The sequence below is a fragment of the Oryx dammah genome, unplaced genomic scaffold, assembly GCF_014754425.2.
Source record: "Oryx dammah isolate SB20612 unplaced genomic scaffold, SCBI_Odam_1.1 HiC_scaffold_15, whole genome shotgun sequence".
NCBI lineage: Eukaryota > Metazoa > Chordata > Mammalia > Artiodactyla > Bovidae > Oryx > Oryx dammah.
In genome coordinates this window covers 26,636,280-26,708,368 of record NW_024070199.1, presented here as the reverse complement: position 1 = coordinate 26,708,368, position 72,089 = coordinate 26,636,280, and the positions used below count along the sequence as shown (strand labels likewise).

Below are 72,089 nucleotides of genomic sequence, written 5' to 3'. Positions count from 1 at the left end.
ATCATGTTGTATGATCCTTTTAATGCATTGTTGGATTTAGTTTGCTGGTATTTTGTTGAGTTTTATATCTATGTTCAGTTTTTCATTTCACTAATCTTTTCTATTGTTTTTAGTCTCAATTTATTTATGCTCAGTTTGCAGATAACATTATACTATACTCATAAAATCCTGAAGATGCAACAACAACAAAAAATTTATTGGAGCTCTTGAATGAATTCATTAAAGTTTCAGGATACAAAATTGATATACAGAAATTTGTTGCATTTCTATGCACCACCAACAAAAGATCAGAAAGAGAAAATAAGGAAGCAATCCCATTTACTATCACATCAAAAAGAGTAAAATACCTAGGAATAAGTCTGCCTAAGGAGGCAAAAGACCTGTAAGACATTGATGAAAGAAGCTTAAGACAAAAATGGAAAGATATACCATATTCTTGGGTTGGAAGAACCAGTATTGTCAAAACGACCATACTACTCAAGGCTGTCTACAGACTCAAGGTAAACTCTATCAAACTGCCAGTGGCATTTTTCATAAAACTAGAACAAGGAATTTAAAAATTTTTATGGAAACCCAAAAGCCTCAACTATCCAAAACAATCCTGAGAAAGAAGAATGGAGCTGGAGAAATCACACTCTCTGACTTCAGACTATACTACAAAGTAATCAAAACAGCATGGTACTGACACAAAGAGAGACAGAGATCAATGGAACAAAATAAACAAAATAGAAAGCTCAGAAATACACCAGTGCACTAATGGTCGATTAAATCATGTCAAAGGATGCAAAACTATACAATGGAGTTTTAAAAGATAGATTCTCCAACAATTGGTGCTGGGAAAACTGGACAGCTAAATGTGAAAAATGAAATTGGAACACTATCTCCACACACAAAAATAAACTCAAACGGATTAAAGATCTAGATGTAAGACTGAATACTATAAAACTCCTAGAGGAGGGCAGAACACTCTTTGACCTAAATCACAGCAATATCTTTTAATATCTGTCCTCCAGAGTAATGAAAACAAAAGGAAAAATGAATAAATGGGACCTAATTAAATTTAAACATTTTGGTACAAGAAAGGAAACCATAAATCAAATGAAAAGATAAACTACAGAACAAGAGAAAAAATTATGCAAATAAAGCAACCAACAAAGACTTAATTTCCAAAATATATATAAAATTATATATATAATTATATATAAAACTATATATATAGTTTTATATTATATTTTATACTATACTATACTATATTTTATACTATATTTATATAAAAACTATATATAAAATTATATACCTCAATATTGAAAAAAACAAACAACCCAATCAAAAAAATGGGCAGAGGTCTAAATAATCAGTTCTCTAGAGATGACATACAGATGGCCAACTAGCACGTAAAAAGATGCTCAACATTGCTAATCATTAGAGAAACGCAAGTCAAAACTACAAAGAGGTATCACCTCATACCCATCAGAATGGCCTTCATCAAAAAGTCTATAAATATTAACACTGGAGAAATGGGAACCGTGCTACACTGTTGGTGGAGTGTAGGTTGGTACAGCCACTATAGAACAGTATGAAGGTTCCGTAAAGATTAAAAACAGAGCCAGCATATGGCCTTCAATTCCACTCCTAGGCATATATGTGGAGGAAAATATAATTAAAAAAATACATGCAACCCAGTGTTTATAGCAGCAACCCAGTGTTTATAGCAGCAGTATTTGTAACAGCCAAGACATGAAAGTGAAAGTGAAGTTGCTCAGTCGTGTCCGACTGTTTGAGACCCCATGGACTGCAGCCTACCAGGCTCCTCTGTCCATGGGATTTTCCAGGCAAGAATACTGGAATGGGCTGCCATTTCCTTCTCCAGGGGATCTTTCCAACCCAGGGATCAAACCTGGGTCTCCCTCATTGTAGGCAGATGCTTTTAGCGTCTGAGCCACCAGGAAAGTCCATGTGTAACAAGAGAGAATATAATTTATACATGGGTAGGGAACATATTGGGTTGATGTTCACTGGAGTATAAACTTTGTGAAAATAAAGACATTGTCATTGTATTATTCATTATAATGAATGACCAGGGAGATTCATTCATTTCTAATGAATGAATTTAAAGCTCAGACAAGGTATCTATCATGAGAAGACAGTTGAAATAGGAACCAGGTAATCTGGATCTAGAGCTGGCTTTGTTGTGGAAAAAAAAAAAAGTTAATGTGTGGACTTCCACTTCCTCCCACAAAGGGTGAACTCATACAGGAACTGTATTTACACCATAAACAACTAGAAGATCAGATAAGATATATGAAACAGCTATTTTCAAACACTTGAACACAGGCAGCACCAAAATGATTCCTTAGAGGACAGAAAAATACATCATGAGCTCAGTGACTACATCATCTTACCTGTAGGAAGTGCCTGTAGGAATTTTCCATGCTACCCTTCAGTTGGACAAACCAAGAAAGAATAAATATTGTCACACCTAAAACAACATCTAAGTAATAGTAAAAGGAAGAGTTACAGCTAATAATCGAATAGTGGGGATAAAATATAACCATCAAAGCACTCAATTAGTACAGAAGAGTCAAAGAAAAAATGTCATAAAGGGCAATTGGTAGAAGTAGAAAACCAGTAGCAAGATTGTAGACCTAATCTCAACCACACTGATGACTGAATTAAATGGAAAGATCTTCAATGTTCTATTTAAAATGCAAATTTTTGTTAGACAAGATAAAAGGTATTACCCAATTATACTCTTTACCAAGAAATCCACTTTAAATATAGATGAACATAGTTGCACAGTCATGTCTGACTCTTTGTGACCCCATGGTCTATAGCCCGCCAGGCTTCTCTGTCCATGGAATTCTCCAGGCAAGAGTACTGGAGTGGGTTGCCATTTCCTTCTCCAGGGGATCTTTCTGACCCAGGGACTGAACCTGGGTCTCCTGCATTGCAGGCAGATTCTTTCCTAACTGAGCTACTAGGGAAGCCATACCAATAGTTAAAACTTTAAGTATGGAAGAAATATACAATGCAAATATCAATCAAAAGAAAGCCAGACTGACTATATCAGCATTAATAAAAGCAAACCTCAAAGCAAGAAATATTACTAGCAATAACAAGGGGCATTTCATAATGATAAGTCAATTCATTAAGGGGACATAAAACTCACAAAGAATTTTACCTATTAACAGTGTTTCAAAACACATGAACCCAATGACAGAACTGAAAGGAGAGTATAAAAGTCCACTGTTAGTTCAAGATTGCAATACCCTTTTTTTTAAAAAAAATTAATTGATAGAACTAGTAGAAAAATAAGTAACAACACAGAAACTCACAAGTTGACATTTTTGGAACACTGTACCCAGAATACACAATCTTTCAGGTACACATGGAGCACTTTTCAGGATAGAGCCTATTCTGAGTAATCAAACCACATGCACGTGTGTGCTCAGTCGTGTCTGACTCTGTGTGACCCATAGACCGTAGCCCATCAGGCTCCTCTGTCTATAGGATTCTCCAGGCAAGAATACTGGAGTGAGTTGCCATTCCCTTCTTGAGGGGATGTTCCTGACCCAGGGATCAAACCCTGGTCTCCTGCCTTGGCATTTAGATTCTTTACTGCTGAGCTACCTGGGAAGCCTTAAGACAAACCACAGTACCCTTAAAAAGTTGAAATCATATATGGTATGAACCTTTATCAAAACAAACTACAAATAATTTATGGGGAGATATCTAGAAAATTATCATATACTTGAAAATTAAACATGGGCCAAAGAAGAAATCACAAATTAACTTAGAAAATAACATTTTGAACTGAATGAACAAGAAGATAAATCAATAAAAATTTTTGGAATGCTGCTAAAACAATTCTAATAGTGGAACTTGTCATTAAGTGACACTTTAGAACAAAAGAAAATTCTAAAATCATTAATCTAGGTTTCCACCCTAATAAACTACAAAATAATCAGAATTAAGGAAAAAATACAGATAAACACACAAATCAAGGAAATAGGTAAACAGTAGAAAGAAATCAATGAAATGAAAAACAGTCTGAAAATATCAATAAAGGAAAAATGTCTAGCCAAAGGGAGAGCGAGAGAGAGAAGAGAGAGGGGAGAGTCATAAACATACTACAAAAAGCAGATATAAGATGAGGCATCTCACCTCATCTTCAGATGAGGCATCTGAAGACAGGGACTTGGGATAGAGGGGACTTAACACAAGAGAGCTGCAAAAGGAGCTCTAGGAGAGTAAGTCCAGAAAGAACAGAGCGTGGAGGCCTTCAGTAGAGAAATGCAGTTGGTGGATTGTCTCAAATATTTGGACATTTGGAAAATAATAGTAATGAGTACTTAGATTCTATGGAGCATGCGAAAATATAAAGGAGAGTTACTTATTATTGGGCAATTATTACGATTCCAGAAAACTTACAAGTAGTACAAATAAGGAAACACAATCCAAAGGAAATATTTGTCTCTGCAGAATTAAGTATGATAAGGAAGTCTGCATTATCATAGTTCTAATCTGGTGAAGTACTGAGAACCAAAAATTATATTATAAGTGTTTTGGGAGAATAGGGAGGGGTACTGAGGTGGAGGAGTGTTAGATAATTATACATCTACATTAAGTGGAGGTAATGCATTCAAGAAATATTTTTTAATAACCATTATGACTTACGGGCTTCCCAGATGGTGCTAGTGATAAGTAACTTGTTTGCCAGTGCAGGAGAGGTAGTAAGAGATGTGGGTTTGATCTCTGAGTTGGAAAGATCCCTGGAGGAGGACGTGGCAACCCATTCCAGTATTCTTACCTGGAGATCCCATGGACAGAGGAGTCTGGCAAGCTACAGTCCATAGGGTAGCAAAGAATTGAACACGACTAAAGTGACTTAGAACGGGGTCTCGGTGGCTCAGAGGGTAACACATCTGCCTGCAATGCAGGAGACCCAGGTTTGATCCCTCGGTTGGGAAGATCCCCTGGAGAAGGAAATGGCAACCCATTGAATCCCATGGACAGAGGGGCCTGGCAGGCTACAGTCCACGGGCTCGCAAAGAGTGACATGACTGAGTGACTTCACTTCAAAGTGACTTAGCACACATTATGACTTAGACCCTATTTCAGGCCATGAATAATGTCTAAAATAATAAAATCCTCAAAGTGTATGGTAAGCATATAATGGGGAAACACAGAAGTGAATACCAGAGGAAACATACTTGAAAGTGGTTTCCTCTGGATAGCAGAGTGGACATGGGGCTGCTTGGGGAAAGTAACCATTAGTTTTCTTGACTACTCTTTTAGTAGCATTTGAATTTTAAACTATGTGATGCATTACTTTTAAAAAATTGATTGAAATACTGTCTTTCTTTATGGTTTTTACTGGTGGAATTAATATATTTTGGATTGTATTTTTATATAAAAGGCATAATTGTGTTAAAATATTATATTTGACATTTAGTGTGGTAGTAGCTGTAGACTCAAAAGTCATACACAGCGAGGTTAAATTCCAACTTTGACTTTCACTATGTGATCTGAAGCAAATTATGTAAACATTTTACTTTCAAATATTCTTTTTTTGAATACTCAAAAGAGTCATTTATTTCTCTCTGAACAATAAAACAATAATACAGATTGTGTTAGGTACAATTTGAATTCTTACAACAAATTATGAGGGCCAATTACAGAATAGAGAAGGAAAGGAAGAAACTTTCTGGAGCATTTGAAAGTAAAACTCACGGAAGGACAGAGATAATGCACTTATCTTACAAGGAAGCATCAACTTTCATGAGCACTGAACTTAGTCAGTTAATGAACTTCTAGAATCGGGTCCTGCTAGACTTCAGTGGAACTGAGGTACCCATTCATTGTTTTGAAATACATTTTTATTGGAGTATAGCTGCTTTACAGTGTTGTTAATTTCTGCTGTAGAACAAAGTGAATCAGTTATTTGTATACATATATTCACTCTTTTCAAGATTTCCTTCCCATTTATGTCACCACAGACTGTTGAGTAGAGTTTCCTGGGCTAAACAGTAGGTTCTCACTAAGTGAGAAGGGAAGGGCTTCTTATTCCAGTATTCTTGCCTGGAGAATTCCATGGCCAGAGGAGCCTGGTGGGCTACAGTCCATGGGGCTGCAAAGAGTTGGAAACAACTGAGTGACTAACACACACCGTATTAGTTCCAGGTTGATGTGCAGAACTTTTAAGTCTTCCCCCAGGGTCCCAAAACTTACCAGTGGTGACTTGAAACTTGAACCTAATTCTGCTGTTTTTAAATCTGTATGCTCTTTCCTCTCCCTTGGTCTGTAGGCTTATAAATCCACACAATTACAGGTCTATGGCAATGTTGTAGCTGCACAGTATTGAGGTTTACTCTTCGTTTCTTAATATGAGGAGAACATAGAAAAAACAAGGGAGAGAGATGCTACGTAATATTAAACACTCTCCAGGACAGGCTTCAGAAAACTTTTAGTCAAATCCAGCTCACTGCCTGTTTTTGTGATAAAGTTTCACTGGAGCGAGGCCATGTTCATTCCTTTACTCTTCGTTGATGCTGATTTCGTGGTAGAATGACAGAGCTGAGTAGTGGCCACAGAGATCCTAAGGACTGCAGAGCCTGAAATATTTACTATCTCATCCTTCCTGGAAACACTTGCAAACCCCTGCTCTAGGAAACATAACTCAAGTTGCATAATTCACCCAAGAACCCAGAACTCAGGAGTTGTGACCATCTATTTGTTTTGATTTCCAGCTGTCTTGCTCTAACTTATGTCCTTGTAGCACTTCATATTTTAAGTAAACTTAATTTAGTACATTAAGGCCAAGGAGGGATCTTATTGCTGTATTTCCAGAATTTTTTTTAATTAGAAAAGCAATATATCTGTACTGTAGAAAAGTAAGCATACAGATAAGCAAATCAACTCATTTATTCTAATGACTGAAAATCTAAAATTGCTATGTATGTTCCACTAGATATTTTTCTATGCATATACACATTAACATATATGTGCATTAATATATATGTTTCTTTTTTTAGTAAAAATGAGCCTACTATACATGTTGATTTGTAACCTGGTTTGTTTTGCAGCATTAAAAGACACTGACTCACTTGCTCAGCAACAGCAATAATATTACTTGTGTTCATTTTGGTATTGAAGATAAGATAACCTGCATTATCTTAAACTTTATAACTTAAATTACTGACAGTGAGGTAGTAAACTTCTTAGTAACTAGTAAGAGTTACAATTTTGAATTGTATTTCAATTTTTAAAAGAAAAGAGATAAACAAATTTTATCTAGAGAGTGACAGTAGATTTAAAAGATATCTTACATATCCCCTCAAATCGGAAGTCTCCTAAAATGGTAAGTAACAGAAAATCCACAAAAATGTATCATTACCAGCAATCAGAGTTCCTTATAAAACAGAATATTGTTATAAAGTAGAGATTTTGTTTCCTGCCTCTTGACGTGAACATCTTTTCTAATGAATAAAAAATAAGAATTTAAATTTTATTCCTGTAATCTTCTAGCTAATTTATAAATGACTGCAGAATTTCTAGTTAGTTGCTAAAAATCTTACCACTAGTTTTATCACATCAGGAGAAGCTCAAAATTGCTGTTAATGACAACAAATAGAATTATGAAGACAAATATATTTCCTTTGCAAGTGGGGAAAAAGCACTGAGACAAGAGGGATATATGATTGAGAAATAGTATATAAAAAGATCGGTAGTAGAAATGGGAATTCATGGATGATATCTTGTTCTTATCTTATACACAATTACCTTAAAACTATAATTGAATACATGTGTTGAGGAAAACTGGAACACTGTTACCTGAAATTCTTAGGAGGTACTTTGTTTTCAGTGATCAAGAAATAAAAATCAGAAAATAAAAAACTAAAATTTTTACATCTATTTCCAGTCAAAGGGATCAACAAAGTCACAGAGATGGGCCACTGAAATTGGGAGCACTGAGTATGTTTATACAGGTAGACTCTCCTGGAATGCAGTTGCTCCAGAGACTAGGTCCTTGTTGAATGAGCAATTAGTCTGGGTTTCCATTTGCACTATGAAAGATGTTTTACCTCCCAGGTGTGTTAATTTTTCTTCTAATGGGAGAGTTACCTGTAGCCTGGTAAGTTTGGTGCTTAATGTCAACACTAAGACACTTTTAGCTTCATCATCATTACCATCACCACTTCAGTCATTACCATCTTCATCACCTTCACCAACATCATTGCCTCTGCCATCAGTCCCTACCATCCTGGTTAATATTCATCATTAGTTTTCATCTTTACATATAATGAACTATATTTATAGTCTTTATTATGCAAAGATTTTATTTTATATCTTTTTGGGGACATTTCTCTATAAACAAATTCACTGAATTTTGTAAAAATGAAACTTTATTAAATTTTTTTAAAATATAAATTTGTTTATTTTAATTGGAGGCTAATTACTTTACAATATTTTAGTGGTAAATGAAACTTTAAAAATTGTAGTTAACTGCTTTTTTTCATTGAACTAGAAAATACGTTTTTATGTTTTGGTAATGAACCTTGCTAAGTGTTTCTGTTTTTTAATTTTTTCCAGTTTTATTGAGATATGAATGACAAAGATTATATGCATTTAAGTACAGGTGAGTTTTTAGGTATACAGTGTGATGATTTGACATACATATTTATTGTGAAATGATTACCACAATCAAGTCAATGAACATGTCCATTATCTCACATAGTTACCTTTTTTTGTGCTGAGGGCACTTAAAATCTATTTTATTAGCAAATTTTAAGTGTACAATTCAATATTATTAACTATAGGCACTAAGGTCTACATATGATCTGCAGAACTTATTCATCTTATAATTGAAAATTTGTACCTTCATTTTCCCCAAGCCCAACCCCTGGCAATGACCCTTCTTAGATTTAAAGGTAAAAAACAGTACTTAATGCTATGCATGTCTGTTTAGTAAAATTTGTCCATTGTAACAAGATCCCCTGAGTTTTTATCAGTTAATAGTAGTTTGTTTGCAGCCTTTATATTTAAAATCAGATTGGCTATATCAAAATAATCATCCTTTATTCATGTATAATTTTGTTAGTTTCTAAAATGTATTACTCCATTTTTTTTTTTCTGTAAAGCATGTTGTGAAAATGTCTGATGACACTATAGCCTGCTGGACAGGAGATGCTGAAAGCCACTGATATGAGATAAAAATGATTTTTGATGCAGAGGGAAGGAAGAAACTCATCAAGGCGGGCATATTCCCTAAAGCAACTCTGCAAGGGACTGAACTTTTGGCAGTAGAAATACCAGCATCCTTGTCAGCAGAGGAGAAGTAAAACGGTGATGTCTTTGGGGAATGAAGATAAGTTTCTATCAGCATAAAATAGATTGTTTTATCTATGAGGCATTTTATGTAGTTTTTTTAGGTAACCATAGATAAAAACTAAATGCTATATGCTACTTACAGAACACTCATTTCTGCTCTAAAGACACACATAGGCTCAAAGTGAAAGGGTGGAAGTAGATGCTCAAGCAGGTAGAAGCCAAAAGAAAGTAGGGATAGTCATACATATATCAGACAAAATGGAGTTCAACCAAAAATGATAACAAGAGACAGAAAGGTCATTACATAATGATAGAGGGGTTATTACATCAAGAAGATATAATAACCATTAATATATATTCACTCAACATCAAAGCACCTACAATTTTTAGGCAAATACTCATTCTAAAGGAGATCAGTCCTGGGTGTTCTTTGGAAGGACTGATGCTGAAGTTGAAACTCCAATACTTTGGCCACCTCATGCGAAGAGCTGACTCATTGGAAAAGACTCTGATGCTGGGAGGGATGAGGGGCAGGAGGAGAAGGGGACGACCGAGGATGAGATGGCTGGATGGCATCACCAACTCGATGGACTTTAGTCTGAGTAAACTCCGGGAGTTCGTGATGGACAGGGAGGCCTGGCGTGCTGCAATACATGGGGTCGCAAAGAGTCGGACACGACTGAGTGACTGAACTGAACTGATCTGAACAGACGATACAATAATAGTAAGGGGTTTCAACACTTCCTTGGGAGCAATGAATAGGTTTTCCAGACATAAAATCAACATGAAAACATGTTGATTGGAATGGAACTGTTCTTTGAACCAAATGATCTTGATGTATACAGAACATTCAGTCCAACAGCAGCATAATACATATTCTTCTCAAGTACACCTGGAACATTCTCCACAATATATCATATGATATGACACCAAACAAATCTTAGCAAAATTAACAGTGAAATTATACAAACTATCTTTTATGAATACGATGGTATAAAACTAGAAATTAATAACAAGAGGAAAGTTAGAAAATCTAAAATATGTGGAAACTAAACAACATACTTCTGAGCAACTATGGTCAAAGAAAAAAGTTAAAAGAGAAAAATTATCTGAAACAAATGAAAATGGAGAGCAGCATATCAAATCCCATGCTGCTGTTTAGTTGTTCAGTTGTGTCTGACTCCTTGTGACCCCCTGGACTGTAGCCCTCCAGGCTACTCTGTCCATGGGATTCTCCAGACAAGAATACTAGAGTGGGTTGCCATTTCCTTCTTCAGTTGATCTTCCCCACTCAGGGATCAAACCTGGGTCGCCGGCATTGCAGGCAGATTCTTTACTGACTGAGCCACTGGGGGAAGCCTGTGGGACCCTGCAAAAACAACTGTGAGAGGAAAGTTTATAGCAATAAATACATATATTAAGAAATTAGATCCATAAGAAGATGAATGGATAAAGTAGATGCGATATATATATGTAACATATATATTTGCTTGTTTATATACACACAGTGGAATATTACTCAGCCATAAAAAGAATGAAATGCTACCATCTGCAACAACATGGAAGGACCTGGAGTGTATTATGTTTATTGAAATAAGTCAGACAAAGACAAGTACTCTATATTATCCCTTATATGTGTAATCTAAGAAAACAAAACAACTGAATGTATATAACAACACAGAAATAGATTCAAAACAGGTCTCTGAAACTGAAACAGACTCATATTCAGAGAACAAACTAGTGGTTACCCATGGGGAGAGGCAAGGGGGAGGGGCAATATAGGAGTAGGAGATTGAGACAGAAACTGCCACATATAAAATAAATAAGTCATATAGATATATTTTACAGCACAGGAAAATATGGCCACTACTTTGTGATAACTTTGAATGAAATATAATCTATAAAATATTGACTCACTATGTTACATATCTGAAACTAATATAATAATGAAAATAAACCATATTTCAATAAAAAAGGAATTAAAAAGATCTCAAATAAACAGCCTAATTGACACTCAAAGGACTAGAAGAACAAATTAAATCCCAAATTAGCAGAGGGACTGTAATGGTAAAGATCCTTGTGGAAATTAATGAAATAGATGCCAGTGAAAATAATTGAAAGGTTCAGTGAAACTAAGAGCTGGCTCTTTGAAAAAATAAGGAAAACTGATAAACCTTTAGCTAGGTTAATTTAGGAAAAAGATATCAAACAAATAAATTAGAAATGAAAGCAAAGACATTACAAATGATACTATGGAAATACATAGGACCCCAAGAGCATATTATTAGTGTCTGCCCCCAGGTGGCTAAGTGGTAAAGAATCCACCTGCAAAGGCAGGAGACACAGGAGACAAGGGTTCAGTCTCTTGGTTGGGAAGGTCCCCTGGAGGAGGAAATGGTAACCCATTCCAGTATTCTTGCCTAGAAGATCCCATGGACAGGGGCGCCTGGCAGGCTACAGTCCATGGGGTAACAGAAAGTCAGACAAGACTGAGAAACAGCACACTTATGCTAATAAACTAGGTGACATAGACACCGTGGACAAATTCCTAGAAACACACGACACAATAGCATATGCAAATCAGGAAATGAAATATATCACATTAATAGAATGAAAGACGAAAATCACATGCACATCAGTGTAGATGCAGAAAAACCATTTGACAAAATAGAACATCCTTTCATGATAACACAATAAATTATGTATAGAATGACATAGTAAAGACAGTATATAACAAAATCACAGTTAACACACTCAGAGAAGAATAATTGAAAGATTTCTTTCTAATTTCAGGAACAAGAAAAGGATGCCTACTCTCACCATTCTTATTCAATACAGAACTGAAATCCTAGCTAGAGCAATTGGGTAAGGCAAAGAAATAAAAGACATTAAAATCAGAAAAGAAGTAAAAGTGTTGTTATTTGCAGATGATATGATTTTGTGTATAGAAAATCCCAAAGTCAACCAACAAGTTTTTGAAACTAATCGACAATTTCAGTAAAGTTGCAGGATATAAGGATATTAAATTAATATACAGAAACAAGTGAATTTTGATACATACTTGAAAAAGAATAAAACAATCCCATTTATAATAGCATCAAAAGAATAAAATATATAGGAATAAGCTTAACCTAGGAAGCGAAAGAGCTGTAGAATGAAAACTACAAGACTCTGTTGAAAGGAATCAAAGACACAAAAGAAAAGGCATACCATTGCATTCATGGATTGGAAGAATTAATAGTGTTAAGACATTCATACCACATATAGTCATCTACTGGAGAAGGCAATGGCACCCCACTCCAGTGCTCTTGCCTGGAAAATCCCATGGATGGAGGAGCCTGGTAGGCTGCAGTCCATGGGATCTCGAAGAGTCGGACACGACTGAGCGACTTCCCTTTCACTTTTCACTGTCATGCATTGGAGAAGGACATGGTAACCCACTCCAGTGTTCTTGCCTGGAGAATCCCAGGGATGGGGGAGCCTGGTGGGCTGCCGTCTATGGGGTCACACAGAGTCGGACATGACTGAAGCGACTTAGAAGTAGCAGTAGCAGCAATAGTCATCTACAGATTCAACAGAAGCCCCGTCAAAATTATAATGGCATTCTTCACATAGATAGAAAAAAATTCTAAAATTTGTATGGAAACACCAAAAGACCTCAAGTAGCCAAAGCAATCTTGAGAAAGAAGAACTTCCTGATTGTTTCTTGATTTCAAAATATACTACAAAGCGATAGTATGTACAGTATGGTTTTGGCATAAAAATAGACATATTGACCAATGCAAGGGAGCCCAGGATTAACCCCTTGCATACAAAGTCAACTAACATTGGCAAGTGAGTCAGGGAGCCAATGGGGACAGGATGGTCTCTTCAAGTACTGTTACTGGGAAAACTGAATAAATACTGCAAAACAATGACATTGGACCACTCTCTTATGCCTTTCACAAAAATTAATTTTAACTTTAAAAAGTTAAAGATAAGACCTGATAACATAAAACTTCTAGAAGAAAATAAAGGGAAGAATCTCCTTGACAATGCTCTTGCAATGATTTTTTTGGGGGCTATGACACTAGAAGTATAAACAACAAAATCAAAAATAATAAAATGGGACTACATTAGATTTAAAAGCTTCTGCATAACAAAGGTAACAATTCTATGACAGGTAGGGATTGGTTTGGGCCCATGCTTGTACAACTCCAACGATCAACCAGAAGTCTGAGAGCTAATGTACACGAATGAGACATATTTGCAGACATTTTACCATGTATAAATCTTCACTTGCCCTGTGATATTTCATGTATAATATATAATTGTAAATTAGAAATAAATAGAAGAAGGAAGACATTTTTCAGAGATTCAGGTTTTGGACAGGTGACAGTACTATTCAGTTCAGTTCAGTCGCTCTGTCATGTCTGACTCTTTGTGACCCCATGATCAGCACGCCAGGCCTCCTGTCCATCACCAACTCCTGGAGTCCACCCAAACCCATGTCCATAGAGTTGGTGATGCCATCCAACAATCTCATCCTCTGTCATCCTCTTCTCCTCCTGGCCTCAATCGTTCCCAGCATCAGGGTCTTTTCCAATGAGTCAGCTCTTCACATGAGGTGGCTAAAGTATTGGAGTTTCAGCTTCAACATCAGTCCTTCCAGTGAACACCCAGGACTGATCTCCTCCAGGATGGACTGCTTGGATCTCCTTGCAGTTCAAGGGACTCTCAAAAGTTTTCTCCAACACCATAGTTCAAAAGCATCAATTCTTCAGCGCTCAGCTTTCTTTATAGTCCAACTCTCACATCCATACATGACCACTGGAGAAACCATAGCCTTGACTAGATGGACCTTAGTCGGCAAAGTAATGTCTCTGCTTTTGAATATGCTGTCTAGGTTGGTCGTAACTTTCCTTCCCAGGAGTAAGCATCTTTTAATTTCATGGCTGCAGTCATCATCTGCAGTGATACTGTTTTCACTGTTTCCCCATCTATTTCCCATGAAGTGATGGGACTGGAAGCCATGATCTTCATTTTCTGAATGTTGAGCTTTAAGCCAACTTTTTCACTCTCCTCTTTCACTTTCATCAAGAGGCTCTTTAGTTCTTCTTCATTTTCTGCCATAAGGGTGGTGTCATCTGCATATCTGAGGTGATTGATATTTCTCCCAGCAATCTTGATTCCAGCTTGTGCTTCATTCAGCTCAGCATTTCTCATGATGTACTCTGCATATAAGTTCAATAAGCAGGGTGACAATATACAGCCTTGACGTACTCCTCTTCCTATTTGGAACCAGTCTGTTGTTCCATGTCCAGTTCTAACTATTCTGTTGTTCCATGTCCAGTTCTAACTATTGCTTCCTGACCTGCATACAGGTTTCTCAAGAGGCAGGTCAGGTGGTCTGGTATTCCCATCTCTTTCAGAATTTTCCACAGTTTATTGTGATCCATACAGTCAAAGGCTTTGGCATAGTCAATAAAGCAGAAATAGATGTTTTTCTGGAACTATCTCGCCTTTTTGATGATCCAGTGGATGTTGGCAACTTGATCTCTGGTTCCTCTGCCTTTCTAAAACCAGCTTGAACATCTGGAAGTTCACGGTTCACGTACTGTCAAGGCCTGGCTAGGAGAATTTTAAGCATTACTTTATTAGCTTGTGAGATGAGTGCAATTGTGCGTACAAATAGAAAAACAAAATGGCTTTTTATTTTTTCTTTCTGATTTTACTTTCTGCTTGTACTGAAGCATCAGGTAACATAGCTTCAGAGGAGCGCTGCTTAAGATACATTTGGGAATCAGGTTGCCACGGCAACTGTCTCTGAAATAACAAATCCCCCTAGAGGGTTCCGAGAAACTCCCCCCACCCCATATCTTCTTTGCACTTGGATCTCAAGGAGAGCCTATTTTAATTTCATTTTAATGAATTATCTTTCTTCATTTTCAACTTTTGTGTAGTGGGATTGAGATTCATTAGGGTTAGTCTGAGATGCAGAAAATTCTAAATGCATATCAGAAAGATAAAGCATCATCATTGCTAAGTCTTAGCTGAGGGTGAGCAGGTTCTCACTGATGTATGTGCACAAACCCATAACCACACATAGCCTGGGTGCAGTGCTTTTAGTTAGACTTGCCTGGAGGAAGACAGACTTCTGCCTCTGTGCTTTGTTTTCATAACTTTTGTAAGAGGACTTCTGTCATTATCCCAGAACCAAAACTTCTCTAAGCCACTGCCCACCAAACCTCAAGTTTCCCCATATCAAGATTTATTTCTTGGCTATGAAACCTGTTATCCTTAGTATATAGAAGCTCCCAGTAAGAGATGCAGAGTACAACTTGCCTCTTTAGTCTCTATTTGAATGAAATTCCTTCCTGAAAACTGTTTGAGAATGTGTACAATTTACAGTAGCCAGGCCTGATGTCTAGAGACAAATTAGTTGCTGTCAGTAACATACAATAAGCACGATGTCCCTGGCCCCTGTGAAGTTTGGAGTTGGAGAGACCAGAGTTTGAGTTAAGATTCTGGAGCCTACAAGCTGTGTGCCCATTTCACTTTTAAAGTGAAGATTAATAGGTCTAACATTAATAAGTTGTTATGAGGAATTAATGAGATAAAATTATTTGTCTGTTACTTTGGATCCTTCCAATGAGATTTCTGGAACCCAGTAAGTGGCCATTACAAAGTCTTAAGAATTATTTTCCCCACATTGCTTTGCTCTTCTTTGTTCTTAAAAAGATGTATCCTGAACAAAAGAATAGGTCATTAAAAGCCTTGTCAAGCATTATCAGAGATGTAAATAAACATTTCTTATTCCCTGGGGAAGGTGGTCTCTTGGAGCTGTAATCCCGAGGGAATCTCTTGTAATGTCAACTGAGATCTCTGATCCAGAAAAGAAGTCTTCAGTTTCCTGTTATCTGTAGGTATAAGGAAAGGATGCTACTTCATCCCTGGAGGCTGGATAGGAGGCTCAGGGTAAAACCACAGTCAGAGACCATCTCCTTCTGCTTAGCAAGAGAAGCAAGATAAACTAGAGGTTTTGATCCTTAAAGTTGAGAAGCAGAAGCAGAAGCATCTGAACTCTGAATTTTCACCTTCTTTTCACCAGGGCATTTGAGTTGCATGAAAGAGATGGATGAGAGCCAGCAGAAGCACAGAACTATGACTCCAAGCTGAAGGGTGAGTGGGTGTCTGCCTGACCTGGTCTGTCCAGTGGCAGAGAGGTTACAAGTTTATGCTCTGATCCAGACCACCGGAGTTCACCTTCTCTTACTACTGGGATTTGTGCAAGTCACTTAAGTCCAGTGTCCTCATCTGTTACAAGGAGATAACTATAATGCTACACAGCATTTAGAACAATAACTATCCCACAGTTAGAGCTCTGTAAGTGTTTCTTTTCTTTTTCTTAAAGTTTATAGATAACTTTGCATTATGACTCCATTACTATTAGTGCGTGTGTTCATGCTGAGTCGTGTCTGACTCTTTGCAACCCCTGGACTGCAGTCCACAAGGCTCCTCTGTCCATGAAATTTTCCAGGCAAGAATACTGGAATGGATTGCCATTTCCCCCTCCAGGGATGTTCCTGCCCCAGAGATGGAATCCATGTCTTCTGTGTCTCCTGCATTGACAGGTGGATTCTTTACCACTGAGCCACCTGGGAAACCATCATTATTATTATCATCACATTATAATTTCACAACCATTCCATCCAAAGACCCTGGGCACATGACCTCATCATCTTGCTCTGCTCAGTTTGAGACCCAAGGTGGAAGGTCTAGGCAGGGTCGAATGGCTTCCATGTCTCAAGAGTAACCCTAGAGAAGGGACCCAAGCCTTACATACTTGACCAAGGGCTGTGGAGGGGAGGAAGTTCACAGAAAGGGTACAGGAAAAGGTGGCCAGATGAGTTCATGGACTCTCCTTGGTTGTATCAGCCTTTACGCTGACAGCAAATTTCACCCACAGACAGTTACTAGGGTGGTTCACGGCACTTGGGGACCATGAAGAGAGAGTAGGTATGAAGAAATGCCATCTTCCTGAAGTTCAAAAATCCCTCAGTTCAAATGCCATTCTCAAGAAGGATTTTTTCCTCCTTCTCTGAACAACTCTTCTTTTTCCCTCACAGATTCTTCTAGAGGAGAATGGCTGAAGAGAACACCTCCTCTGTGAGAGAGTTCATCCTCACAGGCTTAACAGATCAGCCAGTGCTCCAGATGCCCCTCTTCTTCCTGTTTCTCTGTTTCTACATGGTCACTGTAACGGGGAACCTGGGCTTGATAACCTTGATTGGACTGAATTCTCACCTTCATATTCCCATGTACTTTTTCCTCTTCAACTTGTCCTTCATAGATTTTAGTTTCTCTACTGCCATTGTCCCTAAAATGCTGACAAGCTTCATCTCAGAGAAGAACTTCATTTCCTATGCAGGGTGTATGACTCAGCTCTTTTTCTTCTGTTTCTTTGTCTTTTCTGAATCCTTCATCCTGTCGGCGATGGCATACGACCGCTACGTCGCCATCTGTAAGCCACTGGTGTACACGGTTACCATGTCTCCTCTGGTGTGTTTACTCCTTTTGTTGGGGGTCTATGGGATGGGAGTGTTTGGGGCTATGGCCCATACAGGAAATATAGTATTTTTGACTTTCTGTGGTGACAACCTTGTCAATCACTATATGTGTGACATCATTCCCCTCCTTGAGCTCTCCTGTAACAGCTCTGATGTAAATTTGCTGGTGGTCTTTATTGTTGTGACCATTGGCATTGGTGTGCCCGTTGTGACCATTTTTATCTCTTATGGTTTTATTCTTTCTAGCATTTTCCACATAAGCTCCACTGAGGGAAGGTCCAAGGCTTTCAGTACTTGCAGTTCCCACATACTTGCAGTCTCTCTTTTCTTTGGGTCAGGAGCTTTTATGTACCTCAAACCACCTTCTATTTTACCTCTTGATCAGGGCAAAGTGTCCTCCTTGTTCTATACCATTGTGGTGCCCATGTTTAATCCATTAATCTATAGCTTGAGGAATAAGGATGTCAAATTTGCCCTAAAGAAAACCTTAGACAGAATAATGTTGTCTTGAAGAAATATTAGAAGTTGAGAAAAAGGATCCCATATTTTTTATTGGAATGTTTATTATTATTGTTGTTATTTGGTGTGGACTTCAAGTTCCAGGGCTTCCATTCTGTCCAATATATAAAGGAGATTTAACTTTTTCCCAAGTGGATTTATCCTCCCTCACCTTCATTTCCCCTCTTCCTTCTTTATTTTACAAAAATAGTTGCTATATTATAGAGTATTCAATGTTGAATGAGACTTTGGAATCATTTAATCCAGTGCCAGTGTGTAATACATCACACTTTGGAGACTCGGAAATGTATGTTACCCAAGAAAATAGAACTACCTGGTGCTACAGCTGGGGCTGAAATCTCAGCTTGAATCCCAACCTAGTTTGTTTTCTTTATGCCATGTTTTCTTGCCTCATGTCTTTTTGGAATATTCTACTTCACATGTTTGTTGACCTAGCACATTTAAATTATGAATATGTTCACAGTAATTTCACGCTACTTCTCACAGGATAATTTTAATATATCACATTTTGAAAGAGAGTAGGAGGTGAAAGATTTTGTTGAGTTGGTCTTGGCAAAACGACAAGATCAGTTCTGATGAATTTTGTAGTGTGTGCGTGGGAAGTATGTTAGATTTCAGATAAATGCAAGATGGGCACCTCTGACTTGGTAAGTGGAGCTCTAGGGACAAAGTTCAGTGAATTAGAACTTCCACATGAGAGAAATGTAATTTGATGGGGTATAAAGATGTAGGGTGGAGGTATTTCAACACTAATGGGCCAGAATTTGGAGCTTCATTTCAAGGGGTACCTTGGTTGTATTCTGAGTCAACTGGGAGCTGTACTATCAAATACAATAGCCACTAGCCATATACAGTATCCAGTACTTGAAATGTGATCATCCAAATTGAGACATGGTGTAAGTGTAAAATACACGCTGGATCTTTGAATAATTAATGTGAAAACTAATGTAAAATATCTCATCGACTGTTTGTCTTTTATATGGATTACATGCTGAAATGACACTTTGGATCTACTATGTTGAATAAAAATGCAATTAAAATGAATTTATCTGTTTAGTTTTTTAACATAACTATCTACCAGAAAGTTTAGAATTATACAGGTGGCTTGCATTTTATTTCTTTATTTCTTGTAATATTTCTATTGTCTGGAGGATGGGACAGAGAAGTAGATGGCTGTGGGTACACATTTAGTTATCAGGGCAGCACCACACTACTGCTTTTTAGGAGAGGCAATTGCTATTGAATTTTCAGGCACTGCTGATTGACATCACATTCTAATAATGAGGCAAATGGAAAAGAAATGTTCATTTCAGGATAAATTTACAAAAACACAGTATTATTGAATGGAAAATGTGTGTGTGTGTGTGCGTGCGCGCGCACACACACACACTATGTCGCTTCAGTCATGTCTGACTCTGCAATCTCATAGACTGTAGCCTGCCAGGCTCCTCTGTCCATGGGATTCTCCAAGCAAGAATACTGGAATGGGTTGCCATTTCCTTCTCCAGGGAATCTTCTGGATCCAGGGATCGAACCCAAATGTCTTAAGTCTCCTGCACTGGCAGGCAAGATCTTTACCACTAGTGCCATCTGGGAAGCCTGGCATATGGGAAAGAGATATTGATCTCAGGATAAATTTATAAATACACAGTGTTATTAATGGAAAGAAAATATAGTTTTATATAAAAAATTCAAAAAAGAAAAAAATTTTGGTTTAAACTCACTAAACTCATTAGTGGTAAAATTTCTTTGAGAATAATGACAAGTGAAGTGCTAGGGAAATATTTTTACTTATAAATTTTCTCTTATGAAAGTTATTGTATTAGGAAATAAGGGAAGTTTGGATAAAAGTTAGTTTTGCCCTTTGATTCTGGCCAATATTGCTGCAATGAGAAGAATAAACATACCGAAGAGGACTGTACTTTAGATGAGACTGAATAGTTCTTTGAACTCAGGAGATGTAGAATTTACGAATGGGGTTGGTATATTGGGGTATGCAGTACAAAGTAGTTAATGAAAGAAAGCAGAAACCGTTACAAAAATTTTTGTAATTAACTTTCAAATAGTAAAGTGCACAAATCATGTGTATAACTCATTGAACTTTTGCATATGTATATGTAACCACAACCTAATTCAAGATCTAAAACATTTCCATCCACATTAGAAAGTCTCCTCTTTCTCCTTTCCAGTAAAACTGTTTACGCCATCAACAATGTCCAAAAGTTTCAGTTTCTCTGCTGCTGCTGCTGCTAAGTCTCTTCAGTCGTGTGCGACTTGACTCTATAGACGGCAGCCCACCAGGCTCCCCCATCCCTGGGATTCTCCAGACAAGAACACTGGAGTGGGTTGCCATTTCCTTCTCCAATGCATGAAAGTGAAAAGCGAAAGTGAAGTGGCTCAGTCGTGTCTGACACTTAGCGACCCCATGGACTGAAGCCCACCAGGCTCCTCCGTCCATGGGATTTTCCAGGCAAGAGTGCTGGAGTGGGGTGTCATTGCCTTCTCCGTCTTTTGATTGCAGATGGTCTTATTTTTCACTGTTTGATTTATCAGCTTTGCATCTAATGGTTAGTGCTGTGTCTTATTTAGAGTTACTTAACTGTTCTTCCTGAGGCCAGAGGAAGAGGAATGCAAAGGGATACGAGTGAGAAAGAAGACATAACAAAGCCCTGGTGGCTTTGTCTCTGTCACCATTTTGGGTCCCTTGATCTTCTGGCTCTACGCTATGCCTATACTATGTCTAATTCTATTTGATTGATAACTTGCAGGGATGGAGCACTTGGGGCATGAAAGTGCAGTATTATAAGTATTTTCAGTTGAATAAACGTGTTTATTTTTTATGTTTTTAAAAGGGATTTTAAGAAGCTATAATTAGCATACAATTTAAACAAATTAAATTAGCACACACTTTAAACAAATGTTTAACATGTAATTCTGATACATTTTGACATATGTCTACACTCATGAAACCATCACCACAGTCTTGTCCCTTTGGGAACTCTTCCATTCCCCCATTCTTTCTAGGTAACCACTGATCTGTTTTCTTTTCGTCTTCATTCTCAAGAGTTTCTAAAAGTCTAATTGTACAGTATGTGTTCATTTTTGTCTGGTTTATGCCACTTAGTTTAAGTATTTTGAGATTCTTCCATGTTGTTACATCTATTAATAATTCATTATTTTTTGTTGTTGAGTAGTGAGTCATTGAGTGAATGATTATACTACAAACTACCACTGCTACTACTTCTAGTGTATAAAACACTACTACCATTTGTTTATCTTTCCCCTGTTGATGGCCACTTGGGTTGTTTTCAGTTTGGGGGCTACTACAAACAAAACTCTTGTGACCATCCATGTATATGTCTTTGTACGGCCATAGTCTTTCATCTTTCTTGAGTAATACACAGGAGTGGAACAGTGAGATCATATGTTAGGTATATGTTTGATTTTTCAAAAACCTGCCAAACAGTTTTCCAAAGTGGTTGTGCCATTTTACACTCTCAGGAGTAGTGTTTAAGATTTTCAATTCCTTCACTTCCTCACCATAGTTGGTATGGCCCACTTTTTAATTGAAAAGATTTTTAATAGGCGTGTCATGGTATCTCAATGTGGTTTTAGTTTGCATTTTCCTAGTGATTAAAAGATGAGGAGCATCTTTTCATGTGGTTGTGTGTCATCCATATGTCTTTGGTGAACTATCTAAATTTTGCCCCATTTAAAAAAAAGTAGCTTATTTTTTTTTTCTCATTGAGATGTCAAGGTTCTTTATATATTTTGAATTCTAGTCCTTTGCTAAACATAAGATTTCTAAATGGTCCATGGTTTGTCTTTTCATTCTTACAGAAGATTAATTTTGATTGGGATTGTATTCGATCTGTAGATCTTTTGGGGGAGAATTGACATTTACTTTCCCCTCTGCAATAAATGGAGTACTCACTTTCCTACAGTTCCTGTTACATAGTATATGCTCAACATTTTTCAACTTTTCCAACCTGATATGTGAAAAATAGTTTTTAAGCATTGTTATAATTTGGGTTTCTCTAATAAATAGAAACATTGGAGATGTTTTCAGGTATTTAATGGCTGTTGGTATTACTTCTTATATGGATGATCTTTTTACAACTTTTCTCCCACTTTTCTGCCGGATTTTTTTTTTCCCAGTTTTTAGGAGGACTGTATCTAAATTATATTAGTTTTTTGTCTGTGATATAAGTTGCATATATTTCCTCCCTATTTTGTGATTTGGCTTTTGACTTTCCTTATGATATAAAAATTTTAAAGGTTTTAATTTTTTATTATTTCTCAGATTTTAATCGTAGCTATAAATGCTTTCTTTCCTCTTAGGTTATAAAGAAATTCACTAATCTTTTCATAATGTTTGCATGATTTTTTAAAAACCTGAATGTCTGATCTTTTTAGAAATTGTGCCAGTGTATGGTGTGAGGAATGGATCTAACTTTATCTTTTTCCATATGGCTATCCAGTTGTTCTATCACCATTTATAAAAAAAAAAGTCCTTCGTTTCCTTGCTGGCTTGAGCTGTTGCCTTCATTACATACTAAGTTTTATAGGCTCTTGAGTTATTTCTGTATTTTCCATTCTGCTTTATTGGTCTGTAAGTCTATTCATAAGCCAATACCACACTGCTTTAATTATAGAAGCTTCACAGCATTTTCCTATCTTGAAGGTACCTTCCACGTATTGTTTTTAGTTTTTTTAGGCTTTTCCTGGATATTCATTTTAAGCCATAACTTTTATAATTAATCTGTCTAATTATAGAGAAAACTGATGGCATATTTATTTATTGCATCTTAAATTTATAAGTAAACTTAGGGAGGGTTGACATTTTTGGATATTCAGACTTTTCACCATGACGTGGGATATGCCTTCCCATTTTCTTTAGGTCTACTTCAGTAACATTTAGAAATGTTTTGTAATTTTCCTCATTTATGTTTAAACATTTCTAATTAGATTTATGCTTAAGAATTCTATTTTATTTTGTTACTATAACAAGGGTTCTAGCTTTCATATTATTTTCTGATTAGTGTTTATATATGTGGATTCTACTGAATTATATGTTAACTTTATACTTTTTATTTTATTTTTTTTTTAATTTTTACTTTTACTTTATTTTACTTTACAATACTGTATTGGTTTTGCCATACATTGACATGAATCCACCTCAGCTGTACATGCGTTCCCAAACATGAACCCCCCCTCCCACCTCCCTACCCATAACATCTCTCTGGGTCATCCCCGTGCACCAGCCCCAAGCATCCTGTATCCTGCATCGGACATAGACTGGCGATTCGTTTCTTACATGATAGTATACATGTTTTAATGCCATTCTCCCAAATCATCCCACCCTCTCCCTCTCCGAGTCCAAAAGTCGGCTCTACACACCTGTGTCTCTTTTGCTGTCTTGCATACAGGGTCATCATTACCATCTTTCTAAATTCCATATATATGTGTGTTTTTCTTTCTGGCTTACTTCACTCTGTATAATAGGCTCCAGTTTCATCCACCTAACTTTATACTTTAATGTAATCATTTTTTGTAGAAGTTTTTTCCAGGAATTCCCCTCAGGTTTTCCCATTATGCTGATTAAATTTCTATAAACAGAGGTAATTTTGGCTGTTTCTTTTGAGTCTTAGCCTCTAATTCCTTTCCCATTTATAATTGCATTTCTAATACTTTTAGTACAATGTTAAGTAATAGTGGAGACTGTAGGTATCTTGGTTCTACTAGTTCTAATTAGAGATTTCTCAAGGGTTTTCAAATTAAGTTGCTGGCTTTTGATCTGAGCTTTACATATTTTATCATCTTAAAGAAGTATCTATCATTTTCTAAAAATACTTTAAAAGCATGAGTGGATGTTATATTTTGTCAATTGCTTTTCATCTTCTTTGGGATTTTATTCTCTCAAAATTTCCTCATCTTTTTAATATCTTTAATGTCTCCATCTCTATAGACTTCTATTGCTGGATATATGCAATCCTAGGTTACCTTTAAAAACTCCCTTAATTAAAAAAAAAACCAAAAACTTCCTTTGATACTCATTCTCTCCTCTGCCTTTTCTGTCCACATTCAGTCTCAACAATATATGCTTTAAAAAATGTTGTATAGTCCTCCACTGTCTCCCTTTGTATCCCAGTGCCAGAATGTAACACTTCTGTTCAGATGCACTTGTATTTTAAAATCTAATTTTTCCATGCCGGTGAAAACTTCACATCTGGTTTTCAGGGCATTCTTAGACCCTAAGGTTTAGCTCCTATCTATGTGCCTTGATTACTGTCCTGAAATTTAGGCAAGAGACCACCAGGTGTAAGGATTCACTGTTGCACTTGAATTTGAAGGTGTTATGCCCACTCCAATTTTTCAATAGGTATGAAGTTTCAGTTTGGCATGATGAATAAATTCCAGAGACCTGTTGTACAATACTGTACCTATAATTAACAATGCTGTATCACACACTTAAAAATCTAACAGGGCAGACCTCATGTTAAGTGATCTTACCATAATCAAAACAAAACAAACAAGAAACATAACATAAAAAATCCTTACTACATTCCATGTCATTTTATGAACAAATACATAGCATTATTTAAGAAAGTAAATTCTAGAAAAAAAATGCACCATCATTCAGTTAACACCATGTTTTAAAGGAAACTTTTTACAGCAACAGGGTATAATTTTCCAATACTTTTTCAAATGCAGAAATGATGGGATTATGGAATAATTATTGAATAAAAGCATGAATCATTCATGCAGTGAACTTCTACCTTAGCCAAAATAATAGAGGATATGTATTTGGATTCTTGGCCTCCAAAAATGAGGTATCTTTAGAAAAATGTCACCATGGCTATGTGTGATTCTTCCCTGCTGTCTCTACACGGCACATTACTGCTTCCATGGAGTCAATGGTAATACAGCATTTACTTCTCTCACAGATTTTAAACCATTTTGAGGCAGATTTCATTGTTATTGGATAAGGCAAAGCCTTTGGTAGCTTTGAAGTGTCTAAACAATTTTACCGAGAAAGGTAGTAAGGTAATGTGGTGAGGGGCTTTGTACGTTAAGTGTGTTAGAACCCTAACCAACCCACATATTGTATTACTGAAATTTGCCATTATTGCTGAGAACCAGGAAAGGGATTCCCAATTAGAGTCAACTTTGCATCCCGTCTGCGGCTCTGGAAGAGGGCCTCCTGCTTCTCTTCTTGGATAGCAGGTATAGAAATTTGGACAGAAGTCTAAATGAGCTCTGTTTGTGAAAACTACATTCTTTTGGTTTCTTTTGCAGATACTTCTTCTAGGAGAGCACCTGAGGGAAGTGTCTTTGGGTTCCAGCCAGATCTTAATAAGTATATACATGTAAAAGAAGCCCCCCTTAAATATCATGCTATGATCTCAGTGTCATGGACAGATGATGTGTCCTTTCTACAGTTGGAGGGAACTATCTGGGCAAGGTCTTGATGTGAAACCATGGTCTTTGGCTCAGAACTGATTCCAGGATAATGCAGGTATTAGTTTTCTGGACATCACAGGAAAAGAAGTATACAGGCTTAGGGCACTCCTCTTCCTACACTATGCAAGCCTTTTTCCTTTCAGGGAGAGCAGACTGTAAGACTCTGTACTGCTAATACTAAGCTGAACAAGGGTGAGTGGTTGCATGGCAGTATCCCATGTCTCTCTTCGTCTTTGTTTCTAACATGAAGCCCTGAAATCTGAGAGTCTGGGAAGTACTTCTTGCTCTAATTTTGTTCTGGGGTGAGGAGGTCACTGAAACAATGGAGTCAGAGATCATGATAACTCTAGGGCTCTTTCCAGTTCTCATCCCTTCTTCAAGATGTGTTTCCTAAGCAACCCGGGAAATTATTGAACATCTCTCAGATGCTGCGCCTCTGTCTTTGCTGTGAGGATGGGGTTTCCAGTGCACACTCCAGTTGTAGCTCACTCTGAAGTCACTGGCCTTCCTGAGCTACTGTCTATTGGGACATTTTTCAAACAGGGAGTTGTATTCACAAATGTAGAAAGACACAGGAAGGCATCCTCCTATGTTAAGACTAGTCATTCTCCTCTTATGGTAATAGAAATTCTCATCTCTGAGTCATGGAATGTTGGCCCGTAAAGAGGTTTTTTTCCTCCTACCTGCAGGAATGACTTCCCTGCAGAGATAGGCTCTGGGAAATGTATCTACGGTGGCGATCTTTACATGTTTCACAAATGGGCAACAACTCCATCTCACACTCTTCTCATTCCTGGAGCTTGGTCACTTTTACTGGGCTGGATACTCTCCTCAACATTCTCATGAGCTCGTCTTCTTATCTCTCCTATCTTTTTTGTCATTTCCCTTAAAATGATAGTGAATCCTGCCTCAGAGATTTCATTATCACTAACTTGAAGTGCAAGATTCTATTCTTTTCTTTTGCTCCTCTGTCATTAGTGATCACTATCTTCTTACTTCCGGCCTGAGGTTACTGGGGAATATGTGTCCCTCAGGTCTGCTCTCGGTTGATACTTGGTTTGTATCGGGTTAGATCCTAGTGGGGTAATACCCCACTCAGTGACAATTGGGCCAAACACCACGTGCACCACGTGCTTAACTGCACGTGCGGTTAAGCCGCTTCTCATCATCTCTTTTATCGGCACTTCTTTCACAAGCTGGTGGATTCTGTAGTCATGAGCATTAGACTGACCATCTTCATCTCTCACGTACTTGTGGTTTCCACCAGCCTCCATTTTCTCTATCCTGAGGTAGAGACAAAAGCTGTTTTTGTTTTCTCTGAATCAAGGAAATGCTTTTAAAACCTCATCCAGATGTCTCTAGTGTTCTTGCCTACTCCAACAACCCACAGAACAGAGTGACAGGTGTAAGCCAAAGACTATGGTCGACAACTGCACATCTCTGTGCCTCTCTTTTCTCACACGAAAAATGGCAGAGTAGGGTGCCCTGTCCCTTCTTGGAATTCAGGAACGTTATTGCAAGTAGGAAGTGCTGGTGAATTGTTCTAGAGCAGTGTCCACCTTTTCTCTTCTTGAAGTAAAATACGATTTGGGAAAGTAGGCTCCTCAAATAAATCTGGTTTTATGTATTTGCCTAATGACCTAGGTTCCTATAAACAGGGCTGGTCACTGACCAATACATGCAAACAGCTGGGCTGAAGGAGAATAGTCTCTGAAAAACTGTAGTCTTTACATTTCAAGTTACTTTTTCAAGACAATTTGAAAAGTACATGTTTCAGCAGTGAAGTGGTTCTGAGCTATATTTATGGAACTTTGGAAGCAAGAATTTAACATACAACTGTGCGCATATGTGAAATAAGTAATTATATGTTTATTCACAAGAGGCAACCTGGTTTGAGCAATTATTCCTCTTCTCTGCAAATGGCCAAATTCTCTCTAGCCCAAAGCAAGATGATTCCTCTAAAATGGGTACCTGTCCCTCCATGCCCTAGGAGAGTAAAGAATGAATGGGAAGGAACTTTTCTCTTTATCCATATCCTGTATTTCTCTTCCCTAAGGGAGAGGAGTGACTGGTGAATCTGTGAAACTGAATTGGGAATGAATGGCCCAAGTCCCCTTTGGGCCTCTTTACAAGACTGGCCTGTCCCCTGGACCAAGACTTGTCTCTTTCTTCATGTGTCCCTTCCTAGGTGTTGCTAATGGTAAAGAATCTGCCTACCAGTGTAAGAGACAAGGGTTTGATCCCTGGGTCAAGAAGATCCCCTGGAGGAGGGCATGGCAACCCACTCTAGTATTCTTGCCTGGAGAATCCCATGGACAGATGAGCCTGGTGGGCTACAGTCCATAGGCTGTATAAGTCTATGACTACAGTCCATAGGCTGGACTCTTTGTATCTGCAAAGAGTCGGACACAACTTAGAGACACAGCAGGCATCATGTATCCCTTTATAGGGAAGGCCTGATGCTGTCCATTTTTCCTGTGCCTGGGTTCATCAGGCTTACCTGGGGAAGGCAACGAGGGAATTAGAGAAACTCTTCTTGGCTGCAGAACTAAGCTGTATCCTCCAGTTAACTTTACTAGTATGAAGCTGATCTTTTGATTTCCCTTTTGTGAGGCTCTTGTGTCTCATTTCTCAGTTCTCTACTGAACGTGCAGAGTGTGGGAAGAGTGATTATCATTCTTTACAATTCCAACAATCTCCCTGTCATACACTCAGTGATTCAGCCCATACTATCACTTGCCTTTGTCCAGATGTATGTGTCTAGCTCCTGCTGTAGCTCAATTGGTAAAGAATCTGCCTGCCACGCAGGAGACCAGGGTTCGATTCCTGGGTTGGGAAGTTCCTCTGGAGAAGGGAATGGCAATCCACTCCAGTATTCTTGCCTGGAGAATTCCATGGACAGAGAAGCCTGGTGGGCTACAGTCTGTGGGGTCGCAAAGAGTCAGACACGACTGAGTGACTAACACACACACAGATGTATGCGTATTTTCTTATGCAAGTGTTTATTGGGCTTCCAGTTTTTGGTTTTCTTCAGTTGGTCTGCCTGTGATGGCCTCCTCCAACCTCTGCTGTCAACCCACTTATTATTCAGAACTCTTGGCAATAAATTTCTAGTATATCATAAGCTTGATAACACATTTTCTTAGCAACAATATAATAGTTACATATAATGAGACATGGTTTCTGGGTGATGATTTAATGTAAAATAAAAAAAGTGGCCATTAATTGTTTTAAAGCAAAAGCATACTATGTACTAAGGCATATAATTCTTTTTTTAAAATTTTTATTTTTAAATATAAATTTATTTATTTTAATTGGAGGTTAATTAATCTACATTATTGTATTGGTTTTGCCATACATTACATGAATCTGCCACAGATATACACATGTTCCCCATCCTGAACCTCCCTCCCTCCTCCCTCCCCGTACCATCCCTCTGGGTCACCCTAGACCAACCCTTAACTTTATGCAATGGATTGATTACCTAAGGGGACTCAACAGGTTATAAAGTGCAATTAGGTGGCCCATAAAAAATAGCCCTCTATGACTAGATATTCAAAATGGTGTTCATAGACCTGTGACTGCCATGATAGGGTGGTGGGGAGGGAAGAACTGGGAGTCTGGGGTTGGGAGAGGCAAACTATTATAGATAGGATGGCTAAACAACCAGGTTTTACTGCATAGAAAGAGAGCTGTATTCTACATCCTGTGATAAACCATAATGGAAAAGAATATATATATACACATACATGTATATATCTGGAGAAGGAAATGGCAACCCACTCCAGTACTCTTGCCTAGAAAATTCCATGGATGGAGGAGCCTGGTGGGCTACAGTCCATGAGGTCACAAAGAGTTGGAAATGACTGAGTGACTTCACAACATGTATATATATATTTAAATATTTAACTGCTGAATTTAGTAAAGGCAGAGGAACCAGAGATCAAATTGCCAACATCTGCTGGATCATCAAAAAAGCAAGAGAGTTCCTGAAAAACATCTATTTCTGCTTTATTAACTATGCCAAAGCTTTTGACTGTGTGGATCACACAATAAGTTGTGGAAAATTCTGAAAGAGATGGGAATACCAGACCACCTGACCTGCCTCTTGAGAATCTGTATGTAGGTCAGGAAGCAACAATTAGAACTGGAGATGGAACACCAGACTGGTTCCAAATAGGAAAAGGAGTACATCAAGGCTGTATATTGTCACCCTGCTTATTTAACTTATATACAGAGTACATCATGAGAAACACTGGGCTGAATGAAGCACAAGCTGGAATCAAGATTGCTAGAAGAAATATCCATTACCTCAGATTGTAGATGACACCACCCTTATGGCAGAAAGTGAAGAAGAACCAAAGGCCTCTTGATGAAAGTGAAAGAGGAGAGTGAAAAATGGCTTAAAACTCAATATTCAGAAAACGAAGATCATGGCATCTGGTCCCATCACTTCATGGCAAATAGGTGGGGAAACAGTGGAAACAGTGGCTGACTTTATTTTTTTAAGCTCCAAAATCACTGCCAATGGTGATTGAAGCCATGAAATTAAAAGATGCTTACTCCTTGGAAGAAAAGTTATGACCAACCTGGACAGCGTATTCAAAAGCAGAGACATTACTTTGCCAACAAAGGTCCATCTACTCAAAGCTATGGTTTTTCCAGTAGTCATGTTTGGATGTGAGAGTCGGACTATAAAGAAAGGTGAATCCTAAAGAACTGATGCTTTTAAATTGTGGTGTTCAGTCAGAATGGCTGCGATCCAAAAGTCTAGAAGCAATAAACTGTGGAGAGGGTGTGGAGAAAAGGGAACCCTCTTACACTGTTGGTGGGAATGCAAACTAGTACAGCCACTATGGAGAATAGTGTGGAGATTCCTTAAAAAATGAAATAGAACTGCCATATGACTCAGCAATCCCACTGCTGGGCATACACACGGAGAAAACCAGAATTGAAAGAGACATGTGTATCCCAATATTCATCGCAGCACTGTTTATAATAGCCAGAACATGGAAGCAACCTAGATATCCATCAGCAGATGAATGGATAGGAAAGCTGTGGTACATGTACACAATGGAGTGTTCAGTTCAGTTCAGTTCAGTCGCTAATCGTGTCCGACTCTTTGTGACCCCATGAATCGCAGCACGCCAGGCCTCCCTGTCCATCACCAACTCCCGGAGTTCACTCAGACTCACGTCCATCGAGTCAGTGATGCCATCCAGCCATCTCATCCTCTGTCGTCTCCTTCTCCTCCTGCCCCTAATCCCTCTCAGCATCAGAGTCTTTTCCAATGAGTCAACTCTTCTCATGAGGTGGCCAAAGTACTGGAGTTTCAGCTTTAGCATCATTCCTTCCAAAGAAATCCCAGAGTTGATCTCCTTCAGAATGGACTGGTTGGATCTGCTTGCAGTCCAAGGGACTCTCAAGAGTCTTCTCCAACACCACAGTTCAAAAGCATCAATTCTTCGGTGCTCAGCCTTCTTTACAGTCCAACTCTCACATCCATACATGACCACAGGAAAAACCATAGCCTTGACTAGATGAACCTTAGTCAGCAAAGTAATGTCTCTGCTTTTGAATATACTATCTAGGTTGGTCATAACTTTTCTTCCAAGGAGTAAGCGTCTTTTGATTTCATGGCTGCAGTCACCATCTGCAGTGATTTTGGAGCCCCCCAAAAATAAAGTCTGACACTGTTTCCACTGTTTCCACTGTTTCCCCATCTATTTCCCTTGAAGTGATAGGACCGGATGCCATGATCTTTGTTTTGTGAATGTTGAGCTTTAAGCCAACTTTTTTGCTCTCCTCTTTCACTTTCATCAAGAGGCTTTTTAGCTCCTCTTCACTTTCTGCCATAAGGGTGGTGTCATCTGCATACCTGAGGTTATTGATATTTCTCAGCCATTAAAAAGAATACATTTGAATCAGTTCTAATGAGGTGGATGAAACTGGAGCCTATTATACAGAGTGAAGTAAGCCAGAAAGAGAAACACCAATACAGTATACTAATGCATATATATGGAATTTAGAAAGATGGTAACGATAACCCTGTATGCGAGACAGCAAAAGAGACACAGATGTATAGAACAGTCTTTAGGACTCTGTGGGAGAGGGAGAGGGTGGGATGATTTGGGAGAATGGCACTGAAGCATGTATATTATCATATGTGAAATGTATCACCAGTCCAGGTTCGATGCATGATACAGGATGCTCAGGGCTGGTGCACTGGCATGACCCAGAGGGATGGAATGGGGAGGGAGATGGGAAGGGGGTTCAGGATGGGGAACACATGTACACCTGCAGCAGATTCATGTTAATGTATGACAAAACCGATACAATATTGTAAAGCAATTAGCCTCCAATTAAAATAAATAAATTTATAAAAAAATAAACTGTGGTGTTGGAGAAGACTCTTGAGAGTCCCTTCGACTGCAAGGAGGTCAAGCCAGTCCATCCTAAAGGAGATGGAACAGTTAGTCCTGAATATTCATTGGAATGATTGGTGTTGAAGCTGAAACTCCAACACTTTGGCCCCCTGATGCAAAGAGTGACTCATTTGAAAAGACCCTGATGCTGGGAAAGATTGAAGGCAGGGGGATAAGGGGACAACAGAGGATGAGATGGTTAGATGGCATCACCAACTCAATGGACATGAGTTTGAATAAACTCCTGGAGTTGGTGATGGACAGGATGCCTGGTGTGCTGCAGTCCATAGGGTTCCAAAGAGTCAGACACAACTGAGCAACTGAACTGAACTGAACTGAAATATGTAACTAAGTCACTTTCCTGTATAGCAGAAGTGAAATACAACATTGTAAATCAACTGCAGTTCAATAAAAATTTTAGAAAGAGATTAATGGATAATAAAATAGAAAATTTCTTCTCATAAAAAAATAAAATGCAATTCTTAATACTGACCACTTAAAACATAAGTGCTATGCTTGCTATATGCTAAATAAGCATTCAAGTAAGAGTAAAGTCATCATTTTTAATACACATTAAAAAGAACTTGGAGATGAATTGATAGCCTGCATTATTCTATACATTTTCTCCTATAACAGTATGTCCCTCTACAGGGGCATATGCTTAAGCAGCCACAGTGAAATCTTCAGTCACTGAGCAGTCACTGTCTGCTAGGCATTGCCCATGAACCAGGATAGTGATCTGTTCACCCACCTGACAGTGAGTTAAGTCAGTATCTAGCCCCTGTCTCACTGTATTTTTGATTGGACCAAACTTGTTACCTCCTGCATTAGTCCAGATCCTTTGTGAAGCAAGATGCCAAGACAAGGTTAAATGTGTAGCATCTGTCAGGGCAAATGAGGCAGGAGCTAGAGGAAGCTGGGGGAGATATTAGACTGGTGAGGCTGATGCTAAGGCACAGAGAATTCTTGAGCCAAATCCCATGGGAGGAGTCCCATATCTAGCAAGAACATGCCTGCTTAAAAAAAATCCCCAGTCATTTTAGCTGGGAGCAGCCTGTGGGAACATGGCCTTGGTACTAGTGTAGTGATGATCGATTTCAGAGTGCAGAGACAGGGCTGATCAGCCATTCACACTTCCTGAAGTAGTAGATCTGAGATGTGCATGTTCATATCACCACAAGGAACTCAAGTATAAAATATGATGCTTTGGGACTTCCCTGGTGTTCCAATAGCTAAGACTCTAAGCTCCCAAAGCAGGGGGCCCGGGTTTGATCTCTGGACAAGGAATTAAGTCTATCACGCTACAAATAAAGATCCCATGTGCTGCAATTAAGACCGGCAAAGCCAAATAAATACATAATTTTTAAAAATGTTTACTTCATTAAAAATTTAAAAACAAAAATATTTAAAGCAAAAAAATGAGAAAAATGTGCTATGGTTCTTTATTACATATGATGAAATAAAAAATATGACAGTGATCACAAAAGGATGGAAAGGAAAATGAAAGTATACTTTTTAAAGGTTTTTAATATTTACAGAGTTATAAGCTTTTATTTTGAGATAGATTTTAATAAGGTAAAGTTACATATTATCATCATTATTAGAAACCACTATTAACATGTGATACAGTTAATAAGCCAACAGAGGAGATACAGGAGAATACTAGAAAGTTCTCAGGGCTTCCCAGGCAGCACAGTGGTATAGAACCCGCTTGCCAATGCAGGAGACTCAGGTTCAATCCATGGGTCAGGAGGATCCCCTGGAGGAGGAAATGACAACCTACTTTGGTATTCTTACCTGGAGAATCCTATGGATAGAGGAGCCTAGCAGGCTACAGTCCATAAGTGCTGCAGAGTTTGACATGGCTGAGTGAGTACACAAATACAAATAATTTTTGCACCATCAAATAATTTGAAGAAGGCAGGAAAAGATGAGAGTAAAGGAACAAAGATCAGATGGGATGAGAAGAAAACAAACAGCAAGACTGTGGGTTTAATTCAATAAATACACTGAATATAAATAGTCTAAACCTGCCAATTAGAAGACTGGAAAAGTTACACTGGATAAAGAAAAATTTAAAATTCCATTATATGCAGTTTAAATAAATATTACATTTCAAATGAAAATGAGATATTTTCTTAAAGCAGAGGATGGACAAAGATATGCTGTATAAGAATTAATGATAAGAAATCTGAAATAGCTATACATTTTTGACATAGTATACTTTAGGACTTGAAATACCAACAAACATCATGAGTATATTTCACAGTATTTCAATTATAAAGCAATAAAAACACATAATTCTAAATGTATTATACAGAACACATTTAACACCACCTAATAACAGACCTTCAAATACATAAAGCAAATGCTGACAGAATGGAAAGGAGATACAGAAAAAGTCACAGTTAAAGTTGGAGGTTCAACACTCCCCTTTCAGTAATTGATAAAGCAAGCAGAGAGAAAATCATTATAGACAAGAAGACATAGGAACTATAAAATGACAGGAACAAAATGACATTTATGCATCATTTACTCAACAACAGAATACAGAATTTTTTTCAAGTGTCAATGGACAACTCACTAAGATCAACCATATCCTGGGACATTTAACTAGCTTACAAGTTTGGAAGAACTGAAAGTATACAGAGTATATTCTCTGAATACTGTGTAATTAAATTTTAGAACCTAAGAACAGATCACTGCAAAAATTGTGTTAATAGATAAGATCATGGAAGAATAAGATTTAGTATCTCTCTGGTTTGGAAGAGAAGGAAAGAGAAGAAAGAAGCACAGATTAAAACTGACTAAAAATTTGAACCCGGGAACTATGAGCAGGATAGTAGAAATGGAGAAATAAGGAGTGGAGAGGATAAGGAGCTAGATTTTAGACTAGATGATAAAATGTTGGCAAAAATCTTCAAAAGGAAATAGTAAGTAAGAAAAAAATTGGCAATGGAAAAAACAGAGCTTGTGAGAAAGGGGTCAAAATACAAATTAGGATACTCTGATCACAGAGGAATGGTGAATTGTTCTAAGCAGAAATATTTAAAGACAGAATAGTCAAAGGCTGAGTAAATATTTCTTCAATTCATGAATTCACAGAAGCCAAAAAATAAAAGAAAAAAAAAAGAGAGAGGGAATTTCTCTCTCTTTGTTGAGAATAGTTGGGGAAACAGTGGAAACAGTGGCTGACTTTATTTTTCTGGGCTCCAAAATCACTGCAGATGATGACTGCAGCCATGAAATTAAAAGATGTTTACTCCTTGGAAGGAAAGTTATGACCAACCTAGACAGCATATTAAAAAGCAGAGATATTACTTTGCCAACAAAGGTACATCTAGTCAAGGCTATGGTTTTTCCAGTGGTCATGTATGGATGTGAGAGTTGGACTATAAAGAAAGTTGAGTGCTGAAGAACTGATGCTTTTGAACTGTGGTATTGGAGAAGAATTTTGAGAGTCCCTTGGACTGCAAGGAAATCCAACCAGTCCATTCTAAAGATCAGTCCTGGGCGTTCATTGGAAGGACTGATGTTGACGCTGAAACTCCAATACTTTGGCCACCTGATATGAAGAGTTGGCTCATTGGAAAAGACCCTGATGCTGGGACAGATTGAGGGCAGGAGGAGAAGGGAACGACAGAGGATGCGATGGTTGGATGGTATCACCGACTCGATGGACATGGGTTTGGGTGGACTCTGGGAGTTGGTGATGGGCAGGGAGGCCTGGCGTGCTGCAGTTCATGGGATCGCAAAGAGTCAGACATGACTGAGCAACTAAACTGCACTGAACTGAGTGTGTGAGAATTAATGTGAGAATTAATGACTGTTTCTGTGCATCCAAGGGGAGGAAGGAGAAATGAAAATGAATTTAAATAAATTGAGCTCTTGCATTCCAATTTACTTTTTCTGATAACTGTTAACTATACATTGTCCTTAAATGTTTGGAAGAATCCAGTATCAAAGTCTGGAATTTCCTCTGTAGGAAGGATTTTCATAACAAAGTAAATTCTTTAATAGATTTAATACTATTCAGACTTCTGTTTCTTCTTTTCTAAATTTTACTAATTTGTATCTTTTAAAGAATATTCCAGTTCCTCTAAGTGAACAACTTTCACAATATTTCTTTACATTTGAGAATTAATGAATGTGTGTATTGTACAGACATTCTCCAAGTATGTTATAATCCATGTCTTATATAATATTTTAGTGTTAGCAGTAGATTGACAAGGAATGTATTATACAGAGATTCAAGTTGTGGAAAGAAGTACTGTGACAAAAGTAACTTAATCAAGAATATTTATTTCTATGTTTCTCTCTGCTTGTACTGGCGCAAGTGAATGGTGAAAATGACTTTAGAGAAGTCCTGATTCACTTGAAATAAAACCTTGATGCATTTAAAATAAAATTCCCATGGAAACTGTCTCTGAAGTTACAAAAACCTCAGAAGAATTTTTCCCAGTATTGCATCATGCCTGCAAGAACTCTCTAAAATTCCTAGAGGAAAGTGAACATTTAATGAACCCCTAAAGTCATCTTTGCCTTTGTCTTTTTTTTTTTTGGCAAACACACATGCAATATTTATTAAGTTCAATTGTACTTTGGATCATAAAATACATCTCAATATATTTTAGAAAATTTAATCTCAATACTATATATTCTCTGCCAATGATGGAGTTAAATCAGTTAATCTCAGGAAGATATATATATATATATATATATGTATGTATATATTTTAAGGTTCTTTATTTTTTAAAATATAAATTTATTTATTTTAATTGGAGGTTAATTACTTTATAATATTTTATTGGTTTTGCCATACATCAACATGTATCTGCCACAGGTATACACGTGTTCCCCATCCTGAACCCCCCTCCCTCCTCCCTCCCCGTACCATCCCTCTGGGTCATCTCATGCACTAGCCCCAAGCATCCAGCATCATGCATCAAACCTGGGCTGGCGACTCATTTCACATATGATATTACACATGTTTCAATGCCATTCTCCCAAATCATCCCACCCTCTCCCTCTCCCACAGAGTCCAAAAGACTGTTCTATACATCTGTGTCTCTTTTGCTGTCTTGCATACAGGGTTATCGTTACCATCTTTCTAAATTCCATATATATGCGTTAGTATACTGTATTGGTATTTTTCTTTCTGGCTTACTTCACCCTGTGTAATAGGTTCCAGTTTCATCCACCTCATTAGAACTGATGCAAATGTATTCTTTTTAGCCTTTGGGTCAAGAAGAGTTTATTTACGGTGCTTATTTTTACTTTCTGATAATAGATTATTTTCTCTATTTCTTAAACAAGTGAAGTGGGATTGAGAATAAGGAGTGGGGCTCTTTTGAGTCACTCTGAGTTGTGGACAATTCTCAGTGTAAATAAGATGGACAAGACCCCATCACTGCTGTCTCAACAAGTCTTCATTGATATATGTGCACATATCAATACTCACAGTGGTGTTAGTTGGACTTGCTTGGAGAAAAGTGCACTTCTGTTTTTATGTTTTGATTTCATAACTTCCCTAACAGGATTCTAGCCTTTAACTTAGACCCCAAATATAACTCATCTGCAAACTTCCTCAGTAGAAATTTATTTTTTTGGATAGAAAATCTACCATTTTTAATATTTAAAAGTCCTTAGCAAAGCATATAGAATGCAAATTGGTACACAAGATGTTATTAGGCTTTATATTAGTTTCAGTTAAAAACCTACATTGTGTGATTGTCATTGTCTGAAACTGCAGCAAGGTCTCTAGCCCCTCTCTCCTGTTACTATGATCAGGATTTTCTCCCTCACAGCCAGCAATCTGGGTTAAAATACTGCATTTAAAGTTCAGGTCATAAGCATGATGCCTTGGTTGGAAAGGTGCTACGTTAAACCATGAACACGTCATGTTTCATTAGAGTACTGTTCTCATCAAGAGAAGCTTTTTAAGTGTCTTTCAAGTTATCACTCAAATGTCAGATTTGTCTATTTAATGTTGAAATCTGTAGCTTTTTTCTTTTCTATTCCATTCCCTTACTTTCCTTTTCTTCATCACAATTCTCATGTTACTTTTTACCTCTTTCTTTCGTGTATTTCTTATCTTCTGCAATTTGAATGAAAGCTCCAAGATGTCAGGAATCCTTTTTTGTTTTTGCTTGTTTCACTGAAGAATCACCAGGTCTTAGAGGGCTTCAGTAAGTACTTGCTGAATGAATGCTGGTTTTGTTCAAAATCTTTCAACTCCCCTTTATCTGACAGATTGGCTGCAGAGGCTGTTCTCTGCTTTTAGGTCTTGACAAAAGTTTCCATTAGTTATTTCACAAATATTTGCTTTTAATAATCAAGCTTAAACTGCATGATCAAGTAGTGGAGAGAAATCAGAGAAAGTGTCTTTAGGTTTAGGCTTGGAGATAGTGCAAATAATTCTTCCTATATTTTAGAGGTGACTGAAATAAGAACATCCTTCTCTGAAGTCCAAAACACCTAATTTTACCCTTCTTGGCTCTAACACTTTCTACATTCCCCACTGAAATTATGTAAGTACTTGTTTTTATCTATAAAGAATCTTATGCGATCCTAGAAAGTAAAAATGCTGCCTCAGAGGTTTTGTTGTCACTTACAGGGAGATAGTGTAGCCCATTGGTTAAGAATAAGAAATCTGGAATTGGACAGGGTTGGTTTTGACTCAAGATTCTGGAACCTTCTAGCAGTGTGCACTCCTTATGTTTAAAGTAGAGATTAATAGGTCTAATATATTAAGTTGTTGTGAGGAATAAACAAGTTAAAATTATTTGTGCATTGCTTTAGATGCTTGGTATCTGTAGCAGGGTTCTGGGTCAGATAGTGTCTGGTACATGGTAAGTGTTCAATACCAGGTAGCAAGAATTATTTTTCCACACTGCTTTGTTCTTGCATGCTAAGTCGCTTCAGTTGTTTCTGACACTGTGCAAGCCCATGGGCTGTAGCCTGCTAGGCTCCTCTGTCCATGGAATTCTCCAGGCAAGAATACTGGAGTGGGTTGCTATTTCCTCCTCCAGGGGATCTTCCCGACCCAGGGATTGAACCTTCATTTCTTATGTTTCCGACATTGGCAGGTGGGTTCTTGATCACCAATGCCACCTGCCCTTGCTCTTGATTGTGTTTAAAAGGATGTAACTTGAATAAAAGGTCATTAAAAGCCTTGTCAAGCACTGTCAGAGATGTAAGTAAACATTTCTTCTTCCCTGGGAAGGTGGTCTCTGGAGCTGTGATCCCGAGGGAGAACTCTTGTAATGAAGTCAACTGAGATATCTGATCCAGAATAAAAGTATTCAGTCTGCTGTTATCCATGGGTATAAGGAAAGGATGCTGCTTCATCCTTGGAGGCTGGACAGGAGGCTTGGGGCAAAGCCACAGTCAGAGACCATGTCCTTCTACTCAGCAAGAGAAGCAAGATAAACTAGAGATTTTGATCATTAAAGTGGAGAAGCAGAGGCATCTGAGCCCTGAGTTTTCACCTTCTTTTCACAGGGCATTTGAGTCTCCATGAAAGAGGTGGATGAGAGCCAGCAGAACACAGCTCTGTGACTCCAAGCAGAAGGAGGGTGAGTGCCTGCCTGACTTGGTCTGTCCTGTTGCAGAGAGGTTTCAAGCTCACACTCTGAGCCAAACGACCTGAGTTCACCTTTTGTCACAACTTAGGAATCCTGGGACTTGTGCAAATCAGTGTCTTCATCTGTCATATGGGGATAACCTTAATGCCACACATAATAGAGGATGAGATAGTTGAATGGAATCACTGACTTGATGGACATGAGTTTGATCAAGCTCTGGGAGTTGGTGATGAACAGGGAAGCGTGGCATGCTGCAGTCCATGGGGTTGCAAAGAGTTGGACATGACGGAGCAACAGAACTGAACTGAACTGATAATGCCACACAGCATGTAGAACCATGCCTATCTCACAGTTGTTGTTTTTGAATCATTGTCATGTCCAGCTCTTTGCGACCCCATGAACTGCAGCATGCCAGGCTTCCCTGTACTTCACTATCTCCCAGAGTTTGCTCAAACTCATTTCCATTGAATCAGTGATGCCATCCCACCATCTCACCTTCTGTTGTCCCTTTCTCCTCCTGCCTTCAATCTTTACCAGCATCATGGTCTTTTTCCAGTGAGTCGGCTCTTCACACCAGGTGGCCCAACTATTAGAGCTTCAGCTTCAACATCAGTATTTCCAATGACTATGCAAGGTTGATTTCCTTTAGGATTGACTGGCTTGATTTCCTTACTGTCCAAGGGACTCTCAAGAGTCTTCTTCAGCACCAGAGTTCAAAAGCTTCCAGTTAGAGCTCAGTAAGTGTTCCTTTTCTTTTCTTCTTCATCTCACCTCCATAACTTCCAGTAACTTTCAAAATGTTGCCTCTGTTTTGTTTAGTGACTCTTTCTTTTTTCCCTCACAGATTCTCCTAGAGGAGAATGGCTGCAGCTAACACCTCCTCTGTGATTGAGTTCATCCTTGCAGGCTTAACAGACCAGGCACAACTCAAGGTCCCCCTCTTCTTCCTGTTTCTAAGTTTCTATGTGGTCACCGTAGCGGGGAACCTGGGTTTGATAACGTTGATTGGACTGAATTCTCACCTCCATATTCCCATGTACTTTTTTCTCTTCAACCTGTCCTTCATAGATTTTAGTTACTCCACTACCCTCACCCCTAAAATGCTGATGGGTTTTGTCTTAGAGAAGAACATCATTTCCTATACAGGGTATATGACTCAGTTCTTTTTCTTCTGTTTCTTTGTCTTTTCTGAATCCTACGTCCTGTCAGCGATGGCATACGACCGCTACGTCGCCATCTGTAAGCCACTGGTGTACACAGTCACCATGTCTCCTCAGGTGTGTTTACTCCTTTTGTTGGGGGTCTATGGGATGGGAGTGTTTGGAGCTGTGGCTCATATGGGAAACATAATGTTTATGACCTTCTGTGGTGACAACCTTGTCAATCACTATATGTGTGACATCATTCCCCTCCTTGAGCTCTCCTGTAACAGTTCTTACATAAATTTGCTGGTGGTCTTTATTGTTGTGACCATTGGCATTGGTGTGCCCATTGTGACCATTTTTATCTCTTATGGTTTTATTCTTTCTAGCATTTTCCACATCAGCTCCACTGAGGGCCGATCCAAAGCCTTTAATACATGCAGCTCCCATATAATTGTGGTTTCTCTTTTCTTTGGGTCAGGAGCTTTTATGTACCTGAAACCACCTTCTATTTTACCCCTTGATCAGGGGAAAGTGTCCTCTGTATTCTATACTGCTGTGGTGCCCATGCTTAACCCATTAATCTATAGTCTGAGGAATAAGGATGTTAAAGTTGCCCTGAAGAAAACCTTGAGCATAAAAATCTTCTCTTGAAAATGACAAAGAAACTCCAAAGCTTTGCTTATCAGTTAAAAAAAATTGTTTTTCAGTGAAGAAAACAAATGTCAGCTGGTGCTTTCTCTTCTATATTTAGAGAAAAATTTTAACTTGCCTGTAAGCATTGTATTTCTCTACTCCTTACTCTAGCCTATCTATTTCAATCAGTCTTTGTTTTATGAAAACAGTTTCCATAGTCATAGAGGGTTACTCTTTAACAGGTCTAAAGAATGATTTGATCCAGCCTCTCATGTGACACATTACACATCTGAGACTCACGTAAATATTTTGAGGTGGCCCATGGACATTTATGTACCTAGTGCTAGAGCTGGGATTGGAATCTAGGCCCTTCAGCTTGAATGTACTTTGCTCTCTTTCCTTTAGTCATGCTTTGTTGATCCATCTTTTCTGGCAGATTTGCATTTCAAAGATTTTTATTTTTGCATTTAAAGAAACCTAATTCTATTTACAGTGATGTCATGCAACTTTTCAATGGTTAATTTTTGGAACATCATTTTTGTAAGAAGGTTGGAAGTGAAAAATGTGGCGATTTTGTCTTGACAAAATAATAAAAAAATGTTTTAATATTTTGGGGTAGGAAATAAAGTTCCATATAGAATCAAGCATAGTGACTGCTGAGGTGGTATATAGAGTTCTATAGACATATCAACTTATTAGACCTAATGGAGGGATATACAGATTTAAGAGAGTTAAAAATATTGGCTACAAGCTTCACTCATTATTTCCCGACTAATATGACAGAACTTGGAGCCTCATTTCAAGGGTCTGAATGGTGCAAATGAGTAATAGCTTTGGGTAGAAGTGAGTTATTAGAGCAGTAACAACCAACAAACCTGGAGGAGGAAGTGGCAACCCCCTCCAGAATTCTTGCCTGGAAAATGTGATAGGCAGAAGAGCCTGGTTGGCTGCAGTAGATGCGGTCATAAAGAGTCAGACACCACTAAGCATGCATGTGCTCATGCAACAAGCTAAACAACCAGTTATTAAGAAGGTAGATGCCATTGTATTTTGAGGCATTGCATATAGCTATGATCTATTAGTAGTAGGGCAAAAGGGAAACAGATGGTGGTCTTAAGACAGGTCATATTAATGTATTCATAGCATTGGGCAAATGGAGGTACAGCTTTAAGAAAAGACGCAGAAGAATATTTGCTTTGGTCAGAGAACATTACGAGGTACGTAACCTGTTTGCAAGATATTCTGACATTTTAACTTTTCTTATAAAAGTTCTCTTCCATTAGAAAAAAAGTGAAAATTTGGATAAACGCACTTTTAGTTTTGCCTTTTGACAGCTGAATTCAGGATATTTATGGATTGATGGTGCAGTGACGGTGATGGAGAATCAGTACAATATTGTTAAGTAAAAAAATAACACCATCTCCTTTTAAAGTATAAGTTATATACTGCAAAGTGCACAAATTTTACATGCTCAATTTTTTCACATATATAAGGCTATGTAACCACTACCTATACCAAGATAGAATAGAGAAGATTTCTATCACTTAAGAATATTCTTGCCTGCCCCCTCCTAGTGAATATTACTATCCATTCTCTTTCTGGAAATATCTACTATTCTTACCTTTATCATTACATTTTGTTTGTTCTGAGCATCATATAAATGTTAATACTGCATTTACTTTTTTTAAAAAAATTCTAGTTTTCTCACAATACAAAGTGTAGTGTGAAATTCATCTATAATGTACGTGTAGGTATTGTTTGTTCTTGGTTACTGCTGTTTAGTAGTCCATTGTATTGATACAGAGCAATTTCTTTTTCAATTATCCTCTTCATGGACATTTTGCATATTTTCAGTTTCTGCATATTATTAATACAACTGCTATGAACATCCTTGAACACGTAGTTTCTTTGAAATTTACTCTGATTTATCTTGGTTCTATAGCTTGATGCAGGTTACTGGGTCACAGGATGGGCATACTTTATGCTTCTTAAGTACTAATAAGTTGTCTTCCAAAATATTTAAACTGATTTGCACCCCAATGGTTTCCAGGTAAGGATGTTCCTCTTTCTTCTGAGCATTTGCTGTTTTCGGTTCTTTCCCTCTTAACCACTCTTTTGGGTGTGTAGTGCACTATCCCTTGAGCCTTCCTTCGTCATTTCTCCAACAGATAATTGTGTTGAGCACTTCTTAATACATTCTTTAGAATTTAGATATCACCTTTGTTAAGTGCCTGTTCAAGTCTTTTGCCCACATAAAACTAGTTTGTTAGTCATTTCCTTACTAATTTGAACTTCAAGAAAGCATATTCTAGATATGGGTTCTTGTTCAGACATATAGATTGCTGTTATTTTTGCTCAGCCTGTGACTTAGCCATTGAATGGCTATTCTTACTGATGTTTTATGGTAACAGAACTTTTAATTTTAATGAAGTTCCATTTCTCATACTATTAGTGGAGTAACCTGCTTAATCACTGTTTATTACAAAATTGCAAATATATTCTATTTTCCTTTGAAAGGTTTATTGTTTTCCCTTTAATATTCATATACTATTTATCATGTATGATGTGAGGGAGTAAGCTTATTTTTTCATGATATTATACATTAAGATGGAGAAGGAAATGACAACCCACTCCAGTACTCTTGCCTGGAGAATCCCTTGGACAGAGGAGCCTGGCGAGCTATAGTCCATGGGGTCGCAGAGTCAGACACGACTGAGCAACTGACTCACACACATAAAGTTTGGGAATGCATGTACACCTGTGGTGGATTCATGTCAATCTATGCCAAAACCAATACAGAATTGTAAAGTAAAAATTAAAAATAAATAAATAAATAAATTTAAAAAAAAATAAAAGTTGCAAAAAAAAAAAAGAATATATGTATCTTTTTGAGACATTAAATTGCTTCTAGATAATTTATGGAAAAGGTCATATCTCCTCTGTAAATTGTATTGGCTTTATATGGATCTATTTGATGATCATGTGGAAATGCTCTTATGGGACCAGATGGAGAGAATCTTGCTAAGAAACAAAAATAATTATCAGGCCCAAAGGGTTTCACTAGTGAATTCTATCAAATGTTCAAGAAAGAAATAATACTGATTTTCTATATTCTCTACCAGAAAGTCAGATGCAGAGAAAACCCTTAAGATTGGAACAAGGCAAAGTTGTCTCCTCTCACCAATTTTATTCAACATCATACTGGAAGTCCTAGCTAGTGCAATAAGAGGGGGAAAAAAGGTAAACAGATTGGTAAGGAAGAAATAAAACTCTCTGTTTACAGCTGACAAAATCGTCTATGTAGAAAATCCCAATGTACTGATGTAAAAACTCTTGGAGCTAGATAGCAATTATAACAAGGTTGCAAGATACAAGGTTAGATACAAATGTAAATTGATTTCATATTGTCAGTAATGAACCATTTCAAATTCAAAACTATTAAAATTAAAAACATAATATCATTTACATTAGCATCAAAACAAAAAAGTGCCTAAGAATAAATCTAATAAAATACATATAGGATATCCATAAGGAAAAGCATAATTCTACTGAAGCATTTTCTTTCAGTAGAATTATACTTTATATTTTATGTTACAAAATGTTTCCACTTGTTAATGTAACATGAATTTTCTTTATTATTATTGTTTAAATTATAGCTTTGCTGCAAATTATTTCATCCTATGACTGTATATAAAAATTTTGTATCATAGTTTATAACATTTTTGTCCTGTTTCAAATCCTCCAATGTTTTATTAGTGTAGCTAATACTGTGACTAACTCCATTGTGTAAAAACATTTGGCTAGATTTATGGCAATTTCCTCAGGATAGATTCTCCACAGGAGATTATAGCATCAAATGATATTTCTTTACCCATGGATTCATTCCAAGTTGAACTCCCAACAGAAGATTAATACCTTTATGAAATGTCTACTCTCTGCCAGACAACTGTACTAGTAAGGCTATACATAACTCATAAAAGGCAGTCATCTTGGATTTCCCTGGTGTTCCGGTGGTTAAGAATCTGCTTGCTAACACAGGGCATTCAGGCCCTGGTCCAGGAAGATTCCACATGCCGTGGGGCAACTAAGTTCATGTACATGAGCCTGCGATCTAGAGCCTGTGACCCACAACAAATGAAGCCTGACCACCCTATAGTCCATGTTCTGCAACAAGAGGAGCCACCACAACAAGAATCCCAAGCACTGTAGGTAGAGAGGAGCCCACGCTGGCCACAACTAGAGAAAGCCTGCAGTGGTACCAAAAATAAATAAATAATTGTTTAACTAAAAAAGTAATCATCCTGATTATTTAAACATAGCTTAAATTATTCTCTTCACTCACTTCCCTTAGAGAGTTGACAGTGAATAGCCATTGTACATCTATCTTTTCTTCCTGTTTTTCTCCCTGGATTCATAAGCCCACTAAGACTCGGTCTCATTAATCGTACCACAGTTTCAACATCTTTAAACTTGGAGTATGGAAATATTGGGTTTTGTGAAGTCAATGAGAGGAGTTGTGACTTAGAATGATTCTTCAGAGATTGGACACATACCCATTTCTTTTTTCTTTTTTTTAATTTTTTTTTTTCCTACGAAGATTAGGTAGGTACCACTATGTGTGTGGGCTTCCCTGGTGGCTCAGAGGGTAAAGCGTCTGCCTGCAATACAGGAGACCTGGGTTCAATCCCTGGGTCAGGAAGATCCCCTGGAGAAGGAAATGGCAACCCACTCCATTACTCTTGTCTGGAAAATCCCATGGACAGAGAAGCCTGGTAGACTACAGTCCATGGGATCGCAAAGAGTCGGACATGTCTGAGCAATTTCACGCCCTCACCCTCTATGTGTGTGCCCACAGCACCCTTCACTTGACCTGTTCGAACATTTACTGCATATAAGGCAGCTGCCTATTTATGTGTGGCTGATCCTCACACAGAATATAAGTTCACTGAGGGCAGTGCCTGTGGTGTCTGTCTGGTTATGCTGTTGTTGCTGAGGAGAATAACTGGCGTACAGTAGATGTTTAATAACTAGCTAGCAGAGAGAGAAAAGGATTCCAGGAGACTGAGAAGATTATTTTTAAAAGGCCACATCTGATTTCTAGATCTATGCTTTAAGACACACTTGCAGAGAACAAACAGCACTTCAAAACAGAGGTGAACGGTGCACTTTCCCCACAGCCATTGCTCTCTTCCTTGCTGGTCTCTCTGGGTTATAGACTGTCCTTCAGCCTCTTTTAACTTTGGGTGAGAAGGGTCTTTTCCTAGCTCAGGTGACTCAAGTCTAAGTATAATGTATAAAGTACAATGCACACTCTGAAATTAGCCTCGTTTAGAATGGTGTTTTGTAAGAATCACAGATTCTACTTAAAGTTTTTGCCAGTGCTCACCATCATGATCTTCTGATTTATTTTACATCTTGGAATTGTGTTCAGTAATGCTCAGGGAGCTGCAGTACTTATGCTTTCACATTAATCAATCATTCATTCAGAGTTGCCTTCAAATGAACGTACATTCTCAGGAACTTCTGTTTCTTCTGAGCAGGCCTTTGATAGTTTTGTGCTACTGCCACTGAGAAATCTCATAACCCCACTGATACTGGGGAGACTAGTTCCATAGCAGCATCTCCTGTTTAAAAAGTCTGACCTGTGGAGGACAGAAATCACCAAGTCCTTTTACACCAATGAATTTCTTCTTGCCTTACTGAAGGAAATGTTCTGTGAGTCCTCCTATGGAGCAAAGTCAGATGCTAGGCTCTGCTGCTAAGCTGCTAAGTTGCTTCAGTCGTGTCCGACTCTGTGTGGCCCCAGAGATGGCAGCCCACCAGGCTCCCCTATCCCTGGGATTTTCCAGGCAAAAACACTGGAGTGGGTTGCCGTTTCCTTCTCCAATGCATGAAAGTGAAGTCGCTCAATCGTGTCCGACTTCTAGTGATGGACTGAAGCCTACCAGGCTCCTCCGTCCACGGGATTTTCCAGGCAAGAGGACTGGAGTGGGTTGCCATTGCCTTCTACGAACACATAACAGAACTACTCTAACATCCTCATCTCTGTGAGCCACCTGATATCTTCCATAATACTTTGCCAAGCAATTTCAGCATCTCTACTTCATCTGCCTATTGGCCATTTTCACATTCTGACTTCAGGGAAACACCCTAGCAGCACATGACCAGCCCCAGGGGTTCTCACTTGCCCTCCCCCCCGCCCCCCCAGCTTGCTCTGCTTGTCACTTTAGGCCTACGGGTGGTACGAGTTTCTGCACTATGGCTGTGGTTTTCCTGGGTCCTACCTACAGCCTTGTGAACTGTATGACTTTGCTCTGGCTTACGGGCCTTCAACAGGGCTTCCCAGGTGGCTCATAGTAAAGAAGCCACCTGTAATGCGGGAGACGCAGGTTTGATCCCTGGGTCAGGAAGATTCCCTGGAGAAGGAAATGGCAACATTCTAGCATTCTTGCCTGAGAAATCCCATGGACAGAGGAACCTGGCAGGCTACTGTCCATGGTGTCGCAGAGTCAGAAACAACTCAGTAACTAAACAACAACAATGTGGGCCTTAAGCATGTAGCTGGCAAACTGATTGATTAAAGGTTTTCTAAGCCCTCATCTGGCCAGTGCTGGTATACTTACCTACTTCACCAGACTGTAAGACAGTTGCATATTGCTTTCCACTACTTATCCACACAAAGAATAGCAGAGGGTCTTGTACACACTCTGAATTAGGAATGTCATTCTAAGTCGGAAGTGCTGGTGAATCTCTTCAGAGCAGGGTCTACCCTTTCTCTTTCTGAAGTTATTTATGCTGTGGGAGCAGGCTCCTTGAATAACAGCCCCCAGACAGAACTAAGGTATCTCTGAATTACTCTTGCACAGTTATTATAATTGTTTATAACTATGTTGTTTCTTTATAAAAAAATTATATCTAAATATCCTGAGCTCCCAGATCATGGCACAGTATTAATACAGGAAGACAGAAGGTATGAGGGGGAAATGATGCATGAGAATCTGTGTTTTTACCCTTTTTTTTAGATACTCATTTGACTTAAAAAATGTTTTGTATTAAAGATATTTGATTTATATTTATAGAACTTTGGAAGCACCATATTTAGCAAGTGATCATGCATATATGTAGTGCACGATTTATTGTATATGCTTACTCATGAAAGCAAATATGGCTTCATGCAAATAATTCCTGTGAATGGGCTGATCTTTTTTGGTCTGATTGGACACCTGCCTTTTTCCATGCCCCAGGAGGATGAAGGATGGGAGGAATTTCCTCATTCTTCCTCAAGGTGGGGTTATGGTCCTGACTTCTGGACACCAAGCTGAGCATATGTTGTCCTTCTCCCCTTCTCCCCTGTAGGGAAGGCCAGCTTCCCCAGGGCAGATGCAAGCTCCAGCCCTCACCTACCTCATTTGGTTCCTATCTTAGCTTTTCTACCCTCCCAGAAACTTCTTCTTATTATTCTTTTTTTTTTTTTAATGTGGACTACTTTTAAAGTCTTTATTGAATTCACTACAATATTGTTTCTGTTTTCTTTTTCGTTGTTTTGGCTATGTGTCATGTGGGATCTTGGCTTCCTGGCCAGGGACTGAGCCCACACCTCCTGTATTAGAAGGTGAAGTCATGCATGGCCTTGCAATAAACCTTTCCCTGCTCCAAATTCCAACCTCACTCACTGTGTTTTTACCCTCTTTTAAAGATACTTTTAGATATGGACTTGTGCTTTGTTGTTATTCAGTTGCTAAATCATGTCCAGCTCTGTGACCGCATGGACTGCAGCACGCCAGGCTTCCCTGTCCTTCACTATCTCCTGGAGTTTGCTCAAACTCATGTCCACTGAATCAATGATGCCGTCCAACCATCTCATCCTCTGTGGTCCTTGTGCTAACAGCCATGTGTCCTATATACTTACTTTGCGTTGAATGATATTGGTGTATGGTTTCAATTTTTCTGAGGATGAAAGAACTGATTCTTACCTGGAGCCCACCTAATTTGTAACTATGAATTTCTAATCAGAGCTATAATGGAAACATTTGGTGTACTGTAGCACAGTGCCCTGGTGACAGCATAACCTGAAGCATGGCAGGCATGGGTTTGCAGCTCTGCTCTTCTACCAACCAAGTGTATTTGAGTCTATTATTTCCCTTCATTGAACCCAGTTTACTTACCTCTAAGATAGAAGTAATTCTAGTTTCACAAGTCTGCTACTAATGTTAGTGTACATAATGTATGGAAAATATTTTGCATAATGCTAGAAAACCCCCCCCCCCCCGTTTTCTTCCTTTCTAAAGGAAGCATGAGGTTTCATATTCTACATACAATTCAGTGAAATTTGTTCCTGAAAAACTATACACTGCATTAAGGATAAACAGGTGGCGCTAGTGGTCAAGAACCCTCCTGCCAATGCAGGAGACATAAGAGACATGGATTTGATCCCTGGGTTGGGAAGATTCTGCTGAAGAAGGGCCTGGCAACCCACTCCAGTATTCTTGGCTGGAGAATCCCATGGACAGAGGATCCTGGCGGGCAACAGTCCATAGGGTTGCAAAGAGTCGGACACTTCTGAAGTGACTTGGCACACGTAGTACACACACGCAAGGATAAATAAGAGACCTACGTTTTGAGCGGAGCAACAGTGAGAGGTAGGTTCTCTTACCCCATTTACTAGATAAGGTAACTGGAATTTAGAGCCTTTAAGTAACTTGCTACTGAGAAGTAGAGTGTTGTCTGCCGTATCAGTAAGCAAAGGATGACACAGTTATCAGCAATTGCAGTCACCATCATGGGTGACCTGGTGAGCCCTGAGAGAACTCAGGAAGGAAAGCATATCTGCCATTTAGCAGCCAACAGATGGCAGCCACTCCCTATGGTGAACCCTGAAGGAACTGACTATGTGAAAACACAGGATACTGGCCCCAGATGGCTGAGCTGCACATCATAGGAATATTTCAGTGAGCCCAGACTCTAGCATCTTCCCACACATAGAAAAGAACTAAATTCCTCAACTTGCAGACATCTGCATAACATCATTAGTCACTTAGTCATTTCTGACTCTTTGCAACCCCATGGACTATAGCCTTCCAGGCTCCTCTGTCCACAGGGATTCTCCAGGCAAGAATATTGGAGTGAATTGTCAGACTCTCCTCCAGGGCATCTCCCCAACCCAGGGATCGAACCCAGGTTTCCAGCATTGTGGACAGATTCTTTACCATCTGAGCCACCAAGGAAGCCATCTAGTTTTCTTTTATTAATAGTTTTAGTACTACTGCCTGCCCCTTGTTGTGAAATTCCTATATATCCTGGCTCCCCCCATCACCTCCATGGAGCAGTTCTCTCAGGGCTACTTGAGATGCTGCCTTCCAGGTTTGAGGTCCTCAGTATGTCCACTGAATAAAACATAACTCTCAACTTGTAGGTTCAGTTCAGTTCAGTTTAGTTGCTCAGTTGTGTCTGACTCTTTGTGACCTCGTGCACTGCAGCATGCCAGGCTTCCCTGTCCATCACCAACTCCTGGAGCTTACTCAAACTCATGTCCTTTGAGTAGGTGACGCCATCCAACTATCTCATCTTCTGTCATCCCCTTCTCCTCCTGCCTTCAATCTTTCCCAGCATCAGCGTTTTTTCAAATGAGTGAGTTCTTTGCATCAGGTGGCCAAAATATTGGAGTATCAGCTTCAGCATCAGTCCTTCCAATGAATATTCAGGACTGATTTCTTTTAGGATGGACTGGTTGGATTTCCTTGCAGTCCAAGGGACTCTAAAGTCTTCTCCAACACCACAGTTCAAAAGCATCAATTCTTCAGCGCTCAACTTTCTTTATGGTCCAACTCTCACATCCATACATGACTACAGGAAAACCTGAAGCTTTGACTAGATGGACCTTTGTTGGCCAAGTAATGTCTCTGGTTTTTAATATGCCGTCTAGGTTGGTCATAATTTTTCTTCCAAGGAGCAAGCATCTTTTAATTTCATGGATGCAGTTACCATCTTCACTGATTTTGAAGCCTAAAAAATAAACCTGTAGGTTGTGAATAATTTTTTCAGTTGATTCTGCTTATAGCTAAATAGACATTCCTTAGCTATGGTTACCCGAGGAGGCCTTACAAATAGCTGAGAATGGAAGAGAAGCTAAAGGCAAAGGAGAAAAGAAAAGATATACCATCTGAATGCAGAGTTCCAAAGAATAGGAAGGAGAGATAAGAAAGCCTTTCTCAGTGATCAATGCAAAGAAATAGAGGAAAACAATAGAATGGGAAAGAGTAGAGATCTCTTCAAGAAAATTAGAGATACCAGGGAACATTTCAAGCAAAGATGGGTACAACAAAGGACAGAAATGGCATGGACCTAACAGAAACAGAAGATATTAAGAAGAGGAGGCAAGAATACATAGAAGAACTATACAAAAAAGATCTTCATGACCCAGATAACCATGATGGTGTGATCAACCACCTAGAGCAAGGCATCCTGGAATGTGAAGTCAAGTGGGCCTTAAGAAGCATCACCATGAACAAAGCTAGTGGAGGTGATGGAATTCCAGTTGAGGTATTTCAAATCCTAAAAGATGATGCTGTGAAAATGCTGCACTGAATATGCCAGTGAATTTGGAAAAGTCAGCAGTGGCCACAGGACAGAAAAAGGTCAGTTTTCATTCTAATCCTAAAGAAAGGCAATGGCAAAGAATGTTCAAACTACCTCAAATTGCACTCATCTCACACTCTAGCAAAGTAATGCTCAAAATTTTCCAAGACAGGCTTCAACAGTATGTGAACCATGAAATGTTCTAGCTGAATTTAGAAAAGGCAGAGGAATCAGAGATCAAATTGCCAACATCCATTGGATCACAGAAGAAGCAAGAGAGTTCCAGAAAAACAACTGCTGCTGCTGCTGCTGCTCCTGCTAAGTCGCTTCAGTCGTGTCTGACTCTATGTGACCCCATGGATGGCAGCCCAACAGGCTCCCCCATCCCTGGGATTCTCCAGGCAAGAACACTGGAGTGGGAGCCATGCTCCTTCTGCATTATTGACTATGCCAAAGACTTTGTGTGGATCACAATAAACTGTGGTAAATCCTTAAAGAGATGGGAATACCAGACCACCTGGCCTGTTTCCTGAGAAATCTGTATGCAGGTCAAGAAGCAACAGCTAGAACTGGACATGGAAAAGCAAATGGTTGCAAACTGGGAAAGGAGTACATCAAGGCTGTATATTGTCACCCTGCTTATTTAACTTCTATGCAGAGTACATCATGTGATATGCCGGGGGAAGCACAAGCTGGAATCAAAATTGTTGGCAGAAATATCAATAACCTCAGGTATGTAGATGACACAACCCTTATGGCAGAAAGCAAAGAAGAACTAAAGGGCCTCTTGATGAAAGTGAAAGAGGAGAGTGAAAAAGCTGGATCGAAACTCAACATTCAGAAAACTAGGATTGTGACATTTGGTCTCATCACTTCATGACAAATAGATGTGGAAACAATGGAAACAGTGACAGACTTTATTTTGGGGGGCTCCAAAATCACTGAAGATGGTGACTGCAGCCATGAAATTAAAAGACACTTGCCCCCTGTAAGGAAGGCTATGACCAAGCTAGATAGTATATTAAAAAGCAGAGACATTACTTTGCCAACAAACGTCCATCCAGTTAAAGCTATGGTTTTTCCAGTAGTCATGTACGGATGTGAGAGTTGGACTATAAAGAAAGCTGAATGCCAAAGAACTGATGCTTTTGAATTGTGGTGTTGAAGACTCTTGAGAATCCATTGGATGGCAAGGAGATCCAACCAGTCCACCCTAAAGGAGATCAGTCCTGGGCGTTCATTGGAAGGACTGATGCTGAAGCTGATACTCCAATACTTCGGCCACCTGATGCAAAGAACTTACTCATTTGAAAAAACCCTAATGCTGGGAAAGATTGAAGGCAGGAGGAGAAGGGGATGATAGAGGATGAGATGGTCGGATGGCATCACTGACTCAATGGACATGAGTTTGAGCAAGCTCCTGGTGTTGGTGATGGACAGGGAAGTCTGGTGTGCTACAGTTCATGGGGTCACAAAGGGTTGGACATGACTGAGCAACTGAGCTAACTTATAGCTAATACGCCAGAATAAGTATTGATATAATACATGGTTTTTCTTTTTTAGTTCTCCTCTTGTCTCACAGGTATTGTTTTGCAATTTTCCTGTCTGGATCCCAGACACCCGGCACAGTTATAGGCTGGGGACTGAACTGATAAATGGGATTATGTGAAAGTCTTGGACTTAATAGTCACTGAACTCTCTGAATGTTGGCAGCCTTGTTTAGAAGGCCACTCTCTCTGCAGTCTTAAATTGGGAGAATGGAGTCTTCACTCTGGTAAAACTAACTAGCCTGTGAGGAAAGACCTATAAATTTGGGATTTCCCAGTAAAAGAGCCTACCTGATTTCCTGGAGTGAAGTTCACTTATGGCAGAAAGTGAAGGGGAACTGAGGAGCCTCTTGATGAAAGTGACAGAGGAGAGTGAAGAAGCTGCTTTAAAACTCAACATTCAAAAAATGATAATGGCATCTGGTCCCATTGCCTCATGGCAAAAAATGGGGATACAATGGAAACAGTGACAGACTTTATTTTCTTGGGGTCCAAAATCACTGCAGATGGTGACTGCAGCCATGAAATTAAAAAGACGCTTGCTCTTTGGAAGAAACGCTATGACCAACCTAGATAGCATATTAAAAAGCAGAGACATTAATTTGCTGACAAAGATCCACCATAGTCAAAGCTATGGTTTTTCCAGTAGTCATGTATGGATGTGAGAACTGGACCGTAAAGAAAACTGAGCACCAAATAATTGATGCTTTTGAACTGCGGTGTTTGAGAAGACTCTTGAGAGTCCCTTGGACTGCAAGGAGATCAAACCAGTCAATTGTAAAGGAAATTAATCCTGAATATTGGAAAGACTGATGCTGAAGCTCCAATACTTTGGCAACCTGATGCAAAGAACTGACTCACTGGAAAAGACCCTGATGCTGGGAAAGATTGAAGGCAGGAGAAGGGGATGACAGAGGATAAGATGATTGGATGGCATCACCGACTTGGTGGACATGAGTTTGAGCAGGCTCCGGGAGTTGGTGATGGACAGGGAAGGCTGGCATGCTGCAGTCCATGGGGTTGCAAAGTGTTCTGAAGTTGTGTGTGTGACATGGTGGTGCTGAATGTGGGTACGTACAGCTGTCCAGATGGAATCCCAGAACGGGCAGGGAGAACACGATGTCTTTAAGCAGCTTGCTCTGAGCAGAGTGTCTGCTGTTCTAGTGTTGGGAGCATCTGTGGTAGGAGCAAGAGATGATTCTCTAAATAACACAGCAGGTTGTGGTCCAGGATAGTGATAATTATAGGGAAGCTTGACCTTGACCGGGTCCTTGCTGGTGGAAGCTGCAGAGATTGGGACTTCACCAGAGCCTGGTGCCAGGCTGCTCTCTCTGAGTAGGTGGAGCCCTGTGGTTTTATGCTGCCCTCTCATTAATGAGGTGTGTGGGGGAGAGGGAGTGCTGCTGGGCCAGGCCACCCATTTAATTGCGGTGGTAGTTGGTTTGATTTTTTTTTCTCTAAACGCATTGAAGGCCTCCATTGTGTTGTTTGGGATGGGACTGGAGATCCAAATGCATCTAGGATTGCTTCCCCCCAGCGCACAATTTGTCCCAGTGTGTTGGCCCTGGTTCCTGATGCATCCCCAACACTGCCTGCATTTGGTACACATTTTGTGTGCTTGACTCTGATCTTCTCCAAAACATTTTAATCTCACTGTTAGAGTTTCCTTTTAGACCCAAAGTTCTGAAAAAGTTAGAGGATGAATGGCAGGGAAGAATATTAGAAAGATCATAAATCTTGAAATTTGAAGGCAGAAGACCCCCATTGGGTTTATAGAGGTTTTATATGTCCCAGTTTTCTTTTTTGTAAAACAGAAAAATAGTACATTCTCCCAGAATTGCAAGGACTGATTAAGTGGGACTGGTATTAAGTGGGTTTTAAACTATATAGTGGGGTACAACTTTAGCTCCTGCTTTAAATATGGTTTATGAACTTATAGAGGCAGGATGATGGTAGAGGCAGAAGGATTAGAAATACATCCTTAGGAACATGAAAATATGGATTATTTAGTCAGGACTACTTTCCTTGGTCATATGAAATATATTCCCTCTATAGAGAGGGAGTTGGGGGCAGATAATGGAAAGAAGGGATCTGAGAAAATTATTTTTGGGAGATATTGAAATCTGAAGTGTATGTTAATGCAAAACTATTAGATTAATGTACAAAGAAATTGTACAGAGAAAATAGACTCCCTTTGGCTAAGAATTTGATTAATAAAGTTAGATAATTTGAATTAGCTTCCTGGGTCTGTCACTTCTGAGGATTCTAGAAAATTACCAACTTGTATAAATTTCAGTTCCTTCATCTGTGAAATTAATATCATTCAACCTAGATGTCCATCAGCAGATGAATGGATAAGAAAGCTGTGGTACATATACACAATGGAGTATTACTCAGCCATGAAAAAGAATACATCTGAATCAGTTCTAATGAGGTGGATGAAACTGGAGCCTATTATACAGAGTAAAGTAAGCCAGAAAGAAAAACACCAATACAGTATACTAACACATATATATGGAATTTAGAAAGATGGTAACAATAACCCTGTATGCAAGACAGCAAAAGAGACACAGATGTATAGAACAGTCTTTTGGACTCTGTGGGAGAGGGCGAGGGTGGGATGATTTGGGAGAATGGCATTGAAACATATATAATATTGTATATGAAATGAATCGCCAGTCCAGGTTCGATGCATGATACTGGATGCTTGGGGCTGGTGCACTGGGACGACCCAGAGGGATGGTATGGGGAGGGAAGTGGGAGGGGGGTTCAGGATGGGGAACACGTGTATACCTGTCACGGATTCATGTTGATGTATGGCAAAACCAATACAATATTGTAAAGTAATTAACCTCCAATTAAAATAAATAAATTTGTAAAGTAAAATAAAAAATAAATAAATAAAATAAACAGTTAAGCCCTTAAAAAAAAAAAAAGAAGAGGTGGCAAGAAAAAAAAATAAATTTATATTAAAAAAAGAGAAAGAAAAAAATTAAATGAGGTAAACTATACAGACACTGAGTGCAATGTTTGGCTTCTATTAAGCATGCAAGAAGTGTTAACTATTCATATTATTGCTATTAACTTGAAAAAGCTTGACTTAAATATTTACTTGTTATTAGCACATGTCAAAATTATATTTTACTTATTAATGAGTCAACTGGCAGGAAGACAAAGAAGAGCTTGAACTCACACACACACACTATTTTATATAGGGACACATAAAATCAAACACATAATGTAGATACTAGGGAAATGCTGAAATAAGATTGCCATGTTAGATATTTGATAGGTTAATGTCCTAAAGGATAATAACCGTATTCCCTGTAGGGTTAACTCCTTCACTGAACTTTAAAAATTATAATGATAGCAATTTATGCAAAACTTTTACCTTATAAAATTATAAAAAATGCCAGCTCCTTTATCATTTGTGGATTGTTAGTAACATACACTGTGATATTCCCCAAGAGTGTCAATGAGGGTCAAGAAGATATTTTGGAAAATGCTCTGGCTTGATGTCAAAGAATTCATTGATCATCTATTTATATTTTTTCCATGTTTGGGATACATTTGTTTCTATTTTTAATTTTTTTTTAATTTTTATTTTTACTTTTACTTTACAATACTGTATTGGTTTTGGCATACATTGACATGAATCCACCACGGGTGTACCTGAGCTCCCAAACATGAACCCCCCTCCCACCTCCCACCCCACATCATCCCTCCGGATCATCCCTGTGCACCAGCCCCAAGCATCCTGCGTTCCACATCAAACATAGACTGGCGATTTGTTTCTTACATGATAGTATACATGTTTCAATGCCATTCTCCCAAATCATCCCACCCTCTCCCACTCCCTCAGAGTACAAAAGTCCGCTCTACACATCTGTGTCTCTTTTGCTGTCTTGCATACAGGGTCATCATTACCATCTTTCTAAATTCCATATATATGTGTTAGTATACTGTATTGGTGTTTTTCTTTCTGGCTTACTTCACTCTGTATAATAGGCTCCAGTTTCATCCATCTCATTAGAACTGATTCAAATGTATTCTTTTTAATAGCTGAGTAATACTCCATTGTGTATATGTACCACAGCTTTCTTATCCATTCATCTGCTGATGGACATCTAGGTTGTTTCCATGTCTTGGCTATTATAAACAGTGCTGCGATGAACATTGGGGTACATGTGTCTCTTTCTATTCTGGTTTCCTCGGTGTGTATGCCCAGCAGTGGGATTGCTGGGTCATAGGGCAGTTCTATTTGCAATTTGTTTTTAAATTATTGCTAAAAGAACTTTTGGAAGGGACAATCTAGAAATTATTGAGCAGAAATGAGGAGACTGATTCTAGGAACTTCTCTCTCTTAAACCAAGCTGGGTCTTCTTTATTCTGAAATCATCAAGGTGAGAGGAAATGAGGCATAGGACCTGGAGTTTTAGCTGCCTGCAACCGTGTTCCTCAACCTTGGCTGCCCTTCAGGACCACCTGAAGAACTTTAAAAAATACTGCTGCTGGTGAGACCCATCTCAAAATTTTTGATTTAATTAGTTTGGCATTCAGATTTATTTTTAGTTTTTCCCTGGGGTTTGAACTTTTTAGTCCAATTCAGCTGTTTCCTCTGTGAATCTGGGGAGAGGTTATTAAAAGCTGAAACAGGGGACATAAATTAGGGTGAAAGTCTTACTTGTTGTTACCTAAGCCTCATTCTGGGAAGGATCTGAAGGTATAACTTTGGAGGAGTAAAAACAGTCAAATACCAAGAGAGTAACAGAAAAACTTCTTTTTCTAAAACATCACATCAATAATATCTGTGCTGTGGCCAGGCTGTCTTCAGAGTTTTCAAAAGGGCTGCACTATTTCAAGTACCTCCTATTCACCCCATTGATGAGGGATGCCCCCCCGTATTTATGGGGATGGCCAAACACACAATACCCAGCACCGGACAGATGGGTTAATAGAAGTTTACTGTTCACATATACTCACAACTTGGGGTGGGCGGTGCTGCAGCTCATGGAGGTTCACAAGGGGTGGCCCAAAGAACAGACAATATATCCAGCAGCTGTGGGAGGCAGGCTGTCTAGTGTCAAGAGGATGCAGTGTCCCTAGTTTCCATGGGAGAAGGTCATTGGTTTATTTGAATACTCTCTTAGGCTAACAAGGGCTGAAACCCTAGGATACTCAGGGAGAAGCAGGGACAGTGCCTGGACCCCTGTGATAAGGAGGGTGGGTTGTTTGGCTAAGAGACTTCATGAGTGGGACTGGGAATTAGGTGAGGAACTCATGGTTAGGCCTTTTGATGTCAAGGCAACACATAATATTGGACCTTAATTTGAGCCTTATACCACATGCCCATATTCACAAGAAATCATGTGTTTGCGTTTATGCAACGTTATGCACATATCTGTGGGTATATACAGTTGTTCCTCCATATCTGCTGAATCTAGGACTGGCTCCAGGATATCGCCTGCCCTGTGGATGCCAAAACTTGAGGATGCTCAAGTCCCTATATAAAACAGAGTAGTATTTGCATATAACCTACACACATCCTCCTGTATACTTGTATACTTTAAATCATCTCTAGATTGTTTATAATACCTAATACAATGTAAATACTATGTAAATAGTTGTAAATACAATGTAAATGTTATGTAAATAGTTGCTGGCATGAGGCAAATTCAAGTTTCACTTTTGGAACTTTCTGGAATTTATTTCTTTCTGAATATTTTCAATCTCTGGTTGGTTGATTCCATAGATGCAAAACCTGAGGATACAGAGACCTAACTCTGTATATTAAGAATGAAATAAAAAATGTTGCTTTCTGATTATCCATGCTGAACAACTTGTTTTGTTTTGCATATGGCTCAGTGGTAAACAATCCTTCTGTCAATGCAAAAGACATATACTTGATCCTTGGTCAGGAAGATCCACTGGAGAAGGAAATGGCAACTGACTCCAATATTGTTTCCTAGAGAACCCCATGGACAGAGGAGCCTGACAGGCTACAGCCCATAGGGTTACAAAGAGTCAGACTCAACTTAGTGACGGAACAATGACAACTAACAATTAAGTAGCAGGCTTTTTGAATCCTTACTGAGAAGGTAAGTTTCAGCTCAGTTATCAATATTTGTCATCTAGGGCTTGATGGAGAGGTCACTGAGTAAGACTGTATTAATTTTCTTTGTTAATTTTGTATTTTGCCTTCATTAAAGAACATAGAACATTTTAGGGAGAGGAGAAATTTATTCCACATGACTAAACATTAGGTGTTTGAGATATTCAAGTGGGATATCTGATAGTATGTTGATAGTACAGGATGTAAATCTGTACTGGTGGTGGTGGTTTAGTTGCTAAGTCATGTCTGACTCTTTCTACCTCATGGACTCTAGCCTGTCAGGCTCCTCTGTCCATGGGGTTCTCTAAGGAAACAATACTGGAGTGGGTTGCCATTTCCTTCTCCAAGTCTGAGCTAGACACATACATTAGGCAGCTACCAATTTTATAGCATGGGTTCATCTTAGCCATTATGGATTGACTGTGTGTTTATCTTCAGAGCTCCTTGGGGCATTGGCCAAGGCTATGGAATACATTACATTTACTAGAGATAAATAGTGCTTTATAACCACTGGTCCCTGAACTGTTTTAGGGCAGGATGTACCAGCTTGCCAACATTATCTGGTAATATTAATTGGATTATAATAATTCAATAATCATAATAATACTTGGTTTTGGCAGAGCCTGGGGGATTTCAACAGTTCAGGCTGGTCACCTAGGTAGACTGCCAACAAGATCAGTTCTTTATAAAGGTAGGAGACTTGGGACTTCTTGGTACCAAGAAGCTTCCCACGTATGCTGTGGTAGTTCAAGACTGGGTGGCAGAGTGTGTCTTGTGTAATCCAGTGGTGGGAGGGCACGGAAGCCAAAATATCTGGACCTCTTTTGTTGCATACTCTTCTCACGCTGTTGCTGTATCCTGTACTCTTGATAAAGTGTAAAAGGTTTGAGTGTTGTGAGTCCTTTCAGCAATTGAGTGTTTAAGACAATTTATTCATAATTAACACATCAGTTAATGACATTTAAACCATAGAAGTGGATGGACTTATTCTGGGAAATTGTGTGGAATAAGGGGGTAAGAAAGGTGAGATTGGAAATTTGAGAAACTTCATTTAATTATGAGCAGGGAAGAACACACCTGGTGCACTGTAGATAAACCATGAGGCAGAAAGAGCAGGTTTTGATATTCCTCTTTACAGAAGAGGAAATCATGGACTGAGAAACACTTTTACTTTTTCAAGACCACACAGCTAGATCTTTAGATTCCTAAACATAGTTCCTTCAACTATATCACATTGCATCTTGATTAAAACTCCTCTTCAGAAAAGTTCCCTAGAGAAAGCTTTGAAAAGTATAAGAACATTTACCAGAGCCTTTGTGGCTTTCCTGACCAGCAGAGATGTTCAAAAATAGCAGCATCTTCACCATCCTGCAATTAGGATTTCTGAGACATCTCTGTTCTGTCCAACAAAGAAAGTCTGTTGCTTTCTACAAAATTAGTGAATCTTAATGTTTAGGATTTACTTTTTAAAAAAATCAACTGAGACATCTGTACCAATGCCTACAATAACCTCCCCTCCATCAAATTGCCTTTAAATAAGGCCATGCTAAGTTCTTGCATTTTTTTTTCCCCTAGCACAATCTTGGAACATGGTGTACCCTTAACACACCTTGAAACCATGTATTTTACATTGCTAGTGTTAGTGTAATTTGCTTTTTATAGCATATGTATTCCTGAGATAAATGTCATTTAAAAATGGATTCCTATTTTAAGAGCCCCAAACTGTGGGCTATGATGAAACAGAGCTCTGGGCAACTCCTGGCTTGGGAAGACTTTGTATCTCTTTCTGTCACCAAGTACCTCTCCTTTGCCAGTCCTCAAAATATTGGGAGGCTCCTTCTATTCTGTAAATATCTGGATCCCACAGGTTGCACCCAATAGGTACACAACATCCAACATGACTGTCCATTTGGTGTCAACATCGGCATGTTTAAAATATAAAAAATATAGTAAAACCAGCTGTGTGAAATCTACCTTATTTATTTATCTTTTGGAAATGGATTTACCAGATAGCTATTTATAGAAAACCTCTAACAAATTTCTTTAGCATTGGAAAAAATAGTAAATGCGTCCTGAACTTAATACTTTTCAAATCTGGATTTTATAGAATCATATTTACACTTCTTTCCATTGAATTTACTAAATATTAATGAACAATACATGCATTTATCATTGCATTCAATATTGGGTATGTAGATTAAACGGTATTTCAGGATATTATCTTGCCTTGCACTCACATATGATATAGTTGGAGCTGAGGAAATTCAATCCTGAAACAGTGGATGAAAAGTAAAAGGCAGAATTTGACCAAGTGGATAAAAGGATATGCAAGAACAAGCATCCTGTGATATTTCATTAATTCAAAATTACTGATTGAAAATTATGACAATTGCCCCTCACAGCAATCCTATATGTTAGGTGTTAATCTGTTTACAGACTGGGTCCTTCAGGGCAAACACTATAATCTTACTGGGCCAGTAAGTGATGTGATCAGGACTCAGGTCATCTGACCACAAAGCCAGCTCAGGGCCAGCACACTGGCCTTCTCTGTCACCTTTACTAACAACTTCCTCCTCCCTCTGTGTTGATAAGGTTCATCTTTAACTCTTGCCTCATGGTTTCTGTGATCTTCCCAGTTTACGGAACTTCCTAGTGCATGTCTCAGTGACCTCGCCCCTGCTCCCATTTCACACAGCTTTTCCTGACCACCCCTCTTAGATGTACTTTAGCACTTGACAGTCTGGTCTAAATTCTAGGTCTTTATTTGCCATCTTGACTTTCTTTTTTCATTGTCCTGTGACTGAAATCAGTCACCTTTGATACCTGATCTTTTCTTTCCACTCTTCCCCTCTGATCATTAGGATTTCCCTGGTGTCTCAGACAGTAAAAGCGTCTGCCTACAATGAGGGAGGCCCAGGTCTGATCCCTGGGTTGGGAAGATCCCCTGGAGAAGGAAATGGCAACCCACTCCAGTACTCTTGCCTGGAAACTTGCATGGATGGAGGAGCCTAGTAGGCTAGAGTCCATGGGGTCGCAAAGAGTCGGACACGACCAAGCAACTTCACTACTACTACCTCTGATCATTAGTCTAGCACACTGTTAATTTCTCCATCACTACAGACACCTTGAGGCTTAAGTAGACCAGGCTCTCCTAAGAGATAACCAAGTCTGATTCCTTTGAGTCAAGGAAACGTTCTTGTGCTGAGTAGGATAATAATAGTACTTACCTCATAGGATTAAAAAAAAAATTAACTGAGTTAATATGTGTAAAGCACTTAGCATAGTTTTTGGCATGCAGTAAGCACTTAAAATATAAAATATTAGTACTATTATTAGTATTCTTGAATCCATTGGATGACATTCTTAAGGTTGCCAAATCCGTACTTTTGGTAGATTATTCATTTTCTATAAATGACATAATGTATGTAAAATTGCTAGCAGAGTGCCTGGTATGCAGGTGTTCAATACATGTTAATTACCCCCAATATAGACCTCCATCCCCGGTGGCTCAGATGGTAAAACATCTGTCTACAATGTGGGAGACCTGGGTTCCATCCCTGGGTTGGTTGGGAAGATCCCCTAGAGAAGGAAATGGCACCCCACTCCAGCACTCTTGCCTGGAAAGTCCCATGGACGGAGGAGCCTGATAAGCTACGTTCATGGGGTGGCAAAGAGTCAGACACAACTGAGCTACTTCACTCATTTCACTATAGACCTCCAAGTTCCCTTATAATTCTAGGATTCTATGTTAAATATATATGTATTGTTTATGTACAGATTTGTATGTTAAGGAGTTAAAAATGTTTAATAAAAGTATGTGTGTGTGTTAGTTGCTCAGTCGAGTCTGACTCTTTGCAACCCCATGGACTGTAGCCGACCAGGCTACTCTGTTCATGGGATTCTCCAGGCAAAAAATACTGGAGTGGGTTGCTATTCCCTTCTCCAAGGGATCTTCCTGACCCAGGGATCAACCAAGGTCTCCTGCATTGCAGGTGGATTTTTTACCGCCTTCCCTGAGTCACTAGGGAAGACCCAATAAAAGTATATTGAGATTCAATATAACACAGAACCACAGAACTCTTGATGTTTGTTTTCTCAGGAGCTAACTGAGGCCATTTCAAATAATGATCTATCAGTTGCCATCTTTTCTCTTTGGTCAGGTTCTGGGCCTCTTCTCATGAAACTGTAACTTGTGCTTGGCCTCCTTCTGGTGAGCAGTGGTGGTCAATACACTTGGGGCCACGCTTCTGCCGCCAGAAATCTGAGAGTTAATGCATGTGCGTGACAGCCTTTGTATTGCATTCACATGTGTCACACATGGAATGATACAAATAGACTGTAATTAAAAAAAAGACAGAAAAAATAGAAATAAATAAAGTAAAGCACCACTATATAGAGATTCAAGTTTTGGAAAGAGGGCAGTTCTGCAACAAAAAGAATACAGTTAAGAATAGTTCTTCCTACACTGCTTCCTGCTTGGGCTTCATCTGCTCTTCAGGGAACATGACTTTAGTGAAGCCCCAGTTGAGAAGATTTTGAAACGTAGTTCCCATGGCAACAGGCTCTGAAGTGACATAAATCCAAAGAAACTTTTCTTGGTTGTTCTATTATTCAAACAAGAATCCTCTAAGGCTTCTAGAGAAGTCAACTTTTAATGAAGCTAGAGTCTTCTTTGCTTTCTGTGCCCCAAGGAGCACCTTTCCCATGGGACTCCTTTCAGGTCTGTAATAATGATTTATTTTCTTTAATTGTGAGTTGGTTACAGTGGGAATGAGAGTAGGGCCTGAGATTTCCTGTAATCACCAAGGCAGTGGCAAATTTCTAAGTGCAAGATCCATGCTTGAGGCTTTTCGTTACTGTTCAGTTCAGTTCAGTTCAGTCGCTCAGTCATGTCCAACTCTGTGACTCCATGAACCGTAGCACGCCAGGTCTCCCTGTCCATCACCAACTCCCAGAGTTCACCCAAACTCATGTCCACTGAATCAGTGATGCCATCCAACCATCTCATCCTCTGTCATCCACTTCTCCTCCTGCCCTCAATCTTTCCCAACATCAGGGTCTTTTCAAATGAGTCAGCGCTTCGCGTCAGGTGGCCAAAGTATTGGAGTTTCAGCTTCAACATCAGGCCTTCCAAAGAACACCCAGGACTGATCTCCTTTAGGATGGACTGGTTGGATCTCCTTGCAATCCAAGGGACTCTCAAGAGTCTTCTCCAACACCACACTTCAAAAGCATCAATTCTTCAGTGTTCAGATTTCTTTATAGTCCAACTCTCACATCCATACATGACTACTGGAAAAACCATAGCCTTGACTAGATGGGCCTTTCTTGACAAAGTAATGTCTTTGCTTTTTAATATGCTATCTAGGTTGGTCGAAACTTTCCTTCCAAGGAGTAAGTGTCTTTTAATTTCATGGCTGCAATCACCATCTGCAGTGATTTTGGAGCCCAGAAAAATAAAGTCAGCCACTGTTTCCACTGTTTCCCCATCTATTTGCCATGAAGTGATGAGACTGAATGCAGGATCTTAGTTTTCTGAATGTTGAGCTGTAAGCCAACTTTTTCATTCTCCTCTTTCACTTTCATCAAGAGGCTCTTTGGTTCTTCTTTGCTTTCTGTCATAAGGGTGGTGTCATCTGCATCTCTGAGGTTATTGATATTTCTCCCGGCAATCTTGATTCCAGCTTGTGCTTCCTCCAGCCCAGTGTTTCTCATGATGTACTTTGCATATAAGTTAAATAAGAAGGGTGACAATACACAGCCTTGATGTACTCCTTTTCCTATTTGGAACCAGTCTGTGTTCCATGTCCAGTTCTAATGGTTGCTTCCTGTTACTGAGATGTGATCAAAATCTATGTCCCATATGAAGGACTAGCAAGCATCAGCTATGTGCAAATGTCACTTGATACTCACACACAAAACACACACACATACACACAGGACCAATGTAGGGGTTATAATTAGTTTGCCAAGTGGAGGACACACTGCTACCAATGAGGTTCTCATTATAGACCGAGTGATGATGACTTCAAATGCCTCATTCTGACCAAAATATACTTCTCATCAATTGAGTACTGTCTGAAAGTTCATAATTAGAGACCTGTGCTTTCTTGGTTAAAGATTTGGCCTTCATTAAAAAATATCTGGAAGGGGTGTGGGATGTGTGTGATCCCTAATAAGCTTTAACTGACTGTTGATGAGTTTGTGTGATTTTCTACAGAGCTGTTTCTGACACAAAATTGAAGGTAAAGAAAGCTTAGGATTGTGAGTCTTTAGGGAAGAGGGTTTTTTTGTTTGTTTGTTTTGTTTTTTTTATCAAGACCAGAGGTGGGTACAGAAAGAGAAGTTTAGAGCTATAAAGGAAAGCTCAGCTGACTTTGTGATTTGGCCTCTGTGATGTGGTAGAATTACTTGAAAAATAAAGCACTGGTTTTGGACAGGAAATTGGGACAAGGTAAAACGAGCCTTAAGCCTGTCTGTGGATTAAATTGGTTGGAGAGATGGGCCTTACACAAAGTTTTGGAGGAAAAAAATATTATTTCAGAACTTCTCTCACTTCTATCAGCTCTCCTCTTCTTCCAACTTGTATGAGCCTGACTCTTGGCCCTTTTTGTTTCACCCGTGCTGTGCTTAGTCACTCAGTTGTGTCTGACTCTTTGTAACTGCATGGTCTGTAGCCCGCCAGGCTCCTCGGTCCATGGGGACTCTCCAGGCAGGAATACTAGAGTGGGTTTCCATGCCCTCCTCCAGGTGATCTTCCCAACCCAGGGATCAAACCCAGGTCAGGTTGATCCATCTCTTAGCAAACTTTTCCTCTTCCTCATTCCCTTTCTAAATTATACATATCTTATATTTCTTTATGTATATCTCCTATAACATTTATGAAGGCTCTTCCATGTGTCTGCCTCTTTGTGAGACTCTTCCATTGTATGATTTACCTCTTACAACAACCCTGTGATTATCCTCAAGCCCATTTTGCAGATGAAGAGACTGAGAATCTGAGATTTGTGAGTTGCTGCAAGCCAGGTTCTTCATTTGGTTTAAAGACACAAAAGCGAGTAAACCTAGGGCCCATCCTTCATGTTCCTGGAGGGAGATAGATGTCCACAAGACAGGGATATGTTGGGAGGAGAGCAGCAGGAAATCTCAAGACAAGGCGCTACAGAATTTTTTGGCTAATCCCCATGAGGCTGTGATCTGATGGTGACTTGAGACCCTACTCTGTCTGACTTTTTGGCATTCTGATAGAACATACTCGAAGTTCTCTGCAACATGGAATTTCAGGTACTCAATAAACTCATGAGTCATATTTAGTTTTCTGGTAGTGGTGTTGGCTCAGTTGCTAAATCATGTCTAACTCTTGTGACCCCTTGGTCAGTAGCCTGCCAGGCTTCTCTGTCCATAGAATTTCCCAGGCAAGATTACTGGAGTGGATGGCCATTTCCTTCTCCAGGGGATTTTCCTGACCCAGGTCTCTTGCATTATTCTGAGCTGAAATCGAACAGCTCTGGGGGAGGCTGTTTCCTCCCAGGTGGAATGAGGAACATTTTGGTTAGACCTGCTCCACATGGGTTTTAGGAGTACCTTAACTGAGGATTTCACAAAAAGGCACACCAGACACAAGGATCTGTATGCAGGTAGCTTATTTTTGGAAACGATCTCAGCATAAAGAAGTGAAAACAAGAAAGAATAGAAAACTAATCCAAGGTTGGGTTATTAGGCTGTTTACCCTAATGGGAAATTGACAGTCAAATTCCTCTGAGGCTCTCTGAGATACTATGAAGAATGAACCTCCAGAAACAGAAGAGAGGAGCATTTATCCACTGGCTCCCAGGACATGTTAACTCCTTTACACTTGCAGGTTTGCACATGCACCAGAAGGGCTGAGTGGATTCCCAAAGACATTCCGCGTGTGATGGCAGAGACATCCTAGCACAGAAAGAAGGGTGTGTGTATTGGTGCAGCTGAGAAACAGTTGTCTGGCTACAGCTGCAGGCTGCCAGCTTCCAGAGCAACAGTAGAGGCTGAAAGTATAGGCTGAGTGATGTGAAATGAGGCATAAAAACTGTCCAACACACAGAGCTTGGTGATGGCACCTGAACTTAGGGCCTGGTAAAAGCTGTTCAGAGTGGAGGGTAGAGGACACAATGGCTGCAAGGCAAGGCCCACATTATATGATTGGTAATGTGCTAAAAAGATTAGAAAGGACTTTTGTTCCATTTACCTGCTATTTATTCTGAAAGTTCATCCTTGGTCCCTTACCTCATTGTTGTGCTTTGAGTTAAGGCATCTTGTCTGGATTACAAGATAAAACAGTGCTTGGAGGGGCGGCAGATCAAGTCATTGACACCAACCAGTTCGTGAGACTAATTGGTCTTTCTCAGCCCATGTGATCATGTCATCTATTTTCCTGTTCAAAATGTTCCATGGATTCACACTATATACACATTTCCTGTCATGACATTCAAGTCTCTCCCTAGTATAATTTTGGGGTGCTCTTCTAGGTCTGATGCCCAATTATGTCATTTCCTTGTACTTTGCATTTCAGTTAAATGACCAGGTCGGCTTCTTTTGGATAAGGTACAGGCCCTCTTCAACTGTGGAGGTTAGAGACACATGTTTTATTCCACATTTCACCACCAACCAATTCTGTAATTGACTGGGTCTCAATTTTCCTGTCTGGAAGACACAGGTAGGAGAATTAGATCAGTGAATCCCAAACCTGGACAAATATTCAGATCACCAGGGGATATTTATAAGGGAAAACAAATTATAAAGACATACTCCTGGGGATTCTGATTTATATGTCTGGATTAGAACAGCAAGGAATGTACATATAATAAGCACATTCTTATCTAATTCAATTGTATAGCTAGGTTTGTGAAAAACAGGATTAGATGACTTTTAGTGTTGCTTCAAATCTATGGGGCCTCAAAGTGTGAACTGGGCTTCCCTAGTGGCTTAGTGGCAAGGAATCTCTGCAATGCGGGAGCCATGGTAGGAACTGTGGGTTCGATCCCTGGGTCGGGAAGATCCCCTGGAGGAGGAAATGGCAACCCTCTCCAGTATTCTCGCCTGGAGAATCTCATGGACGGAGGAGCTCCAGTCCATAGGGCCCTACAGAATGGGACATGACTCAGCTACTAAACAACAACAACATGTGAATTAGCTGTCACTGAGCTCAAGAAGACTCTAAGAGATGGGACACAGGAATAACTCATCATGAGAGAGGGGAGTTAGGAAAAGAAGAAAGCTTCCTTTACTTTGTAGAAACTTTTCAGTTTAATTAGATCCCATTTCTTTATTTTTGTTTTTATTTTCACTACCCTAGGAGGTGGATTGAAATTATGTCAGAGTAATCTGCCTATGCGTTCCTCTAAGAGGTTTATAGTGTCCAGCCTTACATTTAGGTCTTTAACCCATTTTGAATTTATCTTTGTGTATGGTGTTAAGAAGTGTTCTGATTTCATTTATTTACATGTAGCTGTTCAGTTTTCCTAGCACCACTTATTGAAGAGATGTATTTTATTTTTAATAAATAATTTTTTATTATTTACTTATTACTTTTTACTAATACTTTAAATTATTTACTTATTACTTTTTGCCTGTTTAGTCAGATATATTCTATCTAATCTTTTCCAAAAGAATGTCAGAGCCTTGAGGGTAAGGATTTATACATTTAGTTATATCCCATAGGGAGATATTAAATGTAATTGTTAAAAATCCAGGCTTGGAGTTAAATGACTTAGATTTCACATGACCTTTGTAACATTTAGTAAAATACTTCATTTCTAAAATGGGAGTGATAAGACTTAGTTCATAGGATTTGGGGGAGAATGAAACTAAAGTATTATATATAAAATGGATTTGGGGGAGAATGAAACTAAAGTATTATATATAAAATGCTTTGACATATGGCGTGGTGGGGTCAGCATATAAGTGCTAATAGAAGAAGACTTGAGGATACACACGCAAGTGCTCAATAAATGTTAAGTTATTAGTTTTGCATTTTACTGAGTGGATGTTAATTGAACAAATAATGTTTCTAAAATCCCAATCAAATATTATCCTGGGTATAAGCAAAAGTTCCTTAAGAGTTAATTTTTAAGGCTGCGGTCCTGGGGGAACCTCTGGCTTTCTACTGGTACCTCTAATCAGGTCCCCAGATCTCTAAACCCCGAATAAAACCGGCTCAGCCTCCTGTCACTGCCTGGCACTGATTACAGGCAACGATGCGGTATCCCTTCTGAAAGATGGAAAAAAGCCTCCGGGCAAAGTCTCAATCAGATATCACGTCAGGAAAATTTTGAAGTCAGTCCAAGCTCTGATCCCCTAAATAGAACAGAGAGTTAAGGGGTAACTCTTAGTTCATCCGCTTGTGTTAGCACTACACCATTTGTCTGTTTGAACGACGGAGGGCAAGAGTTGGACTGAGAGGGACAGAGGACGAAACTGCAGGCTGAAAGAGGTGAGTGGCTAAATCTGGGCTGAACTTTTCCTAAGTCCCCACCCTCAGGTAGTAAAGGCTTTGGGAGGGACCACCTCCCTTTTCTGGTCTTCCCTGGTGGCTCCGTGGTAAGAATCTGCCTGTCAATGCAGGAGACGCAGGTTCAGTCCCTAGGTCGGGAAGATCCTCTGGAGGAGGAAATGGCAACCCCCTCCCGTATTCTTGCCTGGGAAATCCCATGGACAGAGGAGCTTGGCAGGGAAATCCCACTGGGTCACGAGAGTTGGACACGACTTAGCGACTGGGCATGCCTGCACGTACATCTTACCTCTAGTCTGTCCACGTTGACCATGAGGTGGACACTGGCATGGTTGGACTGGCTCCATCCTTTCAGAGGACTCTTCCCAGAAGATGACCCTAGTTACTGTAAACCTGAGCAGACTGGAGTTGGAAGGGCATGATAAACAGACTGAAGTTTACTGAAGTAAGGATCTGGGAGATTCTTCAGTGCATCCTTGGGTCCTTTCTTCCCAGCAGCAGTGGCCGTCCTCTTAGAGATGGGTTCGTCCTTCAGAGGGCGCTCCAAAGGCAGAGTCCCTAAGGGCTCATGGGAACAAGACCCATAGTTTCCGCAAAGGTCTTTCTCCTGAAGTCCAAAATATCCAAATCAAAGTGTTAGTTGCTCAGTCGTCTTTGACTCTTTGAGCTCCCAAGGACTGCAGCCCACCAGACTCTTCTGTCCATGGGATTCCAAAATATCCAAGTGTGCCTCTAATTCTAAAGAACTGGGAGGTGACAGGGAGGGCAGCACTGGTCTCTCTCCTTCTCTAAGGGACCCTTTTCCTTTGTTTCCACAGAATGCCTGAGATGAGAATGGTAGCTGAGAACTCTTCTGGGACAGAGTTCATCCTCGCAGGCTTAACCAGCCAGCCAGAACTCCAGATCCCCCTCTTCTTCCTGTTTCTAGGTTTCTACATGGTCACTGTGGTGGGGAACCTGGGCTTGATAACCCTGATTGGACTCAACTCTCACCTGCACACCCCCATGTACTTTTTCCTCTATAACTTATCCTTCATAGATTTCTGCTATTCCACTGTTATCACTCCCAAAATGCTGATGAGTTTTGTCTCAAAGAAGAACATCATCTCCTACGCAGGGTGTATGACTCAGCTCTTCTTCTTTCTTTTCTTTGTCATCTCTGAGTCCTTCATCCTGTCAGTGATGGCATATGACCGCTATGTTGCCATCTGTAAGCCACTGGTGTACACGGTCTCCATGTCTCCCCAGATCTGTTTACTTCTTTTGTTGGGTGTCTATGTGATGGGGTTTGTTGGGGCCATGGCCCACACCGCATGCATGGTGAGACTGACCTTCTGTGCCAACAATCTTGTTGACCACTACGTGTGACATCCTTCCCCTTCTTGAGCTCTCTTGTACCAGCACGTATGTAAATGAGCTGGTGGTTTTCATTGTTGTGGGCATCGATATTGGTGTGCCCACAGTTACCATCTTCATTTCTTATGCCCTTATCCTCTCTAGCATTCTCCATATGCATTCTACCAAGGGCAGGTCCAAAGCATTCAGCACCTGTAGCTCCCACATTATTGCAGTCTCTCTTTTCTTTGGGTCGGGGGCATTCATGTACCTTAAACCATCTTCTCTTTTACCCATGAACCAGGAGAAAGTGTCCTCCTTGTTCTATACCATAGTGGTACCCATGATCAACCCCTTAATCTATAGCTTGAGGAATAAGGATG

At 39.2% G+C, this 72,089-nt stretch overlaps 3 protein-coding genes across 3 annotated transcripts in view; all 3 read left to right on the top strand.

The window, feature by feature from the left end:
* The first annotated feature begins 17,454 nt into the window (after positions 1-17,454).
* LOC120874355 (olfactory receptor 145-like) lies at positions 17,455-18,390 on the top strand. Its single transcript, XM_040255732.1, has one exon. The coding sequence runs from the start codon at positions 17,455-17,457 to the stop codon at positions 18,388-18,390; it is 936 nt and encodes a 311-aa protein (XP_040111666.1).
* Positions 18,391-40,733: 22,343 nt separating this feature from the next.
* On the top strand, positions 40,734-41,669 carry LOC120874353 (olfactory receptor 8B12-like). Its single transcript, XM_040255729.1, has one exon. The coding sequence runs from the start codon at positions 40,734-40,736 to the stop codon at positions 41,667-41,669; it is 936 nt and encodes a 311-aa protein (XP_040111663.1).
* A 29,521-nt stretch (positions 41,670-71,190) lies between these two features.
* The window catches only part of LOC120874342 (olfactory receptor 145-like), a 947-nt gene continuing 48 nt past the window's right edge, over positions 71,191-72,089 (top strand). Inside the window, 2 exon segments of the mRNA XM_040255717.1 lie at positions 71,191-71,732; positions 71,734-72,089. The exon segment at positions 71,734-72,089 is cut by the window's right edge and continues 14 nt beyond it. Of these exon segments, the coding sequence (XP_040111651.1) occupies positions 71,191-71,732; positions 71,734-72,089 (898 nt within the window).

Bases quoted from the DNA above. Each gene is read 5' to 3' on its own strand.
- LOC120874355 (XM_040255732.1), top strand. From the start codon at position 17,455: ATGGCTGAAGAGAACACCTCCTCTGTGAGAGAGTTCATCCTCACAGGC.
- LOC120874353 (XM_040255729.1), top strand. From the start codon at position 40,734: ATGGCTGCAGCTAACACCTCCTCTGTGATTGAGTTCATCCTTGCAGGC.